A 60392-nucleotide genomic window follows, 5' to 3' on the forward strand; every position below is an offset into this window, starting at 1 on the left:
ATTCTTAGTGGGATTTCTCTCAGGTTGAATGGATAAAAATATATTTGTTTTTATTATGTTGTTATAAATCTTAGCAGCTGTGTTCTTTTGTATGTTGATGTTTGCGTAACATGTTTACACATTACTGCATTAACATTAGTTAAATAACTTAGAACATTGAGAATAGAAAAAAAAATCCATCAATGTCACTATTTACCATTGCCACATGAATACACACACATAGGAAAAAGTACACAAAGCAAATGTAATTCGAAATTGTATATATTAAAAACATTCCCTGAAAATCACAATAGGAAAATAAACTATTAATATTACAGACCTAAAGAATTGAGTCAATTCCTGGTACTATATACTTGGACAAATCCAAGCAGTTTTCCTGCGATGCATAGAAACGGTTCTATTGTTTTCCTTACAGAGTAGTTTTCTGCTTCCAAATATATATCCAGCTGATCTAGGAAACATGTTCAGGGCCAAAAATTCATTTTAAGAAACCCTCATCAACAAAATATTATGCAAGAAAATGCTTTTTCCTTGAAAATAAGGACTCAAACATTTAGGCGAAAACTCTCTAAGAGCATTATTATGGGTAAATGAGAAAAAAAAATCCCTCTTAAATCTTCAATTGGCCCCTCCCTATTCAAGATTCATGAAAGCTCCACTCCTGCTTTTTCACTGCTTATCTCCCTTGCTGACCTAAAAAAACAGCAAATCATATTTTATCTTATTTTTTTTTTCCTTTCCTTGGACTCTAAAAAAATAAGATAAAATACGATTTGCTCTAAGGCTAGAGAGATTACTGGGTCGGAACTCTAAACCAGGCGGAACGCTATTCCTACGGTCAAGGTTTCCGGAGGGAATTTAAAAGCAACCGGACCACCTATCGCATCGATTGCTTCGGGGCGTTCGACCACGCGCCGTCTCTGATTGGCTGCTGGTCCGATAGCTCCGCCCGGCGTCTGGTTTGAAACGGTGCGTCTTGATTGGACACAGCGGAGAGAGGGGGCGGGGAAAGGTGTCATCTCACTTCCGGGTATGTGATCACGCTGATGGGGGTTGCAAGGTAGTTTGCATGAAACCAGAAAAGGGGGGGGGGGAGTTGGTGGGGGGGGATATATGTCTTGGGGGGAGGGTCACAATTATAAATATGGGGAGCTGGTTATATAAATCTGGGAAGATGGGAGGAGCCAGAGTTGCTTTCCCAACTCTTCCATGTTGGGCATTGGATTGCAATGCCCATCATCCACAGCAAGTGTAATAGCTGGATTGCGATGGGTGTTGTTCTTTGGGGGGGCAGTCATATATTCTTGCTAAATTTGGGGAGCCTGGCTACATAAATCCAGGAAGAGGAGTAGAGTTGCTTTTCCAACTCTTCCGTATTGGCCATTGGATTGCAGTGCCCATCATCCACAGCAAGTGCAATAGCTGGATGGGAGGTGTTCTTCTTTGAGAGAGTTCATATATTCTTGCTAAATGTGGGGAGCCTGGTTATATAAATCCAGAAAGAAGGTAGATGGAAGAGGGATAGAGTTTCTTTCCCAACTCTTTCCTGTTGGGCATTAGATTGCAGTGCCCATTATCCACAGCAAGTGTAATAGCTGGATTGGGATGGGTGTTGTTCTTTGGAGGGGCAGTCATATATTCTTGCTAAATGTGGGGAGCCTGGCTACATAAATCCAGAAAGAGGGGTAGAGTTGCTTTTCCAAGTCTTCCGTATTGTGCATTGGATTGCAGTGCCCATCATCCACAGCAAGTGCAATAGCTGGATGGGAGGTGTTCTTCTTTGAGAGAGTTCATATATTCTTGCTAAATGTGGGGAGCCTGGTTATATAAATCCAGAAAGAAGGTAGATGGAAGAGGGATTGCGTTTCTTTCCCAACTCTTTCCGGTTGGGCATTAGATTGCAGTGCCCATTATCCACAGCAAGTGTAATAGCTGGGCATGATGGACATTCCTGTCCAAAACAGAGTGTGCTGGTTGCAGAGTTGGTGGATGGAAAGGATGTAGGAGGCCATGGCTGGATCAGTCGGGATGGGAATTGTAGTCCAATGATTATGGAAGGCAATGGATGGGAACCATGTTAGGCTAAAGGAATATAATGGAATGGGTAATGGAATTCCTCCAGACATGGGTGGAGAGGAAGAGTTTAGAGCAATGTTCTCAATCTCAGCAACGTTAATTCGATTCATTTGTTTCAATTCCCAGAATTCCCCAGCCAACAATTGAACTCCAGACTTCTTAAAGCTGCCAAGGTTGAGAATCTCTGAGTTGGAAGGTGAGACTAGGAGTTGATCTTAAGGCAGTTGACATCTGTCAGACTAACTTACCTTGTAGGATCATAATTGGGGTATTTATTTATCTGATTTACTAATTAACGGTTATTAGTTGTTGTAACTCTCTGACTATATTCACCATGGATGATGAAATAGCTGCATTTTGGCTTCGAGTGTTTGTCCGCAAAGGCCTTGGAATTCATTTAGGACAGTGTTTCTCAACCTTGGCAGCTTGAAGATGGGTGGACTTCAACTCCCAGAATTCCCATAGCTGTCTGGGGAATTCTGGGAGTTGGAAGTCCACCCAACTGCGAGCTCTTATGGTGAGAAAAGCTGCTTTGGGAAATCCAGACGATTTGGCATCTTGAGTCATCCTTAATTATGTTTGCCTCAAAGCCAAACTGGAATCTCAACATTTTCGTAATATTAACATAGCAGACTTGCCGCTAGAGTCTGCTTTTTTTCCTCCTTCTTGGAATCAAGATCCATAGAATTGAACTTCTCAGAGCGTGTGGTGTTTTAATCCAAGACGATGTTGAAAAAAGATCAAGCTAGTTGAGGGATTCTCTTGAGTTCTAATTGCTGCTGGGTTGGGATGCTTAACAAGTAGACTCTTGTTGTGTCTTGATCTGAAACTCTTGAGCAATTTAATTTAGTTCCATCACTTCAAGCAAGTTCAAAAATATGTCAGTAAATACTGGCAATTGAATGGATGTATGGAAAATAGGCACATATAATTATGAGTATATGCCTTACGTGCAAAGTGAAAAATGGAATGGAAAAATGGATCTCTTCCAGGGGTGAAATCCAGCAGGTTCTGACAGGTTCTGCAGAACCGGTAGAGGAAATTTTGAGTAGTTTGGGGAACCGGCAAATACCACCTCTGGCTGGCCCCAGAGGGGGGTGGGAATGGAGATTTTGCAGTATCCTTCCCCCAGGAGTGGTGAGGGAATGGGCATTTTGCAGTATCCTTCCCCTGGAGTGGGGAGGGAATGGAGATTTTGCAGTATCCTTCCCCTGGAGTGGTGAGGGAATGGGGATTTTGCAGTATCCTTCCCCCAGGAATGGGGTGGGAATGGAGATTTTGCAGTATCCTTCCCGTGGAGTTGGGTGGGAATGGAGATTTTGCAGTATCCTTCCCCTGCCACGCCCACCAAGCCACGCCCACAGAACCGGTAGTAAAAGAAATTTGAATTTCACCAGAGATCTCTTCCCTGCTTGATTAACCGTCACTTGGTATGTTTCCTTCATCCAGCATAAGATGGAGTCGATTGTCCAACTCCCTAATTCTGAATTTACAACCTCCATTTGCGGTTTGTAAAAGCTCTTGGGCCTTATTGGCAAAGAAACAGGAGGAGGCGGTATTTGAGAACAGAACCCCTTGTGGCAAGACCTGGCAAGAAAAGAACTAAATTTAGCTTGCAAAAAAAAGAAGGACCAGAATTTTTATTTTTATTTTCCCCATGTAGGTGAAGCCATTCTGAATCATTAAACGCTGGCAAGCACAGTCTGATGCTGTTAAAATTAAAAATAGTTAGTAGATAGACAGCTTCCAGTGCAGCTTGTTTTCTGCCCGAGGCAGATTGGAACTCATGGCTTCTCGGTTTCTAGTCTGGTGCCTTCACCACTAGATTAGACATACAAATACCCTCCCAATTTCTTTAATCCGATGTAGTCTTCTTCTTTTTTTTAATAATTCTTTAAAATTTTTGCTATATAAAAGAAAGAGCAACACTTTCAATGTCTAGATCAGTGTTTCTCAACCTTGGTAGCTTGAAGATGGGTGGACTTCAACTCCCAGAATCCCCCAGCCAGCAGCATGAGCAGAGCTGCCAGAAGGCAAGAGCAGCTAAAGCAAAAAGGACGACTTGGGAGTAAGGCCTGGAGAGGATTGGCCCCTCCCATAAGGCTTAAAAGAGGAGCAAAGGCAAGTGGGCCCTTTGCAGGAAAGCAACGTTGCTAATTCTGTTCCCAGTCGGCATCTCTGGTTGATTCTGGACTCCGTGTAGTTTTGCCAAGTAGGTCTTTGGCAGCATGGTTGGTGATTATCCCGAAGGACATATCCCGAAGGACTTTTTGCAACTAATTGGGACTTAGCTGTGAATGAACGTAATTCATAGCTGTTGCAATAAAAGAGGTTTTTGGGACTACTCGTGTTGTTTTAATGACTCAGGAAGCCTAGATCACAACAGACATCCATTCACTGTTAAAATAATAGGCACGCCTGTAACATTACAGTGGGTTATTTGGAGACTGTCTCTGCTCTCATGTGCCACTTCTTAGCTTGGCCATCAGCCATTTATCTATTTAAATCTTTTGGCTGGTGGGGGTTAAAGCTTCAGAGACCAGCATGGGACGCTGCTCTGCCATTGAAGCTTCTATTTTTTTCCACAACGTAGGACCTTACAATATTCACGATGACACCCCTCAAACCTTAAGACTTAAAAGAGAAAATCTTATGCTTTCTTGCTCGTCTCATTTTTCCGTCTCCCAGTTAGGATTTATTTTGCATTAGGCATTTCTTTTTCTTTTTTAAAAAAAAAATCCAGCAGGCCTTTTAAGCCTGCCTTCATAGCATTGATTGCCATATTGAATTGCTGGAAACGCTCATCTGAGATTGTCTCGATGGCCAGTTTAAATTCAGCCGAATGCAGTTTTTAAGAGCCCAAAACGTTGCTTTTTTTTTTTTTTAAATCTCTGCAAGGCTGAAGGATTTCTACATTAACAGTTCCGCAGAATGGGTTTTTTTCTTACGATTCCTTAAATTGAGAACTGTACATGTATCGGAGCAGCTAATCCCATTTGGCAATGAATATGTAACAGGGAGCATTTCTTTTTCACTTGTTCTTCTTCAATTATTCAGGAAGACATTGAAATAAACTTATGAGCCTCTTAACTGGGCAGTAATTTATTGCACACCGTCTTGTTAACTGCAAGTCAAGTCCGGATGGCCATATATACAGGCTATTGCTTAACGCATTGTAAGCCGCCCTGAGTCTCCGGAGAAGGGCAGCATATAAATTGAACTAATAATAAAATAAATTAGATAGATAGATAGATAGATAGATAGATAGATAGATAGATAGATAGATGATAGATAGATAGATATAGTCAACTTGCAAAGCTTTCAAGTTGCCATGAGCAGGAGGGAGGGAGAACTGAAGCGAATTCCATACATTCTTTCTGACCGCAATCAGAAGGAGGGTGTTAGGTTTCGTAGCCAGCCAAAGTGGTTAATTGGAGAATGTGATTTATGACACGGCCAGAGAGGAGGGGAGAGACAGGGTCATAGGGGAACGTAAATCTACGTAGGATCAGTCCTAACTGCATCCAAGTATTGCCGGAATGTTGCTCCTAATAAATGACTATATTTCCTTTGAAGTTTGGATCATGGCTCATGAATTAATTAGGACATCTTTCGGAAACTTGACATATATATATATATATATATGCATATTCTTTCTAGCCAGGTTTTACCTACGTAAGCTAAGATGTTCTACAGCCCTAGTTCTGTGAAATCTCATTCACAAGTAGGAACTTGTAGGAACAGAACTAGGGCTGTAGAACATCTTAGCTTACGTAGGTAAAACCTGGCTAGAAAGAATATGCACATAAAAGCCTACGAAAAAGAAAAAGAAATATGTATGTATGTATGTATGTATGTATGTATGTATGTATGTATGTCATTTCAAAGAGCTTTTGGAATTTCTGCTGCTGTTCTCGTGTCCCCGAACAATCTCCCTGTAGAGATTTTACAGTTAGAACTTTCTTTCGAGTGAGAAGATCGGAAATGGTTGACTTGGCACCGGGTTTAGTTGCAGCAGCAAACCACCTTCCAGAACTAGGCGGTCTCAAGGACAGTAAGACCTGTTGTCTGACTCTGGATCCAGGGGCTGGTCTCAGGTGGACGCAACAGACGGCAAGGTGGTTTGGCATTTTCTCGAGTTTTGATTTGTTCGGCGTGTGTGTTTGTGTGTGGTTTTTGCCTCCTGTTTGAATGGGAGCTCGCTTGATAACGTGATAACTCCGTCGCAAAATTGGCTCCCACAGGCTCTTAAACTTTTCAGCATGAACTCGAGGCGCATGCTTTTTTTTTTTTTACAAGTTTTACTTGTTTTATTTACATAACATTCAATTTTTATCAAACAGTGTGCGATCTGGGTAAAAGTTATATTTAAATAATCGTAATACAACACTTCGTTGTCACCAATAGCCTCCCACCGGCCAGTACGCTCGCACAGAGTGGGCCTCCTCAGGGTGCCGTCCGCCAGACAATGTCGGCTGACGACCCCCAGGGGGAGAGCCTTCTCTGTGGCGGCGCCCACCCTCTGGAACAACCTCTCCCCAGAGATACGTACAATAACAGACCTCCGGATTTTTCGTCGGGCCCTAAAAACCCATTTATTTCAACTAGCGGGGCTGGCTTGAGTAAATTTTAAATTGATTTTAAATTGGGTTATTTTAATTTTCGGCCAATAATATTTAATTATTTTAAATTGTTTTTAAATTTTGTATGTATTGTTTTTTACCCCGGCTGTTCACCGCCCTGAGTCCTATTCTGGAGAAGGGCGGTATAGAAATTTAAACAAATAAAATAAATAAATAAATATCCATCACCGTAATATTGCTAATATGCTAACATAAATAAGACCAGGTCTTATATTAATTTTTGCTCCAAAAGACGCATTAGGACTTATTTTTCTGGTAAGGTCTTTTTTTTTTTTTTTTTTTTTAAATTTGATTTATATGCCGCCCTTCTTCGGAGACTCAGGGCAGCTTACAATGTGCTCAGCAATAGCTTTCATCCTTTTGTATATTTATACAAAGTCAGCTTATTGCCCCCACAATCTGGGTCCTCAATTTACCTACCTTAGAAAGGATGGAAGGCTGAGTCAACCTTGAGCCTTGGCGAGATTCGAACCTGCAGTAATTGCAGGCAGCTGGTCTTAATAACCAGCTTAATAACAGGGTGCCTTAGACCACTGTACTACCAAGGCTCTTGTTCCCCATATTTTGGGGAAAATATGGTACTAAATGCACCCATCTGGCTGACAATCTTAACTGGGGCTTACTTTGGGGGCAGGGCTTATATTACAGGCATCCCGAAAACTCATGCTAGGGCTTATTTTCTGGTTGGATCTTATTTTCGGAGAAACAGGGTAACAGTAATACTTAAATCATCTTCTTTAACAACTCTCCACTTTAACATTTCCTCTTTTTATATCTCCTCCCTTCTTAACTTCTGTTTTTGTTGTCTAGCCATTGATAAAATATGTCCCATATCAGATTATATTCAGTTTCTTCTTTGTCCTTAATAATAAGCATTAGTCTATCCATTTCTGCGCATTCTAATATTTCCTCAGACGGGATTTCATCATTTTTCCATTGTTGTGCAAATACAGTTCTAGCTGGGGTTAGTATATGCCAGGGTCCACAGCTCTGGAGCCGTATGTGGCTCTTTCATCCCACTGCTGCGGTTCCCTGTCGCTCAAAATATGTGTCACAACCGCCAATGTGCGACATCCGCCGGCACGCCATTTATTGAGCTTTTTGACCTCCGGTAGGCCAACCATAGATAAATCCAAGAAAAGAAAAGTTTCAGAAGAAAACGGAACGTTTAATTCAACTACATATGCTAGTTTTGTGGCCGCTCAGGAAATAGTAAGGCATGGGAAGAGTTTTGTGGCTCCCGGTCTTTTCTTTTGTTTGGGAAACGGGTCCAAATGGCTTTTTAAGTGTTTTAAGATTGCCGACCCCTGGTATATGCAAAATCAAATATGTAGTCTTTTTATCATATTTTTCTGGTAGAATGCCCAACAAAAATATGCCTAACCCTAACCCTAACCCTAACCCTAACTTGAGGCATGCTTGATTATTCCTGGATTCAGTTCAGAAGCTGCTGTTGTCGGATTTTTAACTCTTTTTGTGTGTGTGTGTGTGTGTGTTAATGTTAAGTTTTCCTGTATTATTATTTTCCAAACACTCTTGTAGATGGCTTTGTTTAACGATTGGCATCCCACTTTGCTTAAGAAGCTAAGCGCGTTTTGCAAACGAAATTAAAGGAATGCATGGGTCGTTAACGAAGCTAACCTCGATGACGGCAAGGTTGGAAATCTTAAAATTTTACACTAATCGTAATTTTAACATGCTGGCTGGGGAATTCCGGGAGCTGAAGTCCACCCGTCTTGAAGTTGACAAGGTTGGGAATCCCTGACTTAAAAGAGTTAACAATCCATCTATTTCACATGGTTTTTTTTTTTCTTCCCCCCTTCATTCCTTTCTGCCTCTCCAGGAGAAATCAAAAGCTCATGGATTTCACCACTGGAATCCTTCTTCCGCTGCTTTTCGGTGGCGCAGGGGTCTTCACTCTCTTACGATTGGTCAGAAGAATCCAGGCAAGGGCCTATCTGAAGGACGCAGTAGTGGTGATCACAGGAGCGACTTCTGGACTGGGGAAAGGTAAGGTTTTTCTCCTGAAATTTGATCTGGCACAGAAGAGGGACATACCTCCTGCTTTTCCATAGCTAGAGCTGCACTGCAGACTAAACCAGCACATGGTTGCTTCGTTTCTAGCTAAGCAAGTTGAGTCAACCCAGCCATTGGTGGCTTAACAATAAACCACGAGAGCGCAAACTATAGCTTAGCACAGGATGGGAACAGCGGTGGGTTTCAAAAATTTTTGCTACCGGTTCGGTGGGCATGGCTAGGTGAGGCATGTGACTGAGTGGGCGTGGTCAACTTGACATCACCCACACCCACTCAGTCACATGACCCCCACCTAGCCACGCCCAAAAGGAAAAGGTAGGAATTTTTTTGGAATTTTCACCTATCTACCCCCGCCCTCCCTTCGCCAGTCGCCCCCGTTTCCCCTCCTTTAGTGGCCCTGGTCCTAGCCCCACTTCCTCCCCCACCACCGCCTCTTTGTTCGGGCTGTTTATTTTCCACGGCGGCTGGTCCAGAGTCTGGAAGACAAGCTGACTGGAGTTTATGGCGGCCCCCAACCAGCTGCCGCTGCTGGAAAGCAGCTGGCAAAGAAGCCTCCCAGGCCGCGGAAAAGTATCGGAGGTCACGGAAAAAGCTACTGCCATCACCGCCATGTTCTTCGCACATGCACATCCCATTGGACTTGCAAGACAATGGGATGCGCATGCAGCAAGAACATGGCAGCAACGAACATGGCGGGCAGGGTGAGCGAGCGGCGACCAGGAGACCGGTTCGGGGGCATGGCCAGCCAGCCATGTCTACCGATTTAGCGACTGTGGCCAAATTTCCACTAACGGTTTGCGCGAACCGGTGGGAACTGGCTGAATAACACTTCTGGATGAGAACCTAGTCTGTGTGTTGCCTTGAGAGGCAGGAATCCAAGATAATTGGGAAAGAGCTGGCTTCAGGTGGATAGGGGAAAAAAATGTTTTGCATTCTTTATTTGTGGAGGGGAACTTGATTTTTTTTAAATCTTGCAATCGGGTTTTAAAAAAAACTTCTTTGCAACACTTAGCTGTCATCCTTTCTAAAATATATATATATATATGCAGAATTTTTTCCTCTGGGAGACCGAGGCTAAAATTAGGTCATTATTTCCCCCGAGATATTTACCTTCTTAAACACCTACATAAGCATGGCAATATACACTTTTTTGCCTTCATAAAATGCCTTTTTTATTTTTTGTCAAGAAAGAAGTGCTGTCGCTCCAGTTAGCAGGACTGAGCAATTGCATCTATTAAAAACATGGTGGGAAGTAGAATTGGGATAGCACAAAATTGGAAACAACCAGAGATCTCTCCGGATCAAATCATAATTTAAAAAAATATGTGCAGAGATGGACAGATTAACTATGGAAATGAAGGAGAGGGAGAACACCGTGTACTATTTAATATGGAATAAATGGTATTCCCGGTTGGAGAGTAAACATAAAACTTAAGGGATGTTTTTGTTACGAGATCGAAATGTAAATAGAAGTCAAGATCATTTAGATTTTAGATAAAGACGTTAAGTTTAAAATAGAGATATTTAGAAGTAGAATTTGTGTAAAGACGTTAAATAGGCTAGAGATACCGATGCAGAAAAGTTATTTGTATTGGAATTTTGATATGTTGTTTTTGGTTGCTTATATTTCTTGTTTTTTCTGTGTGTGTGTGTTTTTCTTGCTTTTTTTGTGTGTATTATGTTTTTTTTAGTACTGTGTATTTTAATCTTTGGAAACTTATTTTTTTAAAAAAATTAAAACATAGGGGGGGGGAGGCGTAGACTGGCTCCTGTTGGAAATTCATCCAGAATGATCAATAGAAAAAGCTTGTAAAAGTGATTCAGTCTTCCTCGGTTTACGACCACTATTGAGCCCCCAAATTTCTGCTGAAAAACCGGTCATAAGTCATTTTTTTTCCAGTGCTGTTCTAACTTTCAACGGTCACTAAACAAACCGTTGTAAGTCAAGGAGTCCACCACAGTGGTGAAATGCAAAATTTTTTGCTACTGGTTCTGTGGGCGTGGCTTGGTGGGCATGGCTTGGTGGGGGGGTCATGTGACTGGGTGGGCATGGCCAACTTCCCTCCCCCCCCTTTTAAAAGCATTTTTGACTACCTATTCGCCTGAACCGGTAGCTAAAAAATGCTTTAAAAAAATAAAAACAAAAACAGGTTCCAACGATCACAGCTGTGCCGTGCGATTGTTGGAACCTTTTTTTTACTTTTTAAAGCATTTTTTTTACTACCGGTTCGCTCCAGCCGGTAGTTTTTATCACTACCGGTTCACCCAAACCGGAGCGAACCGGTAGCATTTCACACCTGCTCCACCACTTCTAAAGGGCATATCAGGTTTTATGGGCATCCTGGGCTCATACAATCAAACAGACACTCACTCTCTCTTCCTGCTTTCTTCCTGGTCAGAATGCGCCAAAGCTTTCCACGCTGCGGGATCCCAATTGGTGCTGTGTGGCCGAAGTGCGGAGAGGCTCCAGGGTGTTCTCCAGGAGTTATCTGCTGCCGCTGACCCCCTCAAAAACGTGAGTAGTGACAGAGAAGGCAAGAGGCAAGTTGGGAAATTGATTTTGTGGTTCGCACTCACTTAACTTTGGTGGGAAGGTAACAGCATTCCGTGCGCCTTTGGCGTTGAGTCATGCCAGCCACATGACCACAGAGACGTCTTCGGACAGCGCTGGCTCTTCGGCTTTGAAACGGAGATGATCACCGGCCCCTAGAGTCAGGAACGACTAGCACATACATGCGAGGGGAACCTTTACCTTTAAACTCATTTAGCAAAGGGAAATTTTGTGCTCGTCGTGGTCGTAAGCCGAGGACTACCTGAACAATAGAATAAAGTGCTCTCTTCGGCAGCACATATACTAAAATTGGAACGATACAGAGAAGATTAGCATGGCCTCTGCGCAAGGACGACACGCAAATTCGTGAAGTGGTTCCATATTTTTTAACATTTTTTAAAAAAAATTAGAAGGCTAGGCTGCAAATCCTGTAGCTGAAAAGGTTTGGGTGCAAAAAGTTGTGGGGTTTTGATTTCCCCGCTCCCTCTCCTCCTCCATTTTCACAGGGCCACAAACATCACACGGTGGTTTTTGATCTCTCGGATATCAAAACGGTAGTGAGTGCTGCGAAGGAGATTTTGAGCTGCGTGGATCATGTCGATATTTTAATCAACAACGCTGGGATCAGCTACCGGGGCACCATAACAGAGACCGCGATCGAGGTGGACCGGAAAGTGATGGAAACCAATTATTTTGGGCCGCTTGCTTTGACGAAAGGTAAGCTCTCAAGATGTTGATTTCCATTTCCAGGTGAGAAAGGACCCTCCCCCACCCCCCCAAAAAAAAATCAGATCCGAGCAATGTAGCAAAATCATGAATCAAATAAATAACGGGAAGAATAGAATTGAGACAAAACTGCAGGTAATCCTGGATTTAAAACCGTTGTTTCGGACGCTTGGCAACGGGAAGGCGTTGGTGATGGTTGCAGCCGCCATTTTTGTATTTATAGCAATAGCAACAGCACTTATAGACTTATATACCGCTTCACAGGGCTTTTACAGCCCTCTCCAAGCAGTTTATAGATTCGGCATATTGCCCCCGACAATCTGGGTCCCGGTTTGGAAGGGTGGAAGGTTGAGTCAACCTTGAGCCGGTCGGGATCGAACTACCCACAGCCAGCAGTCAGCAGAAATAGCCTGCAGTACTGCATTCTAACTACTGCGCCACCATGGCAAGGAAGGGAGGGAGGGAGGGGAGAGGAGGAAGGGAAGGAAGGAAGGAAGGAGGGAGAAAAGGGAGGGAGAGAAAAAAAAGGAAAGGAAGGAAAAAAGCAATAGGAAGGAAGGAAGGAAGGAAGGAAGGAAGGAAGGAAGGAAGGAGAAAAGGAAGGGAGAGAAAACAAAGAAAATGAAAGAAGCAATAGCCATAGCACTTAGACTTATATACCACTTCATAGTGATTTACAGCCCTCTCTAAGCAGTTTACAGAGTCAACGTATTGCCCCCAACATCAGGATCCTCATTTTACCCACCTCAGAAGGACGGAAGGCTGAGTCAACCTGGAGCCGGTCAGGATCGAACCTCTAGCTGTGGGAATGCAGAGTCAGCCTGCAGTACTGCATTCTAACCACTTGCGCCACCACAGCTCATATTTATATTTGCATTTATGTATTTATGACGGTCGATCACATGATCCCCGTTTGGGACCTTCCCAGCCGACTTTCAACCGGGAAAGTCAGTGCGGGGGTGGGGGGGGAGGGGAGCCGGATTCGTTTAACGACCGTGTGATTCGCTTAACAACCGTGCGCAAAACTGGGTAAAATCAGGCCGACTGAATGACGGCCTCGCTCAGCGATGGCAATGCTGCTCCCCGATGGTCGTCGTAAGTCGAGGACGACCTGCGATTGTTACAGTCGTGTTTGGAAGGTCTTAATTTTTCTCCCCTCTTCCATCCCAGCCCTCCTGCCTGCCATGATCAAGAGGAGGAAAGGGCACATCGTCACCATCAGCAGCGTGCAAGGCAAAATCAGCATTCCTTTCCGCTCGGCGTGTAAGTCCTGCCTTGTTGTGGGCTCGCGACGCTTTTAAGGGCCGTCTTTTAACCTGTGAGGTTTCGTGTTTTTAATTCGCTGGTTTAATCCTTCGGGGCTGGGCAGCTGTATATCAAATTTGAAAGACGGAGGCAACAGTGGTGGCTTAGGAAAAACTTTCTGTTGGATGCTGTTGAGTTTTATGTTGACCGACAAAGAAATAAAGGGAGACTAGCACTTGACGTCTTAACACTGAGCAGTGTGGCTCAGTGGCTAAGATGCTGAGCTTGTCGATCAAAAGGTTGGTAGTTCAGCGGTTCGAATCCCTAGCGCCGCGTAATAGAGTGAGCTCCTGTTCCATGTCCCAGCTTCTGCCAACCTAGCAGTTCGAAAGCACGTAAAAAATGCCAGTAGAAAAATAGAGACCACCTTTGGTGGGAAGGGAACAGCGTTCCGTGCGCCTTCAGCGTTGAGTCATGCCGGCCACATGACCACGGACACGTCTTCGGACAGCGCTGGCTCTTCGGCTTTGAAACGGGGATGAGCACCGCCCCCTAGAGTCGGGAACGACTAGCACACATGTGCGAGGGGAACCTTTACCTTTAGCATAGATCTATTTCAAGCTGTTTAGCTCTTGTCAGCTAGGAGTTGAAGTCCACCCGTCTTCAAGATATCAAAGTTGAAAAACATTTCTGTAAACCAGATCTGGTCTGTTCTGACCCGGCTCCCCAAACACGACAAACCCTCTGTATTTAAATCAATGATTCCTTTATTAGCAGCCCCGGAAAAAAGTTTCTCTCTCACTGCAGGCTCACAAGTCTGTCCGGCAGGAAGATGAATAGTTGTCCGCCACATCTATTCTATTCTCCGCCCCCCTGCCTTTTATCCCCAGAGCTAGGGTGGGGCTTTGCTAGCAGCATTGGCTCTTCCGTCCCGAGGACCGGCCCATTGATTTCCACTGCTCTCCTCTCCTCTGCCTTCTGTGCATTCGTGCGTCGGGCACTGGACCCAGCTGTTCCTCCTCTTCCTCATCAGCCACCTCCAGACCTGGGGGCTGTTGACTCTCCATCTGAGGGCTGACGGACGGCCCAGGCTCTGCCTCTGTCTCTCTCTCTCTCTCTGCCACCTCCATTCCCTCTTCTCCCTCGGAGCTCTCAGGATGCCTTGATACGGCCGGTACGCTCCCATAGAGAGGGGCTCCTCCGGGTGCCATCAGCCAAACAATGCTGACTGGCGGCCCCCAGGGGGAGAGCCTTCTCTGTGGGGGCACCTAGTATCTGGAACGAGCTCCCCCTGGAGATACGGAGGATCCCGGATCTGCGCACCTTCCGCCGCGCTCTCAAGACCTTTTTATTCCACCAGGCGGGCCTGGCCTAATTTTCTCCCTCTTTTATAAAAGAATTTTTAATTTTTAATATTTTTTAGTGTTTTATATATTCAAATTTTAAAACTGGTTTTAAATTGATTGGGGTTTTAATTTGTCTGGGCCAAAGCTATTTAATTTGATTTTAATTCTGCTTTTTAAATTTTGTATGTATGGATTTTATTGCTTGGCTGTTCACCGCCCTGAGTCCTCCGGGAGTAGGGCGGTATAGAAATCAAATCAAATCAAATCAATAAAAAATAAATACTGGCCCTGACTCCCATACCTCCTCCTCCTCCTCTGATTTGGTTGCTGGAGGGGCCGGCAGCCGATAGGCCACGGCATGGGCGTTTATGCCCCCCCCCCCAGGCTACGTCGGGCCCTTTGACTGTCCCTGTCCGGCCCGCGTGAGGTCAATCGGAAATTAGAAATCAAATGTAAATAAAGCTGCCCACCATGGATCAGAATTGAGTCCAGCCTATTCACAACAGTCCCATTTCCTCGTGTAGCCCTCTATGGGAAAATCAATTGCCCACCCCCTGCTGTAGGCACGGGTAGGTTGTTGATCTACCCTTCCTATCTCCTTCGCCCTCCTCAGATGCGGCCTCCAAGCACGCCACTCAAGCCTTTTTTGACTGTTTGCGAGCCGAAGTGGAGCAGTTCAACATCGAAGTGACGGTTGTCAGTCCCGGCTACATCCAGACTAACCTTTCGCTCAACGCCGTCACGTCAGACGGGTCCCAGTACGGAGGTGAGGAGCGGTTCTCCTGGAGGGGTGCCAACGGCCTGCCAGTCGAGGAGACGGTTTGTGGATTCATTTATCCAGGTCCCCTCAAAGCTCAGCAAATTACCGTGTTTTGCGGAGTATAAGACGCTCCGGACTATAAGACGCCCGTACCTTTTTTAAATGAGGAAAAGAAGAAAAAGCAATCTGCCTCTGCCTCCCAGCAATTTCGCCTCGTTGCAGCAAACAGCCTGCTTTACTTTCATTTTCGTTTTCGGCATAGCTTGATTAGCACAAGGGAGAAAAAAAATCTGCTCCCAGCAATTTACCTCCTTGCAGCAAGCAGCAGAGGCCCCCGCAGCAATAGGCCATGGCAATCCCTGCAGCCTGAAACAGCTGAAAGTCGGGAGGCCCATCCAAGGGACAATCAACTTGTGCTAATCAGGCTGTGTTGAAGCTGAAATGGGCTGTTTCTTCTTGCTGCTTGCTGCAAGGAGGTAAATTGTTGGGAGACAGAGGCCAAAGGTTGGGGGCCAGTGGGTGGGTGGGGCTACATTCGGCGTATAAGACACACCTAAATTTTCACCCCCTTTTAGGGGGGGGAAAGTGCCTCTTATACTCCGAAAAATACGGTAGGCTGTAAAAAAAACACTGAACCATCCATACGATGTTGAGATCCTGAAGGACTTACGGTAGGGGAGGCTGTCCCCAGCTGTTGAGGGCTGGTGGGCCCATCTGGAATTCAGCAGAGACATTATGGGCACTCCTCAGAATGACAGATTGGGCCAGTCACGAACGGGCATTTAGTAGCGCCCCTCCTCCCCAAAGAGGCCGTTGAGCTACCCACGCCTAAATCTAAGAACGCACCTGGGGTCTCCCTGAGCCTTGGGCATTGCTGGCAAAGCGCAGATGAGCTTTGAGGCTGCCGTCTTGCTTTGCAGAACAGCTGCTTCCTTTATAACGAAAGTAATAACAATTACCATATTTTTCGGAGTATAAGATGCACCTTAGTTTTTGGGGAGGAAAATAAGAAAACAGCTGATTGGCAGGTGGATCGGCCTCCCGGAATACCCCCAATCAGCTGTTCCCAGAGGTGAATTTTAGCAACAGGTTCCTTGGTTGTGAGCTCTGTGCCTTGCTTTTTTTTTTTTTTGCTTTTTTCCTGCCTCTGAAAGCTTCCGAAACAGAGCTTCAGAAAAAAAGCCTCTGAAACAGCTTCAGAAAAAAAGCCTCTGAAGCTCTGTTTGGGGGCTTCTTTTCTGAAGCTTCATTTCTGATGTTTTTTCCAACCTCTGAAACCTCCGTTTGAGAAGCTGGGCAGGGCTACATTCGGAGTATCAGACGCACCCAGATTTTCACCCTCTTTTTTGGGGAAAAAAGTGCGTCTTATACTCCGAAAAGTACCGTACAATGAACAGGGAATTTGGAGGGCTTATTCATGAGCCCTAGCTTTCCAGCAAGAGCTGGTTCGGCAAAGCCTCGATTTACGAGCCCGACAGAACCCCAAATTTCCATTGCTAGACTAGACAGTTAAGTGAATTCTGCCCCTTTTATACCACCTTTTGGCCACCGTTGTTAAGGGAATCACTGCAGCTATTAAGTTAGTACCAGACTTGTTGTGAAGTGAATTTGGCTTTGCTCGTCAGAAGGTGGATTTGGTGACTCCGGGAAACTGCGACTGTCATAAATATAAGCTAGTAGCCAAGCGTCCGAATTTTGAGGGTGTGACTTACAGGGATGCTTGTAACAGTTGTGAGGAAAAAACAGCCGTAAAGTCACTTTTTTTTCAGCGCGGTTGTAACCTCAAGTGGTCATTAAATGAACGGTTAAGGACTAGCTAAAAGTCTGTATAAATTCTCAGTCCTCCAGGTCATGGTGCTTTTTTTTAGGAGGCAACTGGACTTCCTTCTTTTTTCTTTTGAAGACGTTTCCGCTTCTCATCCGAGAAGCTTCTTCAGCTCTGACTGGATGGTGGGGAACGGAAGGATTTATTCTCCTTGCAGACAGAGCTGGTCATTTGCATCCTTTCTGAGGGTCATTGAGGCCACTTGGAGTTTTATCTGTGTCCTCAGGGTCACCTGAGTGGTGCTCCTGGTTCCTGTAGTCTTCCATTTTTTTTCCCCCTCTGGAAATCCATTCCTACTCCCGCACCATTCAAAGAGTGCTCATCCCAAATTGTATAGCTAAAAGTCTGTAGAGATTCTCAGTCCTCCAGGTCATGATTATCCCAAAGGTGCTTTTTCAGGAGGCAACTGAAAGAGCCTTGATAGTACAGTGGTCTAAGCACCCTGTTATTAACACAGCTGCCTGAAATTTCTGCTGGTTCAAATCTCTCCAAGGCTCAAGGTTGACTCAGCCTTCCATCCTTTCTAAGGTAGGTGAAATGAGGACCCAGTTTGTGGGGGCAATAAGCTGACTTTGTATAAAATATACAAAAGAATGAAGGCTATTGCTTAGCACATTGTAAGCCGCCCTGAGTCTCCGGAGAAGGGCGGCATATAAATCAAATTAAAAAAAAAAACAAAAAACTGGACTTTCTTCTTTTACTGAGAATCTCTACAGCAGGGGTCTCCAACCTTGGCAACTTTAAGACTTGTGAACTTCAACTCCCAGAGTTCCTCAGCCCTTTCTGTCAATCAGAAAGGTCGCCAGTTCAGCGGTTCGAATACCTAGTGGTGCTTAACGGAGTGAGCTCCCGTTATTTGTCCCAGCTTCTGCCAACCTAGCAGTTCGAAAGCAGGTAAAAAATACAAGTAGGAAAATAGGGACCACCTTTGGTGGGAAGGGAACAGCGTCCTGTGTGCCTTTGGCGTTGAGTCATGCCGGCCACAGGACCACGGAGAGGTCTTCGGACAGCGCTGACTCTTTGGCTTTGAAACGGAGATGAGCACCGCCCCCTAGAGCCGGGAATGACTAGCACATATGTGCGAGGGGAACCTTTACCTTTAAGATCATCAGCTAGACGGATGCATTTAGTGCCGTTTTTCCCTGAAAATAAGACCTAACTGAAAAATAATCCCCAATAATGCGTCTTTTGGAGCAAAAATTAATATATGACCCGGTCTTATTTTCAGGGAAACACAGTATTAAAATATTCCAAGTTAAAGAAAATGGCAGGGATCCCATTTATGGGAGAGTTACAGGTCTTTAGTATGTAAGATAGAGAAACTCCTTCATATATCTCGTTAAACTACAATGGAGTTTTTTCTTTTGACTTGCAAGCTGGCTGAGGAACTCTGGGAGTTGAAGTCCACAAGTCTTAAAAGTTGCCAAGGTTGGAGACCCCTGCTCCACAGACTTTTAGCCATACAATTTGGGATGAGCACCCTTGGAATGGTGCGAGAGTAGGAATGGATTTCCAGAGGAAAAATTGCAGACTACAGAAACCATTTGTAGTGCTCAGGTGACTCTGAGGACACAGATAAATCTCCAAATGGCCTCAGCAACCCTCTGAAAGGATGGAAATGACCAGCTCTGTCTGCGAGGAGTATAAATCCTTCCATTCCCCACCATCCATTCAGAGCGAGCTGAAGAAGCTTCTTGGATGAGAAGTGAAACGTCTTCAAAAGAAAAAAGCAAGTAAGCCCAGTTGCCAAAAAAGCACCTTTGGGCCGAGAACGAGCTGTCTTTTGCGATGGCTCGTCTGTGGCAAGCGAGAAAGCTCTCTGCTTTCTCGCTGCCACTTTCTTGCCTGCTCACTTTCTTGCGTGCTCATTTTCTATACGATGCAGTGATGGACAAGACCATCAGTGAAGGCAAGACAGCCGCAGATGTGGCTCGACTGGTCCTGAACGCCGTGGGGGAGAAGAAAAAGGAAGTTTTGGTGGCGCCTGGTTTTCTGGCTGCCCTGGCGATCTATCTCCGACCGCTCTTCCCTACCGTCTTCTTCGCCCTCATGGCCAGGAGAGCTCGGAAGGAGAGGAAAGACAAGGAATCCTAGCCCCCCCCACCCACCCCCATAGACTTCGCCCATGTCAAAGTGTGGACCGAAGCTGCTAGGTATCGTATCTTAACATCAGTGGAGAGCTGCAGGAGCTGAACATTTTCATCCTTCGGTGCACTTAAGAAGCGGATTTTTGGTCTGGAGACGAGAAGCTTCATCCACGCAAAGTTTTCAGGCTCTAACATTTTCTGTATATAATTTCAAGGGGTTAATGCTTAGCCAGTTCACGGCAGATTTAGGGAACGGAAGGTGGCTGGTTGATGTGCTGTTTTCCCGCTCGGTGGACCTTCAGAAGACAACGTGCCATTAATAGCTGGATATTTTGAGTTGTTCTTCTCACCTGTTTTCCAAACTTATCTTTTACACTTCTCTTTTGTAAACGGGAGAGGGCAAAAAACATGAGTCATTCCCCATAGGTACCGTGTTTCCCCCCCCCCCCGGAAAATAAAGACCCACTCAGAAAAAAATAAGCCCTGGCAATGATTTTTCAGGATGCTCGTAATATAAGCCCTACCCCAGAAATAAGCCCCCGTTAAGATCATCAGGGATTTTAACAGGGATCAAGGGACGTGGTGGCTCAGTGGCTGAGACGCTGAGCTTGTCGATCAGAAAGGTCGGTAGTTCGACGGTTCGAATCCCTAGTGCCGCGTAAACGGGGTGAGCTCCTGTTCCTTGTCCCGGCTTCTGCCAACCCAGCAGATCGAAAGCACGTTAAAAAATGCAAGTAGAAAAATAGGGACCACCTTTGGTGGGAAGGGAACAGTGTTCCGTGCGCCTTTGGCGTTGAGTCATGCCGGCCACATGACCACGGAGATGTCTTCAGACGCGCTGGCTCTTCGGCTTTGAAACGGAGATGAGCACCGCCCCCTAGAGTCAGGAACGACTAGCACGTATCTGCGAGGGGAACTTTTACCTTTAAAATCATCAGCCAGACGGACGCATTTAATGCCGCGTTTCCCTGAAAATAAGACTAACTGGAAAATAATCCCTAATAATGCGTCTTTTGGAGCAAAAATTAATATATGACCTGGTCTTATTTTCAGGGAATCACAGTATTAAAATATTCCAAGTTAAAGAAAATGGCGGAGATGCCATTTATGGGAGAATTACAGGTCTTTAGTATATAAGATAGAGAAACTACTTCATATATCTCGTTAAACTACAATGGGTTTTTTTCTTTTGACTGGTTTGGTGTGCCAGCGTGGCCCAGGCTTCAATAAACCATGGCTTAGCATGACGTGCAAAACTAAGGTTTATGTATTTGTCTCTCTTAAAAGATCTCAAGAAGTTTGGACAGTGGCGAAATCTGCAGTGAGTTACGACCGTCACAGCATTTCCGTAGTCGTGGGATTTACATTCTGATGCTTGGCAACTGACTCACATTTATGATAGTTGCAGTGTCCCATAGTCGTAAGTCGAGGACTACCTGTTACATGCTGGTTACCAAGCGCCCCAATTTTTGTCATATGACCACGGGGATGTGGTGATGGTTATTACATTAAGTCCCTTTTTTTTCCAGCGCCGTCATAACTTCTCACTTGCTAAACAAACGGTTGCAAGTTGAGGACTTTTCTACTCTTAACCTTAGCAGTTTTCAATCAGCCGAAACCTCAAACTGAGCTCGCCCCTCCGAAATGCAAATTATTTCAACGTTAAATCCATTCTTGGCCTCATCTGCTGGCTTCCCTGCTCCTCAGATCCAGACCCTTTTGTAACATCTGCTTGTGCATTCTGGGGGAAATAAAATTTATATGGCTATAAATAACAGAACCGCTCGGTGCGTTTACTTTTGAGATCAGGGACTCTCAGCGACTCTGCCAAACAGAAGCTGGAATTATTTAACCATCGCTCTTTCTCCGCCTTTTCCTTTTTTTTAAGAAAAATTGCTTGCGCTAAATACAACGTGAAGGAAATATATTCGATTACCTAACTGCTCTTGCATGGAAAAAAAGGCGAATCCACTGGGCTTCCTCGGTAGAGCAGCTGCTGGATCCAGAAAGCTGCAGGATCTCGAGTGGTGACCAAATGGCCCTATTGGTGAGAAGCTTGAAAGGGGCTCGATCCCTAATTCTAGATTCCAAAAAAAGCTAAAAATAGCATCCATGTCTGGCTTTTGCCTTCGTGGGAAGCCATTTCGAGGGTCCTTTACCAAACGCTAGTCACAAGGCAGGGAAAGAAATATACCTGCACACTATACAATTTAAATCTCACTGAACAGGTGATCTTAACCTTTCTGCACAGGCAGGATAAGATACTTGGGTGATTTTTTTTTAAAAAAAAATACTTGTTTTCCTGATTCAATTCTTTAGTACCTTGAAATTTTCAAACCACGCCCAGATGAAATGGGCTACTTAGGATCCCTCTCTTCATACAGGTAAGTCCTTACGATCACAACTGAGCCTCGATTATGTCGTTAAGTGAGACATTTGCTAAGTGAGTTTTGCTCCGTTTTACATTTTTCATGCCACATTTAAGTGAATCGCCGCCAGCTATTAAGTTAGTCACATGCTTGTTAAGGAGCCTGAGTGGCGTAGGAGGCTAATGCCTCCTAAGGCAACATTTAACATCCAGCTGCCTGCAATTACTACGAGTTCAATTCTCACCAGGCTCAAGGTCGACTCAGCCTTCCATCCTTTCGAAGTGGGTAAAATGAGGACTCAGATCATTGGGGGCAAGAGGCTGACTCTATAAACCGCTTAAGAGGGTAAAGCACTATGAAGCGGTATATAAGTCTAAGCGCTATTTTTTTTTTAATTTTTTTTTAAAATTTGATTTATATGCCGCCCTTCTCCAGAGACTCAGGGCGGCTTACAATGCGTTAAGCAATAGCCTTCATACTTTTTGTATATATTTTATACAAAGTCAGCTTATTGCCCCCACAAACTGGGTCCTCATTTCACCTACCTTAGAAAGGATGGAAGGCTGAGTCGACCTTGAGCCTTGGAGAGATTCGAACCAGCAGAAATTGCAGGCAGCTGTGTTAATAACAGGGTACACTAAACCACTGTACTATCAAGGCTCTTCTATAGCTATTGCTATTCCACCCCGCTTGAAGAGTTTCCTACCAGATGTTTTTTCGCCCCGACCAAAAGAAAAAGGACCTCTTGAAATTCTCATCCTTTAATGAATGGTCAGTGATATCTTTGAGCTGGTTCTGTAGAATACAATTAAACAAGATATTTAAAGGTGGTCGGTTTTTCCTCCCAAGGGTGGGTGGGTGAGGAGGATGGGTGGAGGGACCAAAATCTACCCACCAAACCCCCATGAATTGTTTTGCTTGCACCGAGATCCCACGCCTGTTGTCTTCATCGCTCGTCCTGTTCCACCCCACCGCAGATCTGAGACATTTTAAAAAAAATAATAATAACAGAAATCCTTTGATGTGACGTGTGATTGTTTCTTTCCAAAAAAAAGAAAAAAAAAAGATAACCGAAGCAACAATAGTAATAATAATAAGAATAATAATGATCGGGTAAACCGAACAACTGCTTTCCAGGCACCACTTCAAGAGGAAAAAAAATAGTCGAATTGTTCCTGTAGGAGTCCTTAATACACCATTATCGGTTCGGATGGGTTTCTCTCCCTCCCTCCCCCCCCCCCGCCCGCCCTCCCACCTTTCTCGGCCGCGATCATACGGCGTAGAGTTCGTACACCTTCTTTACACAGTACACCAGGGCCGCCAGTGCTATCGTGTTATGCAGTCTCTTCCTGTGCAGATCGTCCTTCCTCACTAGCACGACCGGGGTGGAAGTGGTCAGCGTGTGTAAGGGCAGGCGGGAGAGTTTGTAGGCGTTGTACTCCACCTGGTACTTGCAGCAGGGGTCGAACTGCCAGGAGATGCCGTAGAGGGTGCAGCAGGCCACGCTGAGCACGCCGGCCGGCAGAGAGATGTAGTGGGAGTAATCCACGGGGAGGGCCAGCGGGGTGAAGAGGCAGGCCGTGCCAGCCAGCACCGCCGTCTTGTGCAGGCAGTTCCCCACCGTGATCCAACGGGCCGTCTCGTCCCCGATGCGGGTGGGCTCGATCACGATGTACTTGTACTGGGCTTCCAAGGCTTGCTCCAGCTCGTACTCGAACTGGTCCTGCGCGTTCTCCCCGTTGTAGATTTCGTGAACGATATAACAGTCCGTGGCAGATAAGGAGACCCTGTCGGAAGGAAAAGAGGAAAGAGTTATTCAGAGGAGGGGGTGCAGGAACAAGCCTCCCACCCAGTGGTGAAATCCTCCGTGGATTGCCACCACTTCATTGCCCGGGCATGCGCGATATCCTGCTTTCTAGTGAATATAAACCATGCGGCGCAGCTGATCATCGGAAATACCGATTCGGACGAACCGGTAGCTTTTTTTTTTTTTTTACTTCCGGTTTGCCGAACAGGTAGATTTTATCACTACCAGTTCGCCTGAACCGGTGTGAACCGGAAGTATTTCACCTCTGGTCCCACCCCCTCTGCCCTCCCCTTCAAGGATGGCTTTTGGGAGCCCATCGCTGGCACCCTAACGATACTCATTTTTTTTATCCATCTCTGTCCACTCCGTCATCTTCATCATCCGCTCTTCCATTGTGGGAGAGATACAGAATAACACGGACCTCAGTGGTATCCTAGTCCAACCCCCTGCTTAGGTTAGGCAGGAAACCCTACACCTCTTCAGACAAATGGTTATCCAACATCTTCTTAAAAACTTCCAGTGTTGGAGCATTCACAGCTTCTGGAGGCAAGTTGTTCCACTGATTAATTGTTCTCACTGTCAGGAAATTTCTCCTTAGTTCTAAGTTGCTTCTCTCCTTGATAAGTTTCCATCCACTGCTTCTTGTTCTACCCTCAGGTGCTTTGGAGAATAGCTTGACTCCCTCTTCTTTGTGGCAACCCCTGAGATACTGGAAGACTGCTCTCATGTTTCCCCTAAATCCTTCTCTTCAGTAGACTAGACATACCCAGTTCCTGCAACCGTTCTTCCTATGTTTTAGCCTCCAGTCCCCTAATCACCTTTGTTGCTCTTCAATGCAGCCTAGAGTTTGTCTGGTTGGGAAGTCCCACTGTCTCAATTGACTATTGGGCCACTGGAAAGTCACTTCAAAACCTTGAGGAGCAGTGATGTCTACTCGAACCTGTGAAGTGGTGGACTTTATGGCGTCTCCAGAGTTATTTTAAAGAGGCCTCGGGGGCTTTGATAATGCCAGACTCGCTCCCAGCTCCGCTGAACACGTCAGCAAAAGGGAAATGGCATCAAATCAGATTCTGCTCCCTGAGTATTTTGCTAGCGTTTGGATATGCAAAGTGGGCTTATCAACTTAGCACATTTTGAAGCCACTGCGTCAGGGGAAAAAAAAAAAAAAAAGCTATTGACAAAATCTAAAGCTAAACCATACGGACAGAGAGGGGTCTTTTGTTCAGGCCAGGATCCGAGCGAGCTTTGGAACGACTCTATTCAACGCATTCATTCACGCGGGCTTTCGGGCCCCCCACAAAAGCTGGATTTGGGTTTCACGGCCTTTGTTTAAGCGCCTGTCTCGAACGCTGGCGTTGGTAAGACAGAGGCGAACGGCGTGGATTTTAGTGGTTTGACCAAATCTCTTCCCTATCACAATCCTAAACCTGGAAGAGAAGAATTTTAGAGTTGTGTTTCTCACCCCTTGGTAACGTTAAGATGGGTGGACTTCAACTCCCAGAATTCCCCAGCCAGCCATGAACAATAGAGTTGGAAAGACCAGAAAGACCATCCAGTCCAATGATTCTCTCCCTTGGTAACTTTAAGATGGGTGGACTTCAACTCCCAGAATTCCCCAGCCAGCCATGAATGATAGAGTTGGAAAGATCAGAAAGGCCATCCAGTCCAGTGATTCTCTCCCTTGGTAACTTTAAGATGGATGGACTTCAACTCCCAGAATTCCCCAGCCAGCCATGAACAATAGAGTTGGAAAGACCAGAAAGGCCATCCAGTCCAGTGATTCTCTCTCTTGGTAACTTTAAGATGAGTGGACTTCAACTCCCAGAATTCCCCAGCCAGCCATGAACAATAGAGTTGGAAAGACCAGAAAGACCATCCAGTCCAATGATTCTCTCCCTTGGTAACTTTAAGATGGGTGGACTTCAACTCCCAGAATTCCCCAGCCAGCCATGAACAATAGAGTTGGAAAGATCAGAAAGGCCATCCAGTCCAGTGATTCTCTCTCTTGGTAACTTTAAGATGGGTGGACTTCAACTCCCAGAATTCCCCAGCCAGCCATGAACAATAGAGTTGGAAAGACCAGAAAGACCATCCAGTCCAATGATTCTCTCCCTTGGTAACTTTAAGATGGGTAGACTTCAACTCCCAGAATTCCCCAGCCAGCCATGCTAGCTGGGGAATTCTGGGAGTTGAAGTCCACTGTATAGCTGTTATAGAAGCTATTTATACCTACGGGAAGAGAAACGTGAGCAGGGGGGAAACTAATGCACGTACATTATGGGTTTCTGATGACATCTGATGGGGAAGAGTAATGCTGCCCTGTTTGAATTTTGATCCCACCCAGCTGTTCCCATGGCTTTAGAAGCAGCTGTAATAATATTATATTTGTTGGGGTAGCCCAACATTGTCAGAGAATCCTACTGCTCTATGAAAGATGGCTGAAATCCTGCATTTAGATTAACAGAGTTGGAAGGGACCTTGTAGGTCATCTAGTCCAACCCCCTGACCAAGCAGGAGACTCTACACCATTTCTGACCGATGGCAGTCCAGTCTCTTCTTGAAAGCTTCCAGTGATGAAGCTCCCACAACTTCCGAAGGCAACTTCTGTTCCATCGGTTGATGGTTCTCACTGTCAGAAAGTTTCTCCTCATTTCCAGGTTGAATCTCCAACTCTGGAAGTTTTTAAGATGATGTTGAATAACCGTTTGTGGTGTAGGGTTTCCTGCCTAAGCAGGGGGTTGGACTAGAAGACCTCCAAGGTCCCTTCCAACTCTGTTATTCTATTCTATTAAGTGTGAAAACTGGTCATAAGTCATTTTTGTCAGTGCCCCTGTAACTTTGGTCAGTAAATAAACTGTTGTAAGTCAAGGACTAGCTGTATTCATGTTTGTGTATCTATCATAGCTGTAGATATATCAATTAATGCTTAAGTTTAACTAGTAGGTTACCAGCTTTAAGCCAAATAAAACTGCACATCCAAGATTCCTACTCTACTGTCATGTAGAGAATTTGAAAATACTGCACTGAAAATATTTTTCTAAGAAAGAGGGGCAATTTTTTATTACTCCTTTTTGAATTTCATTTTTCAACATCAAAAAATTTAGTGCCACATCCAGGTGTAACAAAGTCCTGATCATCTGAAAATCAGATGTCACTTAATTTGAGGACAAATATTTAACTTTACCATTTTTTTAAAAAAAAAATTATTCCAGCTATAAAGGCCAAAAAGATACCTTTTAAAAAGCTGGTCCTAAGATTAAGCTGGCTTCAAAAAAAAGTACAGAAAATGGGAAAGCACGCTTATGAATTATGTATGCTACATTAACTGTGTGCAGAGGCATCGCCGGCCGTTTCCTGGATCAATCTTAAATATGCTTATTTAAGGTTTGTTAGCTGTTTATAAAAATAAATGGTCTGTTTGAAGAGTAAGCCGAGATCGAAATTTCCAGTAATAGCTCCTGAAGAGAGGTGAATGCTTTCTTTGTGGACGGTTGTGATGTCGCACAAGATTCAAGTCACACGGTACAAGGTCTACCAGAGAGGGTACATGGGTTGTGCCACTTCACAGGGCCTCTGGAGTCCCACCCCACTGGAGGCTGACAGTTTCTGCACACCTTCAAAGTAAGCTGCCTGCAATACAGGTAAAGGTAAAGGTAGGAATACAGGTAAAGGTAGTTTCCCTTCACACATATGTGCTAGTCGTTCCTGACTCTAGGGGGCGGTGCTCATCTCCGTTTCAAAGCCAAAGAGCCAGCGCTGTCCGAAGACGTCTCCGTGGTCACAAGGCCAGCATGACTCAACGCCAAAGGCGCATGGAACGCTGTTCCCTTCCCACCAAAGGTGGTTCCCTATTTTTCTACCTGCATTTTTTAAACGTGCTTTCGAACTGCTACGTTGGCAGAAGCTGGGACAAGTCACGGGACCTCACCCCATTACGCAGCACTAGGGATTCGAACTGCTGAACTGCCGACCTTCCGATCAACAAGCTCAGTGTCTTAGCCACTGAGCCACCGCGTCCCTTTGGAATACAGGTAGCCCTAGGCCAGGGGTCAGCAACCTGCGGCTCTGGAGCCGCATGTGGCTCTTTCACCCCTCTGCTGCGGCTCCGTCGCTCAAAATATGCGCCACAACCGCCAATGTGTGACACCCGCCGGCACGTGATTTATTGAGCTTTTCAACCCCCGGTAGGCCAACCATGGATAAATCCAAGAAAAGAAAAGTTTCAGAAGAAAACAGAACGTTTAATTCAACTACGTATGATAGTTTTGTGGCCGCTCAAGAAATAATCAGGCACAGGAAGGGTTTTGTGGCTCCCGGTGTTTTCTTTTCGGTGGGAAACGGGTCCAAATGGCTCTTTGAGTGTTTAAGTTTGCAGACCGCTGCCCTAGACTTACAACAATTCATTTAATGACCCAAGTTACAACGGCACTGAAGAAAGTTGACTTATGACTGTTCTTCACATTTATGACCGTTGCAGCATCCCCATGGTGACGTGATCAAAATTCAAACCCTTGGCAATTGGCTTGTATTTATGATGGTTGCCATGTCCCGGGGTCACGGGACCTTTTTGCGACCTTCTAGCCAACAATGGGGAAGCCAGATTCACTTAACGACCCGGTTGACGAATTTAACAATTGCAGTGCTTCACTGAGCGACCACGGCAAGGAAGATCGTAAAATGAGGCAAAACTCTCTTATCAACTGTTTGGCTTAGCGACAAAAATCTGGGAGTCAATTGCGGTTGTTAAGTCGACAAGTCCACAACCAGCCTTCTTGTCATCATGCTGGTGCATTATGTTAAGTCATCTGGGGGGGGGAGAACCAGGAAAGGTCGCATTCACACAACTTGCCAAATCCCCCATCAATAGTTTACAAACCCCCCTGTGGCTGCAACGCTCATAAGTGCAAGGATTGGTCGTAAGTCACTCTTTTCAGCCCCGTCGTAACTTTGAACGGTCGCTAAACAGGCAGGTGTCCCCCGTTCAGTCATACTAATGCCATTTGCAGCTTTGCATTTCACCGGAAATAGCCCAGAAATGTGTTTTCCTGAAGTCAGATTCATTTAAGAACTGTGTTACTAACTTCACAATTTCAGGGATTTGCCTAACAAATAAAGAGTGAGAAAGTTTGCAAAGTGAGGCAAAATTCACTGAACAACGGTCTCGCTTAGTTACAGAAACGTTGAGGTCAGTTGTGGTCGTAAGTTGAGCACTACCTTATATTTCCCAGGAAAGCTAGAACGTGCTTTCCCTTCCAAGAAACATTCTGTTCTTTTAAGTAGAGGATCGCTATGCAGAAATGCAACAAGGAGCCTGCACGAAAGAAGGGGAAATGTTTTACATTTTCTTCTCTAATAAAAGGACAAAAATTATAATTCTTATTCAACTCTGTCCCATTAGACGAAGCAAAGTTTTGAAAACACAAGCAAGAGACCGGAATCTCTCTTTTAAATCACGCAAACTTGACTGCCTTTAAAACGAAAACACCAGCCTGATATATATATATATATATATATATAGTAATCCAACCAGTCGGGTAAGGATCAATTAATAATATTTATTGCTTTCTGGGCACTTTCCGAACATTCAGAAGGTACTTATTAAAACAGGCCAGAGATGGTTAATTGTGCTTAATTACCGGCACCCAGGTTCACAAGAGGGAAAAAAAAAAATTAAGGCAATAATTTATGGCTGAAACATAAATTGCAAAACTGAAATGTTTAAACTGTGAAACGAATGACTCGGCAGTTTTAACGGATCCCGGTTTTATACAAAACAGGAGCACAAGGAGGATAATGTAACCCACAGAGTGGAAAACCAGTTTGGTGTAGCTAACGATTAATGGTAAGCCTACAAACCAGGAGGTGGTGAGTTCCAATTCCGCCTTAGGCAAAAAAGCTAGCTAGGTGACCTTGGGCCAGTCACTTTCTCTCTACCCTGGGAAGGAGGCAATGGCAAACCATCTCAGAAAAACCTTGCCACGAGGAAACCGCAGGCAATCTTTTGAGATTCACACAATACTGAACGGAATAATTTTAAAAAAATTATACGCATCTTTAGATACAACAATTGAGCCTTTAGAGCAAGCCCTACACAGATTCTGGAACATCACTTGCATTGACCCAAGCCAAACATCAAGATACTAAACCAAATGTCCCTAAAAAATTAAAATCAATACCAGGGTGGTTTTTTCATGCTACATAACTAAGCTCCATTTCATGCTGAATAAACTAAATTATTTATGTATCTTAAATAGAAAACTATCTTACGATAGATTTTTACCCCAGAGAGAGAAAATGATGGAGGGAGAGAATGAGAGAGGAAAAAAGAGCAACAATTGAGAGAGAAATGAGAGAGAGCATGAGGGAGAGAATGAGAGAGAGGGAAAAGAAAGGGAAACAAATGAAAGGGGAAAGGAAGGAAGGAAAGAAGGGAGAGGAAAAAGAAAAACAGAAATGAGAGGGGGGGAGAGAGAGAAGGCCTGGGTAGGCGTGGCGGGGGTATGTCATGTGACTGGGTGGGAGTGACGTTGAGTTGGCCACGCCCACTCAGGTTTTGTGGCTCCCGGTGTTTTCTTTTCTGTGGGAAACGGGTCCAAATGGCTCTTTTGAGTGTTTAAGGTCGCAGAACCCCTGGATTAACGTAAGGCAGGACCTAAAGCACAATCAAAGAACACTGGAAAATAATTGAATGCTAGTTTATTATGCAACCTAATCACAGACCCACCCAGGGGCCAACAATCATCCGCAACATTGCTGGCAGAAACTTCAAGAAAGTTTTAAGCATTGGAGCTGGCTGTTCAATTCCCTATCGCTCCACGCATATTGCAGCTGAGGACAAAACGGACTTGGCCTCCCATATCCAAAGGGGTTACGATGAGCCAAATCATAAGTCCTTTTCCAATTTCTTTTCCAATAAATTTAAGAAGTTTCTCAACTTTACAATAGGTGGGCCTCAACTCCCAGAATGAAGTCCCATCTATCTTGAAATTGCCAAGGCTGAGAAACAATGCAACAAGGGAGTGGGTTATGTGTGCCCAACTTTCAGATTTATGGACTTCAACTCCCACAATTCCCCAGCCAGCTCCGAGCTTTGGAATTCTGGGAATTGAAGTCCACAAGTCTTAAAAGCGGCCAAGGATGGAGGATACCCCTGCAATAATGCATTATTAATCCCACTAATATTAGTCCTTTCATACCTATAGCCTTTGCCTGCAAAGCAGTCCAAACACAACGTCAAGGAAAAGGGCCAGGAAAAACAGCTCTGAATGGGAGGAATTGGGATAAGAAGGATTGGACCGTTGTGAAAACAGGCCGATAACGGGTGTGAACGTAATTCATTGACTCTAAACTACATTCCTAGCTGCAGCCAGCGACTCTTGGGAGATGTTTCCGGAAAAAGCAGGGGGAAGAAAAACGATGTGGGAGAAACTCTTAAAGGAAAGAATCTAACTAGGATGCCATTATTACTTGCTCAGAAACATGAGATCTGAAATCACCGCATGGTTCAAAGAAGAATTTTTCTCGGACAGCTGCTTGGAAGCCTTCAGGACAAGAATGCCGATCAACCCTCCCACGTTTTCAGAAATATGGATCATAAATATATATATATATATATATATATCAGCCAGCGAATATGTTTCCCAGGGTGAGCTGTAAAAACACCACCGCTAATTCTACTTTAGGGCGAGGAAGGAAGGGGATGTTTCCAACAATTTGTGGGAGGGGGAGAAAGAAACTTTATTATGGAGCAAATAAATATTAATAAATGCAAGCCAGGGAGTGCCCTTGTAATTCTGGATGGGATCCCAGAATACAATGGAAACATACTTTAGAGCTGGGACTGGCTTCTGGAGAGAGTATGTAGAGGACTAATAATAAAATGTACTCTTTGCCTTGCATTAGAGCTGTTTTTGTGCCACCTAGTTTCCAGCACCAGGCTGGAAACTAGGTGGCTGTGAGTTCTAGTTCCTCCTCAGGCATGGAAGCCAGCCGGGTGACTTTGAGCCAATCACCAGGAGGCTGTGAGTTCTAGTCTCACTTCAGGCATGAAAACGAGCTGGATGATTTTGCACCAATCACCAGGAGACTGCGAGTTCTAGTCCTGCATTAGGCATGAAAGACAGTTGGGTGACTTTGGGCCAATCACCAAAGAAGACAGTGAGTTCTAGTCCCGCCTTAGCCATGAAAGCCAACTGGGTGACTTTGAGCCAATCCAGGAGATGGTGAGTTCTAGTCCGGCGTTAAACATGGAAGCCAGCTGGGTGACTTTGGGCCTATAACCAAGAGACCGGAAGTTCTAGTCTCACTTCAAGGCATGAAAACTAGCTGGATGATTTTGCGCCAATCACCAGGAGACTGTGAGTTCTAGTCTCACTTCAAGGCATGAAAACTAGCTGAGTGACTTTGGGCCAATCACCAGGAGACTGTGAGTTCTAGTCCCACATTAGGCATGAAAGAAGGTTGGGTGACTTTGGGCCAGTCCCCCCCCTCTCTTAGCCCAACCTACCTCATAGGATTGTTGTCATGGGGAGAACAGGAGGTGGAAGGAGTATTAGGTATGTTTGCCCCTGTGAGTTACTTATAAAGACGAGATAAAAATCTAGTAAATCAATAAAAATAAATCAACTAGAGACTGGAGCAATAAAGCATCTGCTTCAACCACCGTTTCCTCACTGTGGTTTAATGGTTAACCCTGTTGAACAAGCAACCTAAGAAATGCAAACTTGATAACGATGTCATCTTTTGACTGGCAACCCCTTGATAACAAAATCCACATGTGATTGATCCAATCTGTTGAGGGACAATGGAGAACATGCAAGTGTTCGTAGCCAAGTTCTTGAGAGTAGGGGTCTCCAACATTGGGCACTTTAAGCAAAGCTGGCTGAGGAATTCTGGGAGTTGAAGTCCACAAGTCCCCAAGGTTGGAGACCCCTACTCTTAACACATTTCCTGAAAAAATTAAGCTCTTTTTCTTTCATTCCTTTGCAGATCCAACTATTTCAACAATAAAAGAAACCCTCACAGCCCCATCCTGCAGCAAACTACACCGAAAAGTTTGAAACTGGGGCAGTAGAATAAAAATTAAGTTGACTTCGTTACAACAGTTGTAACAATAGTTACAACAGTTGAGTTGTAACTATTTCTCTTTCAGAAAGTAACCCAAGAGGAAGAAAATAAAAATATTTATTTCCCACTTTTCATTCAGGAGCTCAAGCCCTCCCCTCCTGCTTTCCTCCAAACCGTATTTAGACTCTTTACTTTCCATGCCAACAAAAATATATCCATCTGTCCATTTTTCTATCTTGCTAGAAAAGCCAACGGTGAAATGTTTAAAAGTTCCCAAGCTAAGAGCCCACCCACAACTCCATTAATTCCATGCCAGCTCCCAAATTAATTTTCCAAATCCAAGATAAAAACTTCACCCACCTAAACAATAACAACAAATACAAGTCAACCAGCATCAACAATTGTGGGCACTCAGAAATCACTTTTGAAAGATTCAGGGAAATGTTCAGAAACGACAACCTAAAATTAAAAAAAAAATTAAGACTTGCAGGGAAGAAATGGTGAATTGAAGAACGAAGGGCCCTTTGTAATTTCTCTCCAAATTGATCTGAAAGCGAGTTTCAAAATGACCAGCTACAAGAATGATATGGAAAAAGATGCTAAGCTGGATAATATGAATGAAAAGTGGCTGATACCTTTATAATTGAAAGCGATGTACAAATAACAAATCGAAGGAGTTACTTGGCTAACTTTCCTATACTAGATTGACAAAAAAAAATATTCATTAAAGCTTTGAAGGACTTTGTAAGAAGGGACTAAAAAAAGATGAAATCAAATCCTCGAACATTATTTGATGGGATTAAAGATCAAGATTGTTAAAAGGAAGAATGTAAAGTTGGTTTATTTGATCAAGCTTAAAATAGATCTGGTGCTTATGACTGATAATTCTTAATGGCCTTTTGCGGACATCAAGACTGAAGAACGAGGCTTTTAAGGAAAGTAAGCAATGGGGATTGGGAAGAAGAGTTCATTTGTTATATTTTAAAAGAAGGTGATAAATTACTAAAATAGTTTGTACTTGTGATGAAGAGAAACGTTACATCTTTATATATATCTTTCTTTCTTTCTTTCTTTCTTTCTTTCTTTCTTTCTCTTTCTTTCTTTTTTTCTTTTTCTTTCTTTCTTTCTTGCAGTTTCTGTCTTTTTCTTTTGTTCTTTATCTTGTTAATTGTAATCTTTTTAATAAAATGTCTATACATTTTTTAAAAAAATTGGGAGCACTGAGGAACCACCTTCAGAAGCAAACGAGGACACTTTACGTCTCCCTGATGCCGACATGTAGGAAAGAAAGGCGAGAATTTCCTGAGCTGAGGATGGATCTTGACTTTTCCCTTCCCACATTTGCCCCCCCCCTGATGTCCACCCCAACCCACAATGAGATGTGCTCACTGCCTTGACTGATATATAAACACAGAGATAAAAATCTAATCATAATCATCATTCTCCCTTCCAAGCCAAGCCCACCCTTTTTCACAAAACCTGAGCCTTTCCAAAACAGCCGGACTCTTTCCTCTCCCACCCAGCAGTTCCCCAGGACAAATGCAACTTCACACTCGCCTCCAAAAAGCCCCAAATTTTTCATATCTATGCCTTTCATTGCTCCCAGCCTCCCCTCCTTTCCTGCAGCCACAGCCACCCAGGGCCCCAGCTGATCCCCCCCACCCATGTCATTTCCCTGCAGCTGCATTAATAGGATAGAGCACCTTTCCATGGGTTGTTCCATCAAATCCCTCTTTGCCCAGCTTCTACCAGCCCTGTTAGGTAGTCCAGAAAAAGCACACCCAGGAGAACTCAATCTATATCTATTGTAAGGTTACCCCAACAGTGTCTATGGAGATTCTCAGTCATCCAGGTCATGGCTGTCCCAAAGGTGCTTTTTTTAAGAGGCAACTGGACTTTCTGGGATTTTTTCTTTTCTTTGAAGATGTTTTGCTTCTCATCCAAGAAGCTTCTTCAGCTCTGACTTGATGGTGGGGAATGGAAGGATTTATACTCCTTGCAGATAGAATTGGTCATTTGCATCCTTTCTGAGGGTCATTGAGGCCACTTGGAGGTTTATCAGTGTCCTCAGAGTTACCTGAGTTGCGAAGGTGCGGGGCCTTCTTGGAACTGCTGAAAGGACTGTGTTGTAGGCTGGAAATAGAAGATGTTGTATCCCTGCCCCTCAGTTGAGAGAGAGCTGTTCAATTTTGACATAGGTGGCCTCTTTGACCCCTCTTCTTTCAAACCGGCAGTCCTCTCTGTCCAAAATATGGACTTTGCTGTCTTCAAAATGTCAAAATTGTCTTTGAAATGCAGATGGACTGCCGAATCTAGTCCCGATGTGTTCCCCTATGTTGTGCGATGCGTTTAGGAAGTGGTCGAAGGCTCCACACCCCATTTGCACTACTCCGATGACCCTGAGGACACAGATAAGCCTCCAAGTGACCTCAAGGACTCTCTAAAAAGAATGCAAACGACCAGCTCTGTCTGCAAGGAGTATAAATCCTTCCATTCCCCACCATCCACTCAGAGCTGAAGAAGCTTCTCGGATGAGAAGCGAAACGTCTTCAAAGAAAAACCTGAAAGTCCAGTTGCCCCTTGGGGGGGAAAAAAAGCACTTTTGAGTTACCCCAACAGAATTTTGGAGGGCTGGAAGTCTTTCTCCTCTCTCCCCTCCACCCCCCCCATTACTTTGATTCTCTCCAAAACTAGGAGAGTCCCTTCTGGAGACGCTTCCTTCCTCCACCCCCCAGTCCTCAATCCCTGCTTTGAACTCTCCTTTGACCCTTGTCCACCCAAGGTCATTCTCACAACCCTTGACTGGTTCACACTGCCAGCCCCAACCTACCGCCCCATCTCTTCCTCCCTCTCCCCCCCGAGGTTGGTTTAACCCGTCCCTCATCCCTCCTGCCTCCAAGGCTGGTTTAACCCCACACCCCCATCCCTTCCTCTCTCCCCCCCTGACTGGTTTTAACCCCCCCATCCCTCCCTCCCTCCCCCCACAAGGTTGCTTTGACCACCATCCCTCCTGCCCCCAAGACTGGTTTAACTTCCCCCATTCCTTCCTCTCTCCCCCTCCCACTGGTTTAAACCCCCATCCCTTCCTCCCTCTCCCCCAGGTTGCTTTGACCCCCCCCATCCCTCCTGCCCCCAAGGCTGGTTTAAACCCCACTCCCACCCCTTCCTTCTCCCTCACTGACTGGTTTTAACCCACCCCCCTCATCCCTCCATCCCCAGATTGCTTTGACCTACCCCCCACCCCCCCTGCCCCCAAGACTGGTTTAACCCCCTCCATCCCTCCTTCCTGTCCCCCCCAAAGCTGGTTTAACCTCTACACCTTCTTCCCTGCACCCCCCCCCCACCAAGGCTGGTTTAATCCCCCCATCCCTTTCTTCCCTCCCTCCCTCCTGCCCCCCCCAAAACCTGGTTTAACCTCCCCCCTCCCCACATTTCCAACTTCAAAAGCCCTGGTGTAGCTCAACTCACAGGGGTTTGGGGCCCTCCTCAACCGTTCTCCTCCCCCTCCTCACTAGGAATGTGATTTCCCTTCCCCCCCACCCCCACCCTCCCACCCCCAAATTAGGACCTGCAATTCAATGGCTGGCTTTTTTTTGTCTTTTTTGAGGAGGGGGTGGAGGGATACGTCTCCAAAGCCTGGAAAAGGGGGAGAATCGGCGGCGGGGGGGCCGTTTCGGACGATGGGTATTGTAGTCCTTGGAGGTTGCTTGCTCTCCCCTTCTCCTCCCCCCCAATAACCCCCCCCAGGCGGGGAGGGGGCTTCCAGTTCCCCCCCCTCACAGGAGCCGCTTCCCTGCCCCTCAGGACCTGCTCCAAAGGACCGAGGAGGCCCGGCGGGACTCACCTCTCCCTGGCGGCGCCGCCGCTGGAGCTGCCGGGCCCCGCTCGCCTCCTTCCCCAGGCCGCCATCTTGGAAAAAGGCTTCGCAAATGTCTCCGCCGAAAGGGGCAGCGGATGGCGGGGCTGGGCGGAGGGCGGAGAGGCAGGCTTTGGGAGCCGCTTCCCGAAGGCTGCCGGGAAACGGAGTCCGGCAGGAGGGCGCCGAGGAAGCCCTGGCAACGGGCGCCTCCTCTCGCACAAACTACAAACTCCGGCCATCTTGGCGGGGAAAAGGAACCGGGGTGGCGGTGGAGAAGAGCGCGAGCGGTGCCGCTTGGGAAATGAAGTCCCGCGGCCAGGGAAAGCGGTAGGAGGAGCAGGAAGGGAAAAACTACCTTTCCCAGGGAAGGGCGGGGAGAGGTACGGGCCCACGTGAGCGCGAGAGGGGCGGAGAGAGAGAGAGAGAGAGAGAGAGAGAAAAAAAAAGGTTTTAGCCCACACTCCGGAGAGCGGACGAGGGTTGCTTTGGCTGGAGTTCTGGCTCCGCCCACTTTGCGCGGCTCAGCCAATGGGAGCCCGGCACCTCGTTTTCTCGGGTTTCGCACGTTTGGCATGGAAAATGAATCATAAAACGAAATTAATGAAATGGAGCGAAGCACGTGCTTTCCGTTGCAAGCGGCGATCGCCATTGCAAAGTTCCTAGTCAGTGGGACTTTTTTTGGTGGAAGAGTCCTAACTGGGCGATCATCAAACCAACATCTCGATAAACCATGGTTTGTTTAAACAAAAAACAAAAAAAACGACCCAAAAGTCACACTAAGCCAGAAAAGAACATGGGAAAACACCCAAGTTAGCAAGTAAATCTGGTCACTTTAAGAAGCCTGGACTTCAACTCCCAGAATTTTCCTGCCAGCTATTATTTTATTTATTTTTATTTATTTATTAATTTAATTTGTATACCGCCCTTCTCCCAGAAGGGACTCAGGGCGGTGAACAGCCAAAATTAAAAAACATATTAGCTTTGATCAAGTTTGAATAACCTACTAACTGAACCTCAACCCTTATGATTTTCAAAGCCTGTTGCAATAGACTTGAATTAACATAGGATGGTTTAGCACTGCCTGTGAATCTGTCCAAGAAACCGCTTTTTCTGTCGTCTCTCGACCTCGGCTTGAAAAGTTGCTCTGTCTAGAATAGACGATAATGATTGATTGATGATTGATTGATGAGGAGAGACAGAGAAAGAGGAAGAAAAGAAAGAAAAGGAAGGAAGGAAGGAAGGAAAGAAGAAAGAAAGAAAGAAAGAAAGAAAGAAAGAAAGAAAGAAAGAAAGAAAGAAAGAAAGAAAGAAAGAAAGAAAGAAAGAAAAAAGAAAAGAGAGATTGATTGATCAATGTCTTTGGCATAAGTTTGAAGAGCCTTGGTGGTGCAGCAGACTAAAGTGCTGTTAAGTAGCACTTAGCTGCCAGCTGCCTGCAGTTACTGCGAGTTCAAATGTCACCAGGCTCAAGGTTGACTCAGCCTTCCATCCTTCCGAGGTAGTTAAAATGAGGACCCGGATCGTGGGGGCAATAAGCTGACTTTGTATAAAAAAGAACACCGCTTGGGGGGGCCAAAAGCCCTACTAAGCAGGTATATACAAAAGTATGAAGGCTATTGCTTAATGCATTGTAAGCCGCCCTGAGTCTCCGGAGAAGGGCGGCATATAAATCGAACCAATAAATAAATAAGGAAAGGAAAAGAAAAGAGAGAGATTGATTGATTTCAGTCTTTGACATAAGTGAATCTGTGCCTTTTTTCATTGTCTTACAAGTCCCCAATCGGGTGAAATGCTCCTGGATGAGACCGGATCGCCCGATCCGGTAGTGATTTTTTCCCTGTGGTTCGGCGATCCAGTAGCGATCACTGCCCGGGTGTCATAACTTCCTGGTTTTATCCAGGAAGTAATGTTTTATTACCTTCTGTGCATGCGCAGGTTTTGTGCACCCACAGGCGTGCGCACACGCGTGGCACGTGTGCTTCCGAACCGGTAAGGAAGGTAAGTAGATTTCACCCCTGGCCCAACCCCACCAAATCAAGTGATCGTTAGTGACCAAACAGCTTAGCCACGCTTTTAAAAATTATATTTCATGCAACAGGGTCAGATTTTTATTAATGACACAACCCAAGAAGGAAAAAAAATATTAAAAACACACATGTACACCAACCAGAAAGGTCATTGTTAAGAAGTCCTGAGTCAGAAAGGCACATAGAATAAGGGTGAAAATAATCCCACGTGGGTGGAAAACACGAGGTCGTCCCCCCCCCCCCCGGCCCTCCGAATCGTCTAAGCTGATGGCTCTTGAAGTTGCAGGTAGTTCTTGAGATTGGACCCATCCTATGGTTCTTGAAACTCTGTGTGCCCACCTAATGGACTTCCCATCCCCAATCTAACAATAAAGAGGTGCTTTATCCGTGCCCTGTTCTTCCTCCAGCAGATCTCAGAAATATTTTTTTTTTCCTTCTCAAAAGATCTGCGAAAAGTTTCATTCCCCCAATTTGGCCTCTTCCGGAGAAGTTGGGACTTTCAAGAATCTCTAGTCAGTTCAACCACAGCTGGAATTGCACCACCTCTGGGACAGATCAAAGCTGCACTGAGACACTTACAACTGAGATACTTCAATAGAGAAAAATGGGGGGGGGGAAGAGCCTCCATTCCACCCTCTGAGTCCTTCAAAGATAAAGGACCTGATTGCTATCACCCGTCTTCCTCCTGCTATCCTTGGAGACCTTTGTCCCTCTGCAATGCAAAAATTAAAAACTGCAGAAAAGCGAGGGGTTTCCCCCACCCCCAAAATAAAAGCATCAGTGTTACTAAAAAAAAAAAAAAAATCTCAGTTAAGTTCCACAAACTTTTGTTGGGGCATCATGGAAGAAAGCTGGAGCATTTCTGAAATATTGCATTTCAGACTAACTCTGACCTTTGCAAGCCTCCTTCTTTAGCCGAGGAAAATATTCCCATCGTATTTAAGATAAATCATCTCTCTTCGCCTCCTCAGCGCCCAGTAGTATTTTCTAGATAAGGGAGGACGTCTTCAGGCAGAGACCACTGAAGACAATGAAGGTGCCATGATGAGTTAGTGAACAGTAAGGAGAAGTTCAAGTTTTCGAACGGTACGACAAGCTGTCTTAACACTGCTGGGAGGGCAGATGTCCATCAGATAAGCTGTGTATGTATGTATGTGCATAAAAATACCAGTCCTCCCACAAAACCTCTTCAGCTGGACTCTCACTGATGTTTTTAGAACGGCGTTTCTCAAAACGTGGCCACTTTAAGACGGGTGGACTTCAACTCCCAGAAATCCCCAGCCAGGAATTCTGGGAGTTGAAAGTTCACCCATCTTAAAGTTTCCAAGTTTGAGAAATGTTTGCTATAGAGCTATCCACGAATCAAACCACACAATATGATTTGTGCTCCAAATTTCACCCTTTAGGGCAGGGGTCTCCAACGTTGGCAACTTTAAGCCTGGCGGACTTTAATTCCCAGAATTCCCCAGCCAGCTTTGCTGGCTGGGGAATTCTGGGAGTTAAAGTCTGCCAGGCTTAAAGTTGCCAAGGTTGGAGTCCTCTGTTTAGGTAATGATCTTATCTCATCTTCTCCATTTATTTCTGCTGAAATTCCCAAAGACACACCTAAGGAACTGAACTGGGCAGGGGAAAAATAAAAAGGGATAGGGACACTTAGATCCCCAAAGGAATTCAAATTCTGTGGCAAAATTAACCCAAGCAAATCCTTCCGTGTACCACCCTCCTATTAAACCAAGTTTCCCCAGAACGGGCAACTTCTGTACTGGCCCAGGGTGATGGAAACTGTAGTTCTAGATATTTGGGAGATGCTTGGCTAGGGACAATAGAACTAAATAACTCCCCCCCATTCAGGAGGGAGCGGGGAGGAAGAGAGCAGGAAACAGAAGGTGATTAGAGCTTCCTGCAAAACCTTATTGTATTATCTTGCAAGTCATTGCAATCTAAAGAGGGAACTTTGACAATCGTCGCACTCTTGGATAGGTCATGTTTAAACAGGAGCATCCAACTTTGGCAAACTGTAAGACCTGTGGGAATTCTGGGAGTCGAAGCCCACCCGTCTCAAAAGTTGGAGAACCCAAAGTTTGGTGGACTTCCAGAATTCCCACAGCTCAACTTGCCAAGGTTGAACGTTCCTATCCTATCAGGGGCCCTCTCTCTCTCTCTCTTTCCGATGACCCACTCTTCCCACGATCCCCAGCCGTCCTCGCCAGAAGTGAAGGGCCGAAGAAATGAAAACGTTTGATCAAAGCTAGAAAGCTAACCATTTCCTCCCCGGAGTAGACCCCTTTTTTCTTTTCACTCCCTCTTTTCTTGAATCGGTGTGCGCCAACTCATCTCAAAGACGACCTTCTAACTGCATCTCTTGTTTCAGCCCCGCCAAATCCCTGGCTATTCAGTTTATAGGATTCCACCTCACTTACTCTATCTGCATTATGGATCTGGTTTTTTTTTGTTGTTGTTGTTGTTTTTTTTAAAAAACTGGCTGGAGTAGAAAGACTCTTCTGGTTGGAGGTGGCCATCATTTCTTCAGCACTCTTCGAACACTCTTCCCTTTCTTGTGTCCATCCTTTTTAGCCCCTCGCTTTTTGGCGACGTCTTCTTCTTGTGTAGAATGGGAAACAGTCCCCACCCGAGATTGAAAAGGGAGGAAGGTCCCACCAAAATGGGATAAATAGCCCACGCCAGCCCATCCCTCAAAATGTCCCTAGAATCCATCTAACCCTCTCCTTCACACACCATCACCCCAAAACACCCAACACGTTGCCATGATGTTGCGAGCTCAGTCGAGCAAGTGTCCCAGGTTAAAAGTCCTTTCTTCATTTCAGTCCACGCTTCGGTAGGGGCACCGAGGGTGGTGAGATCGCATGGCAGAAGCACAAACATTTATTTAACCTCTTGTTAAAGGCTCCAAGTTTAGCCTGCGCACGGCCGTACGATCATCCTAGCCAAAGGGGTTCAAAGATGCCCTCGGAGGCCCAGAGTAGCTCGGCTTCTTGTATTTTCCGTGCTGCTCCAGGAAGAAAAGTGGCCAAGGGAACTTGCTCGTTGAAAACCAGACCCACCCCACGCCTTCTACTTACGGCCACGAGTCCATCCAACTGGCAGGAGGTTGAATTTTGCCCCCCGAGGGTTTCCCTGCCCCCCGCCCTCCCCCCCCCCTCGCCAAAATGCAAAAATAAAAACGGCAAATGCAAACTGTAAAATTCTCCGGTCAGCCGAACGGCTTAGAAGTATGGTTGCAAAATCACGCCGTCTTGGGCTTTTTCAAACGTACGAACCTCTGAGCATGTACAGAGGCAGGTGAGGGGGGTCCCCCGTGACAGCTTGGAGGCCGGGGCGAGTCACTAGAGTCGCTGCCATCTTCAAGCAAGGTTCTGTGTTAAGACTGTAAACGTTCCACATATTGCGGCAGTGGGTTCTCCTTGACGTATTTCTGGATGTACCAACACGTGAGGTGGGCTTTCAAATCTTCCTCCACCACAAAGTCCAAGGCGGCCTGAAAACAAAGACGAGAAAGACCCCACCCCACCCCCCAGAAACAGAGTTAGCGTCTGAAATAGAGGTAAATTCCATAATTTACAACCACCGTCGGCATTAGAAGTTCTGTCGCCCGAGCAAGGAGATGATTAAATGAAGCGTGGCTGATTTTACGACCCCTTTTGCCACGGTTGTTAAGCGAATCACATCCTCATTAAGCGACTCCAGCTCCCCCACATTGACTCAGTGGAATGACCTGCCCTCCAGAAGTTTTAGTTCTGGCTGTGCACCGCCCTGAGTCCACTTGGAGAAGGGCGGGATATAAATTGAATAAATAAATAAATAAGTTGTGGTTGCTCCAACATGGGAGGTTTTTAAGAATAACAGAATAACAAGTGTTGAAAGGGGCCTATGAGGTCTTCTAGTCCAACCCCCTGCTTAGGCAGGAAACTCTACACCATTTCAGACAAATGGTTATCCAACCTCTTCTTAAAAGCCTCCAGTGATGGAGCATTCACAACTTCTGCAGGCAAGTTGTTCCACTGGTTAATTGTTCTCACTGCCAGGAAATTTCTCCTAGGCTCTAAGTTGCTTCTCTCCTTGATTAGTTTCCATTCATTGTTCCTTGTTTGTTTCTCTTTTGTTTTTGTTTTTATTAAATTTATATACCACCCTACTCCCAAAGGACTCAGGGCGGTGAACAGGCACAAAATAAAATACATAGGTACAAAAGTTAGAAACATAATTAAAACCAGATTAAATAATTTAGCCTGAGACAATTAAAAATCCCAATAATTTAAAACAGATTAAAATTTCGATTTAAAAGAGTTTTAAAACAGGGGAGAAAATTAGGCCAGGCCGGCTTGCTGGAATAGGAGGGTCTTAAGAGCACGGCGGAAAGTGCGCAGATCCGGGATCCTCCGTATCTCCGGGGGGAGCTCGTTCCAGATAGTGGGTGCCCCCACAGAGAAGGCCCTCCCCTGGGGGCCGCCAGTCAACATTGTTTGGCTGACGGCACCCAGAGGAGCCCCTCTCTATGAGAGCGTACCGGCCGGTGGGAGGCTGTTTGTGGTAGTAGGCGGTCCCGTAAGTAACCAGGTTCTAAGCCATGGAGAGCTCTAAAGGTGGTAACCAAAACCTTGAAGCGCACCTTGTCCTGCCTTCAGGGGCTTTGAAGAATAGCTTGACCCCCTCTTCTTTGTGGCAGCCCCTCAAATATTGGAAGACTGCTATCATGTCACTCTTGGTCCTTCACTTCACTAGACTAGACATATCCTGCAACCGTTCTTCGTATGTCATTCTTATAAGAAGAGATTGGACAACCATTTATCTAAAATGGTAGAGTTTCCTGCTTGAGTAGGGGGGTTGGACTAGAAGACCTCCAAGGTCCCTTCCAACTCTTTTATTCTGTCACTTTGCTTGTTGGAAGCCGGCTTGGAGGTTTCTTATGATCCTTGGATGCCTTCTGCCAAATGGAGGAGGGGCATCAGCAGAACTGAAGGAGGAGATGCTCGGGTAGGTATCAAGGAGCAGAGCCATAATGGAGAAGAATCTTGGCTTAGACCCAGGAGGCCCAATAATCTCTAGCAATTTTGGCTTCTGCTAGCCAGGAAGCATAGGTGTGGACTCCTTCTGCCCCAACTCCAGCTTCTGAATCATCATAAATAATCCAAACATGTTGGAGAAAGGCATGACTCACTATTGCCCAATCTTCTTCTTGGCCACAACAAGCATTAGCCAACCCTAATCAAAAGTCTTCCCAGGTCATGGCTTCCATCCAAGCTTTTAGAGCAGGGGTGTCAAACTCGATTTCGTTGAGGGCCGCATCAGGGTTGGGTTTGACCTCAAGGGGCCATGGCCACAATGGGCGTGGCCCAGTGGTGGGTTGCCCCTGGTTCGGACCGGTTCTATAGAACCGGTAGTAACACTGGCGGGAGGCTCCGCCCACTGACCCTGATGTCATCAGAAGCGATCCCGTTGCGAACCGGTAGTAAAGGCAAGTAAAACCCACCCCTGGAGTGGCCAGCTCGATGTCACTCATGTCGGGGGCGCCCGTGGTGGCCTGAGAACTCTGCCAGTGAAAACGGGCTCTCGAGCTCCATTTTTGGCTATGAAGAGCCTTGGTAGTACAGGGGTTTAAGGCACCCTGTTATTAAAAGCTGGTTATTAAGACCAGCTGCCTGCAATTACTGCAGGGTTCGAATCTCGCCAAAGCTCAAGGTTGACTCAGCCTTCCATCCTTTCTAAGGTAGGTGAAATGAGGACCCAGTTTGTGGGGGCAATAAGCTGACTTTGTATAAATATACAAAAGGCTATTGCTGAGCACATTGTAAGCCGCCCTGAGTCTTCGGAGAAGGGCGGCATATAAATCAAATTAAAAAAAAAAAAAAAAAACAGTCCTCTGCCAGCAAAAACGGAGCTCAGGGAGCTGCATGCAGCCCTCGCAAGCTCAATTTTCACTGGCAGAGGCACCGCGGACCAGATCTGTTTCCAGGGCGGCCCCGCGGGCCACATCTAAGCACCCCGCGAGCCGAATCCGTCCCCTGTTTGACACCTCTGTTTTAGAGGAACTACAAGTTCAAGAGGACCTCGGCATACTTCCTCTTCCAGTTCTACCGTGTTTCCCCAAAAATAAGACCGGGGTCTTATATTATTTTTTGCTCCAAAAGATGCATTAGGGCTTATTTTCTGGTTTTATGTCTTATTTTTGGGGAAAATACGGTGCTAATTGTGTCCGTCTGGCTGAAGATGTTAACTGGGGCTTATTTTTGGAGTAGGGCTTATATTACAAGCATCCTGAAAAATCATGCTAGGGCTTATTTTCTAGTCGGGTCTTATTTTTTGGGAAACAGGGTAGTGCCACCTACTATCTAGAATCAAAGATGGAGCCTTGGCACCAGAGGACTCCTGACCCATACAGGTAATCCTCAGCAGTTCATTTAGTGACCGTTCAAAGTTACAATGACACTGACAAAAGGGACTTATGACCGTTTTTTCCACACGACCGTTGCAGCATCCTCACGATCGCTTCTATCAAAATTCAGACCCTTGGCGACTGACCTCATATTTATGACGGTTGCAGCGTCCCGGGGTCACGTGATTCCCCTTTTGCGACCGTCTGACAAGCAAAGTCATGGGGGAAAGCCAGATTCACTTAACAACCAGGTTACTAACTGAGCAACTGCAACGATTCACTTAATAACCGTGGCAAGAAAAATCGTAAAATGAGGCAACCTCACTTAACCAATGTTCCACCTAACCAATCTTTCACTTAACAAATCTTTCACGTAACAAATGTTTCACTTAACAAATGTTTCACTTAGCAACCTAAATTTTGGCCTCGACAGTGGTTGTAAGTCGAGGAGTATCTGTATATGTTTAGCAAGGAACATGGGAGGTCGGAGACAACTGCTTAGGAATCTTTAAACAACAATACAAAAAATGAAGCCCCCAATTCAGCCTTCTAAAAACTAACTGCAGCATCAGCAGGAAGAGACATAAAAGTGGATTTTTTTCTCTCCTTTGCTTTCTTTTTCACCTGGGGGAGAATTCCCTCCTGGCAGGATAAATCTGCTTTTTAGGTAGACCAAGGAAACCGTACGATTGTCCTCGGGAAGACGAACCGAGCAGCCCAGAAGAGATAAAGAAAACCAGGACGCAGAGAAGAATCAAGATTCTAGCAAAACCATAATGGGCCTCTTAAGGATGAGAATTTGCAAGCCAAAGCTGCTTATCCATAAACTGCAGATTGTGAAACAAGTTCAATCTGTCCCTTTGGAGTCCCCAGCTTGTAATCAGCTCTGTGCCGGTTTCTCCATGCTCATTAGCTAATTTAACGAACAAAAGCCAGAGGATAATAAAAAGAAATCGTCAGCGAAAGGCCAGCGAGGCAATTTTGATGGGACCGGCTGAAATGCTGCCCAACAGCAGCTGTAAAATCCATGCGCGTACATGGAAATTAAACCAAGAATTATTATTATTATTTTCTTTTTCAGAGGGAAGTGGGATTTCCCCACAAATTCAGCGCCCCCTGGTCCAGCTTGCTCCAGATATGTGGGGATTTTCACTTCCAGTTTTTCTCACCGGCCTGGAGAATCTGAGGTGCCCGGCCCAAATCGCTTTCAATAGGATTTACGATTTATATTTTTTTAAAACCATCGCTTTAAAGGAAAGACGGGTAGAGCTGGAAAAATCAGATTTGCATTGTGGTGGTTTCAATACGCCAAGAGAACATTCTATTCTATCTGTGGATTTCAGCCAGCCAACAAGCTTGGCTGAGACAGTGAACCTTGGGTCACCAATCTTACCGGGTGAATTTTCCTTCAGTTGGTGACAATAAAATGGATTTAATAATTAAAAAAAAAACACCTTCCATTTGGGGGAAATGTCTTTGAAAGGGACATGTTTAACAAATGCCAAGTTTAATCTCTTTTCTGACTGCCAACGCACTTTTCTAGCAATTTAATACTCCGGATCTACAAAAGAAAAATGCCAAAAATATATACAATAATATTTTATTTCCCCACCCACCCCTGTCAAAGATATAATAAGAGTTAATCCACCAAAGTACAAATAGAAAAAAAAAAAACTAGTGGTACTCTAAAAACTGGCAAAATATTAGCTAGATCGGTGTCTCTCAATCTTGGCAACTTTGAGGTGTGTGGTGTACTTCACTTCCCAGAATTCTCCAGCCATCACTGACCGGCTGAGGAATTCTGGGAGTTGAACTTCATATTTCTTAAATTTGCCAAGGTTGAGAAAGGTTAAAGCTAGATTTTAACATTTTGCAAAACTACGTTCCATGTGCCAGGTTCGATGAGTTTCAAAGTAGCCGAGTACCAAGGTACCGCTGTATTATTAAACAAGGCATCTATTCCTTATCTGTTAATTGGGAGGCATGCTAAATAATTACTTTTAAATAGTAAACAATGATTGAATGATGATTATTATACTAATCGTTGGCTCTTGTTTAAGTAATTGCTACTGTATGGAACAATCCAGGGCTTAATGCAAACGTTTCAGGCGTGAAGGTCCAATTATATTGATTTATTGATATTCTATGATGTCTATGCAAATGATTCAACTAATGAACCAATCAGGAGCCACGGAATTCAAGGGAGGTTGGACTTAGTCCGCTTGTGACTACGTAGAGATTCTAGTCCGATTCCTCTTTTGACTCCACCCCCTCAGGTTCAGCTATAGCTCCCGCTGCCTTTAAGAAAGTTCAAAACAATCTTAAAGATCCATCTCATCCTGGGCACTCTTTTTTCGAACTATTACCATCTGGCAGACGGTACAGGGTAATAAAAACAAGGACAAATAGGCTGAAAAACAGCTTCTACCCCAGGGCAATAACCATATCGAATTCTACGGTATTGTGCAATATTGTTTTCAATTTCAATTATATAGAATGTAAAAGATGTAGGTTTGTGTTTTTATTTTTATAGTTATAATGTACAATGAAGACGGCATTTAATTTCGTTGTACCATGTGCAAGGACAATAAAGTAAAGTAAAGTAAAGTAAAGTAAAGTAAAGTAAAGTAAAGTAAAGTAAAGTAAAGTAAAGTAAAGTAAAGTAAAGTAAAGTAAAGTAAAGTAAAGTAAAGTAAAGTAAAGTAAAGTAAACTAAACTAAACTAAACTAAACTAAACTACTCCTTCTCCTACAAAACCTTTACATTCTCTGTATGTAAATCAGGGTGGATAAAAATCAATGATTTTTTTAAAAAAATCAAAAAAATCAGATTTTTTTAAATTTAAATTGGATTTTTTTAATTTAAATCAGATTTTTTTGATTTTTATCGAATTTATTTTAATAAAAAACTTTTGGGGTAAAAATCTATCATAAGATAGTTTTCTATTTAAGATACATAAATAATTTAGTTTATTCAGCATGAAATGGAGCTTAGTTACGTAGCAGGAGGCTGTATATTTTGCAACACTGGGACTATCGGTGAGTCAACAGTGGGTCAAAGGAGTAGCAGAGATGACAGTTGCTCTTTGAAAATTATGATTTAAATCGAGTTGGTTTAAATCAAGCCTTTTGACTAGTGATTTAAATCATGATTTAAATTGTGATTTAAATCAACTCGATTTAAATCAAATCCACCCTGATGTAAATCTTTGTAGGTGTATTCAGAACAAGACAACTTAGAATTAGTTAAATGGGAAAGCAGAAAGGCCCCCAAAGACTCCATGTATCTCTTTCAGGAAGGGCAATCCTAATGATCCATACCTTGGCCAGATGTTTTGCGATTCCTCTGCCCCGGTAGGTATCTGGGACTTCCGTATGTTGAAGATCCACCACTCTCTTCCCTACATATTCATACAACAGGACGGCTTTATCATGGCAGCCTGCAAATGGAAAGAGACACACGAGACAAAACACACCCGGAAAATTTAAAATACAGTACAAAACATTAGTAGCACACAACCTTCCTCATCTCACATTTGTAACTGCAACTCCATCATCCATAGCTAACTGTATTTACACATTACGGGCCATCCTCGACATACGACCATTCATTTAGTGGCTTTCCCCTCCGGTCGGTTTTAAAAATCTATCCAACGTCTGTACCCAATTCTGGAGAAATTAAAAATAAGTTGGACTCTAGTCTCAAGTGCCTCCTATCCTACTTTCCCGCCCCCAAAAAATATTTCAGAAACTTGACAGGCTAAAATTCCTGAAAAGAGAACATCTCGCCGCAAGAAGGGATGTTTGGAAACCCATGTCAAGAAAAGTTGGTGTTGACTCAAAAATTGGTACAAGGGGGACGGGATGAAGAGGAGAAGAAACAGATACTATGATGGAGGCTGGTCATCTATGTATTTATTTGCAGACATCTAAAATCAGAGAATGGTGGTTTTGCAACGAAAATATCCATGGTAAGACGCTGTCCAGCATCTTCTTAAAAACCTCCTAGGTGAAGAACCCTACAGTACAGGTAGTCCTCGACTTACGACCACAATTGAGCCCAAAATTTCTGTTGCTAAGTGAGGTAATCCTTAAGTTTAGTTTAGTTTAGTTTTTATTATATTTGTATACCGTCCTTCTCCCGAAGGACTCAGGGCGGTGAACAGCCATGATAAAACAACATACAAGACAAAATTTAAAAAAAAAACATATTAAAACAATTCAATCTTCGGCCAAAATTAAAACTTCCAATTAAAACCATATTAAACCATTTTAAAATCCAATTTAAAATCATTTATCCCATCAGACCGGCTTCCTGAAATAATAGGTTCTTCAGAGCACGGCGGAAGGCGCGGAGGTCAGGGATCCTTCGTATTAAGTGAATTTTTCCCTGTGTTACGACCTTTCTTTCCACAGTTGTTAAGTGAATCACTGCAGTTGTTGAATTACTCACACAATTGTGAAGTGAATCTGGCTTCCCACTGATTTTGCTTGCCAGAAGGTCGCAAAACGAGGATCACAAGACCGTCATAAAATGAGTCAGTTGCCAAGGGTCTGAAATTTGATCCCATGGCTATGGGGAGGCTGCAACGGTCATAAGAGTGGAAAACTGGTCATAAGTGACTCTTTTCAGTGCCCGAACTTGTCAGTGAATTGTTGTAAGTTTGAGGACTTTGAATTTGTCAATGAATTGTTATAAATCAAGGACTATCTGAAATTCCAACGCTAAATGGTTCCATTGCTGTGAAAATATTACAATCAGGATTTTTCTTTCCTTAAATTTAAACGAAAGTCATGGAGGCTTCTGAAACTGCGAAAAAGGCGACACGGTTAAAATAAATTACAGTTGAACATTTTGTGCTGCTGGATTCCTTGCGCTGAACGTAAGGCAGATGTTTATCTCTGCTTTGTTAAATAAAGTATAATCTCTTTGACACAACATGCCCAGTCGAAAGCAAACAGATCTAATTGTGATTTGGGCCAATCTGAGTCAAACCAGATTTGGCTAACTGAAAAGAAGCCACCTTCAGGAGCCACGATCTGAAGCTGGTTTGTTTTAACCCTGAGGGAAATTTCAACTTTGTTTTCCAGTTTGGGTTTTGTTCGTGCAGTTGTCCATCTTAAAAACAAGCGACAACTTTCAGATTTGTCCTTGGAGCCACACTGGAAGCAAGACAACGAATTCCGGTGGTTTATCGCACCCTTTTACATGTTACATAAACAATTCCTATTAAGGGAAACCTATAGAAATATTCATTTTGCAAGGCAGGGTGAGTAACCTTTGGCTAGGCCACCCTAGGTAAAAATGTTTATTTGGGGCAAATTGTTCTGCCACGTTCACCCACATCTTCAAGCTTATCAAATAATTCTAAGTCAAAACATAAGTTGCTTAATTGTTGAGACTCTAGAAAGAGTGCAGAGAACAGCAATAAAGATGATTAGGGGACTGGAGGCTTAAACGTATGAAGAACGGTTGCAGGAACTGGGTATGTCTAGTTTAATGAAAAGAAGGACTGGGGGGACATGATAGCAGCCTTCCAATATCTCAGGGGCTGCCCCAAAGAAGAGGGAGTCAAGCTATTCTCCAAAGCACCTGAGGGCAGGACAAGAAGCAATGGGTGGAAACTAATCAAGGAGAGAAGCAACTTACAACTAAGGAGAAATTTCCTGACAGTTGGAACAATTAATCGGTGGAACTACTTGCCTCCAGAAGTTGTGAATGCTCCAACTCTGGAAGTTTTTAAGATGTTGGATAACCATTTGTCTGAAGTGGTGTAGGGTTTCCTGCCTAAGCAGGGGGTTGGACTAGAAGACCTCCAAGGTCCCTTCCAACTCTGTTATTCTATTCTATTCTATTCTATTCTTCTATTCTATTCTATTCTATTCTATTCTATTCTATTCTATTCTATTCTATTCTATTCTATTCTATTCTATTCTAATTATGGCTCAACACGTACCATGAACCTAATAGGGTACACAGTTTATTTAGTAAATCACAATTTGTGTGAAATAGCCTTTCTGAAGTTTAGAAACTTTAAGCTGTGTGGATTTCAATTCCCGGGGTATCCTTTGACCTCAAGTCCTGTTGCATTATGGCTGAGTATAACATGTGCATCCAAGATGCTGGGCTGAGCAAGTAGGATGCCTTTAACCATGATAGACCCCTGGTAGCACAGCAGACTAAAGCACTGTTATTAACATCAGCTGCCTGCAATTACTGCAAGTTCAAATCTCACCAGGCTCAAGGTTGACTCAGCCTTCCATCCTTTCGAGGTAGGTAAAATGAGGACCCAGATTGTGGGGGCAATAAGATGACTTTGTATAAAATATACAAAAGGATGAAGGCTATTGCTTAACACATTGTAAGCCGCCCTGAGTCTCCGGAGAAGGGCGGCATATAAATCAAATAATAATAAAAAAAAATTAAGTGTGCATGGTGTGACACCTTGAAGCTGCACCACTGATTTTTATTTGCAGGAGTTGGGGAGGTCGACGTGAGGTTGTAAAATATGAGCTTTCCACTCTTCTGTTTTAATGCTTCTTGTCCTCAACAACTTGAAACTGTGGGGACTTCAACACCCAGAATTCCCCCAGCCAAACATGAGCAACTGGGGAATGCTGGGAGTTGAAGCCCACACAGCTTCAAGTCACCAAGGTTGAGGAGCATTAGTCTATGCAATGACTCCTCGGAGAAAGGACAAACGCTGCCCCACTTTCTCAGATAAATCTCAGATCCTACAAATCTTTGCGCAGCCTACTTTAGAATCAGCAATGCTTCCCCAGTTACCATGTGGCACTCCAGATTTTCAGTGGGAAAACCGGAATCAAATCCAGCAGTAGCCACAGCGTCATCGTTGTTAGTTGCAAAGTCATGTCCAACCCATCGCGACCCCATGGACAACATTCCTCCAGGCCTTCCTGTCTCTACCATCCTCTGGAGTCCATTGAAGCTCACGCCGACTGCTTCAGTGACTCCATCCAGCTGCCTCGTTCTCTGCCGTCCCCTTCTTCTTTTGCCCTCAATCGTTCCCAGCATTAGGCTCTTCTCCAGGGAGTCCTTCCTTCTCATTAGGTGGCCAAAGGATTTGAGTTTCCTCTTCAGGATCTGGCCTTCTAAAGAGCAGTCAGGGTTGATCTCCTCTAGGACTGACCGGTTGGATCGCCTTGCAGTCCAAGGGATTCGCAGGAGTCTTCTCCAGCACCAGAGTTCAAAGGCCTCAGTTCTTTGACGCTCGGCCTTCCTTATGGTCCAACTTTCACAACCATATATAGCCCCATAAAGTCAAGTTGGTTTGATTAAATCTCAGCCTATAATTCTATCAGACCATCACATACATCCTGACTTAGAACACAAGAGTCAGAAGGGACCTTGGAGGTCTTCCCCTGCTCGAGCAGGAGACCCTATACCACTTCAGATAAACAGTTGTCTGGTCTCTCTTTTTGAAAGCCTCCAGTGATGGAGCCACAACTTTTGAAGGACTCTTCATCATTAGGAAATTACTCCTTAGTTCTAGGTTGCTTCTCTCCTTGGTTTGTTTCCATCCATTTTTTTCCTCATCTTGCCTTTGGGTGCTTTGGAAAATAATGTGACCCCCCTCGTCTTTGTAGGAGCCCCTCAAATATTGGAACACTGCTGCCATGTCTCCCTGAATCATGACTTTTAACCATGCCAGGCGGACACCCCAACTCTGGATAACTTTCCTAAATCCGAGCCAATAAATCCAAGCATATGTTCTGATTTCTCCCCACCTCCCTCTCAAATGCTCTGTTCTTGTATAAATCGGGCTAAAAGACACTATTCGTACTCTCTTTCCAACAAAAGGGAACCGAAGATGCCTTTACAAAAATCTTTTCCGCTGAAACAAAACTTTTGGAAAGAAACAAACCCCCGATGAACTTGATTTATAGCTCCGGCAGATTTCCTTCGCAATCCCGTCACTATGGAACTATTTTAACCTTGTGCTATTTAAGGAAAGCTTGATTCCTTTGGCTCTTCTCTAAGCGCTCTTCCAGCCTGCAAAAAAAAATCATTCGCTGTTTACTTTCACCCATTGTCCAAAAGACAGTAGATCATTCTCAGCAATGCCAGGCCCAAGAGAAAAGTAAAGCAATTCTGCGTATTTCTATTTTCAGCCGTTTAAGCAGCCATCTCTGTCCTACGGGCCGTGTTCATTTTTTTGAGTTGTTTATTCGTTTTCACGGAGCCTGCCGTTTGAATCAAACAAGCAGAAACTTTAGCAAAAACCGCCAACTTTTTTTTAAAGCGAAGAACGGCAAGAAAAACGAAGAGTGTTTGAAAGAGACGATCCTCACTCTTTCACTCCTATGTGTAACGTGCATACACTATACCAGAAACTAGTTTGCACTTCCCTATTAAACCATGGTTTAATTACCGGTACAAAGTACTAAATAAAGATAAAAGGCTGATCTACTCAAAACCTCTAAGCCACAAATCACACAGGCTAGATTGATATATTTTTTTTTGCCAAACCACCGTTTTCAAATGTGGAAACTTTTCAGAAGGGGGTGGACTTCAGCTCCCAGAATTCCTCCACCAGCTATATCTGCCTCAACTATAAATCAAGTTCGTTGGGTTTGTTTCTCTCGCCAAAAGTTTTCTTTCAGCTAAAAGCTATGCCGGCTGGGGAATTCTGGGAGTTGAAGTCCACCGGTCTGAAAAGTTTTCCACATTTGACAACCCACTATGCTAACTCATCCTGGGATGAGGGTTGGTTTTAACTCAAAATTCTGCAAATCCAGCCTTTGCGGATTATCTATCCTAGCTGGGCAACGGAGCCAAGGGCAAGCAAGCCATGGTTTAGCTAGCAGAAGGGGGAGGCTTCAGCGACCTTGAACCAAGCCAGCATTGGCAGTTTTCCAAGCCTCCCAAAAGTCAATCAAACCCCCTCCCACAACTGTCAAAACCCTTCACTGCATGTTTTTTTTAAAAAAATTGATTTATATGCCGCCCTTCAGGGTGGCTTACAATGCGTTAAGCAATAGCCTTCATACTTCTGTATATTTTATACAAAGTCAGTTTATTGCCCCCACAATCTGGGTTGAATCCACTCAACGGGAGGAAACCGCCTTTTCTCTCCAGTCACCCAACTCAAGAGCCTCAAATTCAACAACCGTCCCCGCACCCCCCAACCCTAAGAAATTCAGGTCGTCTCAAAGCGGAGCATTCCAGGATAATAAGCCTCCAAGGCCGTGTCCAGAGCTCCATCATCTCAGCCGGGGGTTTAAAAATAGAAAGCGAAGGAGGAGGAGGAGGAAGAGGAGGAGGAGAAGAAGCCAGGAGGAGCTTTTCCCTAAAACCCAGCAGGGCGAGCACGGGGGCGCCCGGTTGCAAAAGCGACGGCCGCTTTGGAAATCAAAGCCTTCTCGCCCCATCTCCCACCTCCCCACTTTCCGCTTAATCTCCGGGTTTTCGTTGGGTGGGATGATGGGGGGAGAGGGAGGAAAGGTTGGGAGCTTGAGCGGCCACCTTTGCAGCCCACCCACCCCCCAGCCCTTCTGAGAGCCCCCTCCCCCCTTTCTTGGCTTAATCAAGCCCCCCCATATCCCACCCCCACCGGGGAAGGGCTTGCAACCTTTGCAGCCCACCCACCCCCAGCCTTGCTGAGAGCCCCCTCCCCCCTTTCTTGGCTTAATCAAGCCCCCCCATATCCCACCCCCCACCGGGGAAGGGCTTGCAACCTTTGCAGCCCACCCACCCCCCAGCCTTGCTGAGAGCCCTCTCCCCCCTTTCTTGGCTTAATCAAGCCCCCCCCCCCATATCCCACCCCCATCGGGGAAGGGCTTGCAAAACGCCCCCCACCCAACTCTGATGGGTTTGCCGGATCAGCAGCAACGGGGAATGGGTGGGGGGGCTCTTGCCCTGGCAGGTGGCGAACAAAAGGCGACCCCCTCCCCAATTGCAGAGCCAGGGTGGGGGGGGGAGAGGAAGGGAACCCCGGGAATGGAGAAAGGGGGGGGGTCTCCACTCCAGCCTTCTTTCTCCTCCCGGCCGGAGCTCCTTACCGTTCAAGCGGACGGTGAACTGCCTCCGCTTCCGATCGTGCTCCACCTGGATGGGGAAGCCGCCGGGCTCCAGCAGGTTGAGCGGAGCCGCCTGCGCCATGGAGGACCTCCCTACCCCCCTGCACCCCCCCCCCGTGCCTTTCTCGGCCCCGGCCGCTTCGCCTTTGTCCGCGCCTGGTGGGGAAGGGCTCGGAGGGGAAGCCCGGGGAAGGACCACCAAGAGCGGGGAATTGGGGTGGGGGGTCCCGTACCCCCAATACGGAGCGATATGAATCCTCCGCTGCGGGGAAGCGATCCGGGCGCGGCTCTCCGGCCAGGAAACTTCGTAAAAATGGGAAGAGTAGGAAGAACCAAAAAAAAGAAAGAAGAAAGAAAAAAAATAATAATTAAAAAAAAGAAAAGAAAAGAAATCTCCGGCCGCGAAGCCCGCACTGGGCGACAGGAGCCGAAGCAGCCGAAGAGATCAAAGGCAAAGGGATAAAAGCGCAGGAAATCAGCTGTGGGCTCACGTGGCCCGCGGGCGGCCAATGGGAGGCCGGCGCTTTTGTTTTGATACATTCCGTTCCATTCTTAAAGGAGACGCGTTTCTCTGCTCTGGCTTTTCCTGGGGGGGCGGGGGTGGGGGGGCTCGCTTCTCGGAGGGCTTGTTGGGGCGGTGGGGAGGGACGGCTGGGGCTGGAAAAGGTGGGGAGTATTTGCTCCGAGGTAGGGGGGAAGGAAAGTTAGGTATCTTTAGTTTTCATTTTTTAAAAGATAGATAGATAGATAGATAGATAGATAGATAGATAGATAGATAGATAGATAGATAGATAGATGAGAGAGAGAGAGAGAGAGAGAGAGAGAGAGAGAGAGAGAGAGAGAGAGAGAGAGGTAGGTGATAGATAAATAGATAGGAGATAGATAGGACATAGATAGATAGATAGATAGATAGGTGATAGATAGACAGATAGATAGATAGATAGATAGATAGATAGATAGATAGACAGATAGGAGATAGATAGGTAGATAGGTAGGTAGGTGATAGATAGACAGATAGACAGATAGACAGATGAGATAGATAGATAGATAGATAGATAGATAGATAGATAGATAGATGATAGATAGAAAGATAGATAGATAGATAGATAGATAGATAGATAGACAGACAGATAGGAGATAGATAGGTAGATAGGTAGGTAGGTGATAGATAGATAGATAGACAGATAGACAGATGAGATAGATAGATAGATAGATAGATGATAGATAGATAGATAGATAGATAGATAGATAGATAGATAGATAGATAGACAGATAGGAGATAGATAGGTAGATAGGTAGGTAGGTGATAGATAAATAGATAGATAGATGATAGATAGATAGATGATAGATAGATAGATAGATGATAGATAGAAAGATAGATAGATAGATAGATAGATAGATAGATAGATAGATAGATAGATAGACAGATAGGAGATAGATAGGTAGATAGATAGATAGGTGATAGATAGATAGATAGACAGATAGACAGATGAGATAGATAGATAGATAGATAGATAGATAGATAGATAGATAGATGATAGATAGATAGAAAGATAGATAGATAGATAGATAGACAGATAGATAGGTAGATAGATAGATAGGTGATAGATAGATAGATAGACAGATAGACAGATGAGATAGATAGATAGATAGATAGATAGATGATAGATAGATAGATAGATAGATAGATAGATAGATAGACAGACAGATAGGAGATAGATAGGTAGATAGGTAGGTAGGTGATAGATAAATAGATAGATAGATGATAGATAGATAGATGATAGATAGATAGATAGATGATAGATAGAAAGATAGATAGACAGATAGATAGACAGATAGGAGATAGATAGGTAGATAGATAGATAGGTGATAGATAGATAGATAGACAGATAGACAGATGAGATAGATAGATAGATAGATAGATAGATAGATAGATAGATGATAGATAGAAAGATAGATAGATAGATAGATAGATAGATAGACAGACAGATAGGAGATAGATAGGTAAATAGGTAGGTAGGTGATAGATAAATAGATAGATAGATGATAGATAGATAGATGATAGATAGATAGATAGATAGATAGATAGATAGATAGATAGATAGGTAGGTGATAGATAGACAGATAGATAGATATAGATATAGATATGTCGATGCCTCTTTTTGTATGTTTAAATGGTTTAAAAGGCATTGCACGGATGGTGTTACCTAGTTTGGTAATAAAACGTCCTGCAACAAAACCATCAAGCTCACAGGGCACCAAGGACTCTACAGTCCTCCTCCTCCTCCTCTTCCTCCTCCTCCTCCCTCCTCCCTCCTCTTTCTCTCCACAAAGCTGACTCCCTTTCAGCACTGATGATGTTACCTAGTTTGGTAATGAAAGGTCTGCATGAAAACCACCAAGCTCAGAGGGCACCAAGAATTTCTGAGGGGAATTCTGGGAACTGAAGTCCAAAGGGCTGACAAGGAATTCTGGGAGTTGAAGACGAACATCTTAAATTTGCCAGGATGAGAAACACTGGTCTGTAGGGTATGATTTGTCCAAACACTGTTTTTTTTTTGGTTTTTTTTTTTTTTTATGTTTTCTGTTTTGAAGGGTAAGCCACCCAGACTTATTCTGGTATCAAACAACTACTAAAATGAAATAATAATAATAATAATAATAATAATAATAATAATAATAATGAGGAGGAGGAGGAGGAGGAGGAGGAGGAGGAGGAGGAGGAGGAGAAGGAGATGATACCTAGGACGCTGGCAGCAACTGGTATCAACCATTAGCACCAGTCAAGGGTATTTATGACACATTTTTAAATGTTCAGTTGATCCACCATGTCTCAAGACCTAAAATGGACACCCAACATCAAAAACGTCATCAAAAAAGCACAACAAAGAATGTTCTTTCTTCGCCAACTCAGGAAGCTCAAACTGCCCAAGGAGCTGCTGATCCAGTTCTACAGATGAATTATGGAGTCTGTCATCTGCACCTCCATAACTGTCTGGTTTGGCTCTGCAACCCAACAAGACAGACAGAGACTTCGGAGGATCATTAGAACTGCAGAAAAAACAATGGCTACCAACCTGCCTTCCATGGAGGACCTGTATACTGCACGAGTCAAAAAGAGGGCTGTGAAAATATCTACAGAGCCCTCGCATCCTGGACATAAACTGTTTCAACTCCTACCCTCAAAACGAGGCTATAGAGCACTGCACACCAGAACAACTAGACACAAGGACAGTTTTTTCCCCGAACACCATCACTCTGCTAAACAAATAATTCCCACAACACCGTCAAACTATTTACTAAATCTGCACTACTATTAATCTTCTCATTGTTCCCATCACCCATCTCCTTCCACTTTTGACTGTCTGACTGTAACCTTGTTGCTGGTATCCTTACAATTTATATTGACTGTTTCCCTATGACTATCATTAAGTATTGTACCTTAGGATTCTTGACGAATGTATCTTTTCTTTAATGTACACTGAAAGCACATGCACCAAGACAAATTCCTTGTGTGTCCAATCACACTTGGCCAATAAAGAATTCTATTCTATATAAATATAAAGGCTATAGGCTTGGAATTTTGGGGCGGATTAACCAGCTCTAATCTTGCTTAGCTTGTTTCAAGACAAGTCAAACTTGGTCAGGTGCTGCCAGAAATGGGTGGGGGTTTATTTATTATTTATTTATTGAATTTATATAGCCGCCTATTTCTCCCATGGTAACTCAAGGCGGCTTACAGAATAAGTTAGGGTTAGGGTTATTCTAAAATTGACAACAAAGGGAGGGAAGAACCGGGGCAGGCAACGGAAAGGAAGGAAAACATGTACGTTTGTGGAGATTATTATAGTATCCGCTCCTTGGAAGGATCAGATTTTTAATGCTCTGAGCATTTTGTCAGGAAATACGGCCTGCCCTGGTACCATTGTATGAGTTCCTGCCAGAGATTAACTGAAAGAAACACAAAGATTAGAAAATATGACTCATCACCGCAACCGATTCTAAGAAGCAAATCAGAATTAGGAAGGCAGAAGCTTGGCTGAAATTTTTTGTCACCTCTTGAATTAGCGTTTTATTGATTCTGTGACTTATACGACTACTGTAATAATCACAGGGGACAGATTTGCACTGCCCACCTAGCCGCAAATGAGGTCAAATGCCATTTTGGCTTCTTGAGCTGGACTTGGGAGAGGAAAGAGAAAACTGGAGAGACACAGAGAGAGAGAAAGAGAGAGGGAGGTGGGGGGAGGGAGGGAGAGAGAAGTGGAGACTTCCAAATTTTTTTCAGTGTGGTAAAATATATATTAAAAAATATAAGACCACAGCTATTTGCTTTATATCTCACAACATACACTTCAAGCCTTTTTCGTAATGTCAAAAGCTATCCAATCATCAAAAAAATGCATGCACGCCAAGTTTCCACACGACTTTTTCGACACTCAGTGCCGAAAACGTTCTCCATCACTGTTATAGAATATAGAATGACAGAGTCGGAAGGGACCTTGGAGGTCTTCTCATCCAACCCCCTGCTCAAGGCAGGAAACCCTGTACCATTTCAGACAAAAACTCCCAATGTTAGAATTAGAATTAGAATTCTTTATTGGCCAAGTCTGATTGGACACACAAGGAATTTGTCTTGGTGCATGTGCTCTCAGTGTACATAAAAGAAAAAAAATATGTTCATCAAGTGTTGAAGCATTAACAACTTCTGGAGGTAAGTCATTCCACAGATGAATTGTTCTAACTGTCAAGAAGCCTTGGTGCACCAAGGAGCCTTGGTGGCGCAGCGGACTAAAGTGCTGTTAAGTAGCACTTAGCTGCCAGCTGCCTGCAATTACTGCGAGTTCAAATCTCACCAGGCTCAAGGTTGACTCAGCCTTCCATCCTTCCGAGGTAGGTAAAATGAGGACCCGGATTGTGGGGGCAATAAGCTGACTTTGTATAAGAAAGAACACTGCTTTGGGGGGGGGGGGGGGGCGAAAGCCCTACTAAGCAGGTATATACAAAAGTATGAAGGCTATTGCTTAAAAGCATTGTAAGCCACCCTGAGTCTCCGGAGAAGGGCGGCATATAAATCGAACCAATAAATAAATAAATAAGAAATTCCTCCTTATTTCTAAGTTGCTTCTCTCCTTGGTTAGTTTCCCTCCGTTGCTTCTTGTCCTGCCTTCAGGTGCTTTGGAGAACAGGTTGATTCCCTCCCCGTCTTCTCTGTGGCAACCCCTCAAATATTGGAAGACTGCTCATTGCTTCTCAAGACTTCATTTATATCGTGTGTGTGTTTGTGTGTTTCTGGATCCCAAGTGGGGAACTATGAAACCTAAAGGAACAATCCTTCTTCCATTCCAGGAAGAAATTAGCATGATGCCACTCTCCCACTGCGTGTTCTCTACATTCTTCGGGAACTTCATCAGAAAGAATGCCAGGAATGGAAGTGGGTGGAGCGAGATAAAGCTTCCAGTATCTTCCTGCTGTTTACTTATGCAATTCATTGATTCTTCAGGCCACCAGTTCTGCAGGATTGGAAAGGAAGGTG

At 44.6% G+C, this 60392-nt stretch overlaps 3 protein-coding genes and 1 non-coding gene across 7 annotated transcripts; 2 read left to right on the forward strand and 2 right to left on the reverse strand.

Moving 5' to 3' along the window:
• Window positions 1-1001: 1001 nt before the first annotated feature.
• DHRS7B (dehydrogenase/reductase 7B) lies at window positions 1002-21055 on the forward strand. 4 transcript variants are annotated; one of them, XM_070954852.1, is made up of 8 exons: window positions 1002-1030; window positions 2203-2272; window positions 8563-8729; window positions 11156-11271; window positions 11814-12024; window positions 13204-13296; window positions 15238-15390; window positions 19095-21055. In XM_070954852.1, the coding sequence occupies exons 3-8, from the start codon at window positions 8579-8581 to the stop codon at window positions 19301-19303; spliced, it is 933 nt and encodes a 310-aa protein (XP_070810953.1). In that variant the 5' UTR covers window positions 1002-1030; window positions 2203-2272; window positions 8563-8578; the 3' UTR covers window positions 19304-21055. The 4 variants fall into 4 exon arrangements, with proteins under 4 accessions (XP_070810953.1, XP_070810954.1, XP_070810951.1 ...); XM_070954853.1 differs by lacking the exon at window positions 1002-1030 and adding an exon at window positions 1032-1060; XM_070954850.1 differs by lacking the exons at window positions 1002-1030; window positions 2203-2272 and adding an exon at window positions 1044-1060.
• On the forward strand, window positions 11587-11694 carry LOC139325543 (U6 spliceosomal RNA). Its single transcript, XR_011601101.1, has one exon. It is a non-coding gene; the product is annotated as a U6 spliceosomal RNA (small nuclear RNA).
• A 1355-nt stretch (window positions 21056-22410) lies between the features above and the next one.
• Window positions 22411-36448, reverse strand: TMEM11 (transmembrane protein 11). The gene is made up of 2 exons (XM_070954988.1): window positions 36383-36448; window positions 22411-23452 (listed from the first exon to the last, which is right to left on the reverse strand). Exons 1-2 carry the CDS (start codon window positions 36445-36447, stop codon window positions 22936-22938), a joined length of 582 nt encoding a protein of 193 aa, XP_070811089.1. The 5' UTR covers window position 36448; the 3' UTR covers window positions 22411-22935.
• Window positions 36449-41610: 5162 nt separating this feature from the next.
• Window positions 41611-54938, reverse strand: NATD1 (N-acetyltransferase domain containing 1). The gene is made up of 3 exons (XM_070955201.1): window positions 54839-54938; window positions 48137-48255; window positions 41611-41920 (listed from the first exon to the last, which is right to left on the reverse strand). The coding sequence occupies exons 1-3, from the start codon at window positions 54936-54938 to the stop codon at window positions 41804-41806; spliced, it is 336 nt and encodes a 111-aa protein (XP_070811302.1). The 3' UTR covers window positions 41611-41803.
• Window positions 54939-60392: the final 5454 nt, after the last annotated feature.

This window comes from Pituophis catenifer, unplaced genomic scaffold (assembly GCF_029215685.1).
Source record: "Pituophis catenifer annectens isolate HBS135680 unplaced genomic scaffold, rPitCat1.0.hap2 SCAF_16, whole genome shotgun sequence".
Classification (NCBI taxonomy): Eukaryota; Metazoa; Chordata; class Lepidosauria; order Squamata; family Colubridae; genus Pituophis; species Pituophis catenifer.

Bases quoted from the DNA above. Each gene is read 5' to 3' on its own strand.
- DHRS7B (XM_070954850.1), top strand. The intron at 11,272-11,813 runs GTGAGTAGTGAC...CCATTTTCACAG, and splicing joins CCGCTGACCCCCTCAAAAAC to GGCCACAAACATCACACGGT. The intron at 13,297-15,237 runs GTAAGTCCTGCC...CGCCCTCCTCAG, and splicing joins CATTCCTTTCCGCTCGGCGT to ATGCGGCCTCCAAGCACGCC.
- TMEM11 (XM_070954988.1), bottom strand. From the start codon at position 36,447: ATGGCGGCCTGGGGAAGGAGGCGAGCGGGGCCCGGCAGCTCCAGCGGC. The intron at 23,453-36,382 runs GTGAGTCCCGCC...TCCTTCCGACAG, and splicing joins GGCGGCGCCGCCAGGGAGAG to GGTCTCCTTATCTGCCACGG.
- NATD1 (XM_070955201.1), bottom strand. From the start codon at position 54,938: ATGGCGCAGGCGGCTCCGCTCAACCTGCTGGAGCCCGGCGGCTTCCCC. The intron at 48,256-54,838 runs GTAAGGAGCTCC...TTCCATTTGCAG, and splicing joins GTTCACCGTCCGCTTGAACG to GCTGCCATGATAAAGCCGTC. The intron at 41,921-48,136 runs GTATGGATCATT...CTTTGTTTTCAG, and splicing joins TCGCAAAACATCTGGCCAAG to GCCGCCTTGGACTTTGTGGT.